The sequence below is a fragment of the Lolium perenne genome, chromosome 7, assembly GCF_019359855.2.
Source record: "Lolium perenne isolate Kyuss_39 chromosome 7, Kyuss_2.0, whole genome shotgun sequence".
NCBI lineage: Eukaryota > Viridiplantae > Streptophyta > Magnoliopsida > Poales > Poaceae > Lolium > Lolium perenne.
Genome location: NC_067250.2, coordinates 160,030,148 through 160,102,236, shown reverse-complemented (window position 1 = coordinate 160,102,236; position 72,089 = coordinate 160,030,148). Strand labels below are relative to the sequence as shown.

Genomic DNA, 72,089 nt, shown 5'->3' with positions numbered 1-72,089 from the left:
TTAGAGACAACATAACCCAGAAATATGACCTTATCTTTGCAAAATGTGCACTTCTCAAGATTACCATAGAGTTTACTATCACGCAACACTTGCAAAACATGTCGAATATGTATAATATGATCAGATTCATTGCGGCTGTAGATTAATATATCATCAAAATATACAACCACAAACTTGCCAATAAAATCACGCAAAACATGGTTCATCAGTCTCATGAAAGTACTAGGTGCATTAGTCAAACCAAAAGGCATTACTAACCACTCATATAAACCAAATTTTGTTTTAAAGTCGGTTTTCCACTCATCCCCTTCTTTCATCCTAATTTGATGATAACCACTACGCAAATCAATTTTAGTGAAAACAGCAGCACCACTCAATTCATCTAGCATATCCTCTAAACGGGGAATAGGATGACGATATCGAATAGTAATGTTGTTTATCGCTCTACAATCTACGCACATACGCCATGTACCATCTTTCTTAGGAACAAGAATAACAGGAACAGCACAAGGACTAAGGCTTATGCGGATATAACCTTTGTCGAGTAACGCTTGTACTTGCTTCTGTATCTCCTTCGTCTCTTCGGGATTCGTTCTATATGGCGCCCTATTGGGCAGCGATGCTCCGGGGATCAAGTCAATTTGATGCTCAATACCTCGCAATGGTGGAAGTCCTGCGGGTACCTCTTAGGAAACACGTCGCTGAATTCTGCAAAACATTAGAAACACCAAGAGGAAGAGGAGTCATGTCGTTAGAAACCAAAACCGTACCCTTGTACATGAGCACAATAGGCATGGCTGTAGGATCCTCACAAAATTCTCTCATGTCTTGTTTGGTGGCTAATGAGACTAAGGAATTCACTCTCTCACTTTTCGTTATATCACTCACGGCATTACAATTCTCTCGCCTATCTATGGATGCATCCTCCAAGTTTACTTCAATCTTCTGATGAGACTCATTGACAATTTGCTGTGGTGACATAGGCTGTAAGTTAATTTTCTTGCCCTTGAACTCCAAGTGATATGTATTGGCGCGGCCATTGTGTTGCCAGAACGGTCATAGAGCCATGGCCGGCCCAACAGCAGGTGACAAACCGTCATAGGAACCACATCAAATTCAATGGAATCCTTATACGGTCCAATCTCAAAATCAACTCGCACCATGTGGCTCACCTTCATCTCACCATTATTGCTCAACCACTGAATATAATATGGATGTGGGTGCGGTAGATACTTCAGTTTCAGCTTGGCACATAACTCTTTGCTTGCTAGATTGCGACAACTCCCGCCATCAACAATGACCTTACAAGCTTTATCAGGACCAACTAGTGCCTTTGTTTGGAACAAATTACAGCGCTGTGTAGATGCACTTGACTGCACATTAAGAACACGCTGCGAGACAACAATAGTTTGAGCTTCAGAAGGGAAAGCATCAAACCCATCACTGTCATAATCATCCTCATCTGGAGCATTTGGATCAACATCATCTCCAGTTTCATACTCATTGTCCTCATTAATTATCATAACTTTACGATTAGGACAATCCTTCTTGAAGTGACCCTTGCCACCACATGTATGACAAACCATATCACGGTTGCGCGCTGTAGACATACTAGAACCAGTTCCACTTGCTGCAGGGACGGGCTTCTTTGTGTTAGACACATTGGAGACCGGCTTGCTAGACGAAGAAGAAACATCCATAGAACGCGTAGATGGCGCCGTAGAAGGCGGCGGCCTAGGCGTGTAGCGCCCTGCGCCTGTAGCACGGCCCCTCTGTTGCGCTTCTTCAGCCAACTGTGACTCAGCTTCTCTTGCATGATGTAGTAGCTCATTCATAGTAGCGTAGCTGTGATGACGCACAATTCCCTTGATATTAAACCGCAGACCATTCGGAAAACGCTGTAGTGTCATCTCAAGAGACTCACGGACACGGGCACGCTGCATAAGCATCTCCATCTCCATGTAGTAAGCATCAACCGTCAACACACCTTGCTTCAATTGGGTCAACTTGTCAAAGACGGAACGCAAGTAATTGGTAGGCACAAAACGAGCTCTCATTGCCGCCTTCATAGCACGCCATGTGATAATAGGCAGCTCACCATCTTCTTCTCGAGCACGAACAAGTCCATCCCACCAACGCAATGCATAGCCATCAAATTCAGAGGAAGCAAGCTTGATCTTCCTATCTTCAGTATAGTCAGGATGTAAACGCCATAATCTCTCAATCTTCAGCTCCCATGTAAGATATTCTTCAACATCAGTACCTCCTTCAAATCTGGGAATTGAGAACTTGGGCTTACCCAAACCATCGTCTTGTTGTTGAGGAACACGTTGGGCTCCGACGGGGACAAAACCACGACCACGGAACGCATCTCCAACGCCACGTCCAAGACCACGACCAACACCACGCCCTTGAGCATTAGCAGCTTCAGCATTGTCACCTTGCACACTGCCATCTTCATCAGGTGGTGGTTGTTGTTGCACCATTGTACGTATCTCACCAACGACGGTTGTCAAAGCTTGTATAGATGCTTGAAGAGTCGTCACCGATGTTTGAACGGTGTTAACCGCTGTAGTAGTCTCATCGACCTTCAAGTGAACACTCTGAATATCCTTGTCCAACACATCACTAGCAACTCGTATTTCACGTTGCATGTGATCACGAAGTGCCTCAAATTCACGCCAAGTAACTGGTGTAGCGGCGTCCTTTTTCTGCATCACATCAACATTCTCGGTAGAAGACATGATTAGTAGGTTAGTGCACTAAACAAAGGTCTTTGGTGGTACTCTCACAACTCACTCAAAACTGATAAGAAAGGTAAATCTTACCGCTCCAAAGTGAATTAGTATTGCTTACCAACTTGGATTGACGGACTAGTGCACGGATGTAGCGAAGCGAATATCAAGGGTATAAGAACAAATCACACGACAAAGCAGGATATATGTGGGGCTGTAGGTGGGCTACCTATTTGCACCAATAACAAGCTCTAGCGCTGACCGTAGACAACCAATGATACTCACACAAGGCGATATAATGGGGCAATGCAACTATATGTTGGAAAAGTTACAATGCGCAAGAAAGACGCTAGCAAAGCTCAACGAGACAGGCACAAGATTGCTCAACTACGGGTGCAGTAAAGTAAACTTAGGCCTTCACTTGATTCAACTAGCACAACACTTTTCTTTTTGGATTTTTCTTTTTGTATAACCCACGCAGCTATGTAGCTCTTTTTGCTTCTTTTCAATTTTCTCTTTTTTTTTGATTTTTTTTTTTTGACTCAACTCCTTGATAACACGGCCAACAAGATATGCAACGCACCAAAACCCTAATGAGCAGCCTGTCGAGCGGTAAAACTAGTCTCTTCTGGGGAAGTTCCTAGTCACGTATATCGATAGGCTGTGTCTATGGTTGGGAACAAGCACAACATGTCCGCTATGTCGACTCGGATTAACAAACATGACCCAATATGATAAACTAGATGATAGAGAAAACACAAACCCTAACAATTCTACTAGAGGAAAGATAAAGATACGCAAAAACAACTACGAAAAGCAACTAAAACTCGAAATTAGTGCAATCTAAGGCTATGGCAAACCCTAACCCTAACTTTTTATGGCTTTTTCTGGATAGGAAAACACTCACAACTCAACTATGGGGTGGATTGTGGATGGCTTACCGAGGAAACCTGGAAATCTGATACCAAGATGATAAGGGGTAGCCCGATCTTCTCAGTAAGCGACGGTGGTGATGAACACACAATGGTAGCAGCGGATATAATCGATGATGATGAGGAGGATAACTTGTATGACGCCGACGAAGTCTCTCGATTGATTCCTGATGCCAATGCAACAGCTCTCAACCCTGCAAGATATTCGCAACTCCACACACTTGCGCACGTAGCCGCCGACCACGAAGCGGTAAATTGCAATCTTCTAATCCCCAATGGAACAGCAGATCACACACAAACTTTCAGTAGCATAAAACTCCAGATCGATGCGAATTGGAGAGTAATATTCAATAGTTTTGCAGAGCAAACAACTAAGAACTAGGGTTTATCTTAAACGTGGTCTAAAGCAACTTTGGGGGCGTCCCAGGGACTTATATAGGCGTTCGGGACGACCTCAGGTCGAAAAAGTACGGAAATAACCGACCCAGAATAGATCTGGTCGAGACAGACTCGGACTCGGCGGTCCGGGGCCGATCGACCGAACTGGGACCGGGTGGTCCGGTCCTAGACCGGGTCTGTGACCGGGCGGAAACCGGACGAAGGGTCCGTGTTCCCTGGATGTGGCCCGGATGGCACCGGTTCAAAATCCGGTTTGTGACCGGGTGGCCCGGCGCCAGGGCCGGTCTGACCGGGCCTGGGACCGGCCTGAAGAACTCCTCCTCTCGCGCATGCCTCCCGCTCCTCCCTCGCGCGTCCATGAGATGTCTTCACGTCCAGCTCCATGTCCAGCTTCACGTCCAGCTTCTTGTCCAGCTGCTCCTCTCCTCCTCGTGCGATGCTTGGTTCCTCCTCATACCTGATCATACATAAGTAATACGACTTAGGTAATATAAAGTTCTCGTCGATCAAAGTATCGTTTAGGAACAAGTTCACCTGTTGTTTAAGTAGCTTCGCACGAGCTCGTGTCATTGGTCCAATCCTAACTTCATTGGACTTGAGCTTCACAGCTTCATCTTCATCTTGCAATGACGGAGGTAGTAGTGAGGTAGGGATGTCCTCATCACAATCCATCCAAAGGGGTACTAAGATCAAGGGTGGTGAGGAGCGAGTTCACCTCATCATGTAGAGCTTTGACTCGGGCTCGTGTCATCGGTCCACTTGGGGGACTTGTTGGTCTTGGTGTGGAGGTGACCGAAGGCCACCCCGCATCACCACCACCATGCGATTCTTGTAAGAGCAAAAGGCGAAGCGAAGACACAGGAATACAAAGTTTGTTGCCCTTGAACAAGAATCCTTGGTGCAAATAGAAATCATCGATGCCCTTCTCACTAGAACACTTTGCAAAGATTGGGCCAAAGAAAGTATCGGAAGCATATAAATCTTTGATTTCATCAAGACCCAAAACACTAATATCCAAACGAGTGAGTAAGAGGGTGAGTTTGCGGGAAAGAGCATCCGCCACAACATTGTCCTTGCCCTTCTTGTATTTGATTACATATGGAAAGGACTCAATGAACTCAACCCACTTTGCATGTCTTTTGTTCAAATTGTGTTGACTCTTCAAATATTTCAAGGACTCATGGTCGGAGTGGATAATGAACTCTTTTGGCCAAAGATAGTGTTGCCAAACTTCAAGAACACAAACCAAAGCATAAAGTTCCTTGTCATATATAGGATAGTTGAGGCGTGCGCCATCCAACTTCTCGCTATAGTATGCCACGGGTTTTCCATCTTGCACAAGCACTCCACCAATACCGAGTCCACTCGCATCACATTCAATCTCAAAAGTTTTGGAAAAGTTTGGAAGAACAAGAAGTGGTGCCCCGGTAAGTCTCTTCTTCAACTCATCAAAAGCTTTTTGTTGTGCCTTGCCCCACACAAATGGAACATTCTTTTTCGTAAGCTCATTCAAAGGGCAAGCAATGGTGCTAAAATCTTTCACAAAGCGGCGGTAGAAACCGGCAAGTCCATGAAAACTTTGAACTTGACCAACATTGGTAGGAGTGGGCCAATTGTGGATGGCCTCAACTTTGGAAGAATCAACTTCAATGCCATTGGCGGAAACCACAAAGCCAAGAAAAACCAACTTGTTTTGAGCAAAGGTGCACTTGGGAAGGTTTGCATAAAGCTTCTCATGACGTAAGATGCACAAGACTTCTCTCAGATGTTGCACATGGTCCTCAAGATTTTTACTACAAATGAGAATATCATCGAAATAGACAACCACACTCTTGCCAATGAGAGGACGCAAGATGTGATTCATGAGTCGCATGAAAGTAGATGGAGCATTTGAAAGACCAAATGGCATGACAAGCCATTCATAGAGACCAAGTTTGGTCTTGAATGCCGTCTTCCATTCATCACCTATTGCCATGCGGATTTGATGGTAGCCACTACGCAAATCAATCTTAGAGAAAATCGTGGCACCGCTCAATTCATCAAGCATGTCATCTAAATGCGGAATGGGATGGCGGTAACGAACGGTAATGGCATTGATGGGGCGACAATCCATACACATTCGTTGCGTCTCATCCGGTTTAGGAACAAGAATCACGGGAACCGCACAAGGGCTTAGGCTTTCACGAACATACCCTTTTTCGAGGAGGTCTTGTATTTGTCGTTGTATCTCCTTTGTGTCTTCGGGGTTGGTGCGGTAGTGATGTAGCCCCGCTCACCGACGTCGCTACACCAAGACCAACAAGTCCCCCAAGTGGACCAATGACGCGAGCCCGAGTTAAAGCTCTACATGATGAGGTGAATTCGCTCCTATCCACGTATGCTTTTGATACTCCTTTGGATGGCTTGCTACTTCATGCCAATACCCTATGTTCAATCAGGTACATCGACCAAGACGCAAGCCATGGAGACCAAGCCAATGGAGAGAGAGCTGGAAATGATGAAGATGGAGCTACAGCGCCCAGGCCGGAACTTCCGCCTCCCAGGACCGGAACTTCCGGCCAGATGCTCTCAAGATGCCTTCCAGCGCCCAGGAAACAGAGTCCAGCCGGAACTTCCGCCCCAGAGGACCGGAACTTCCGCCCAAGTTTCGCCCAAGTTCCGAAAGTCGGCGAAAACCATACTGGATGTTACTGCGGGACAATGGCGCAATTCCGGAACAAGGCCGGAACTTGGCCGGAACTTCCGCCCCGACCGGAACTTCCGCCCCTCCAGACCGGAACTTCCGCCCATGACCGGAACTTCCGCCCAAGTTGACCGGAACTTCCGCCCCATCGAACTTCAGTACAACAACACTTTTAGTTGTAACTTATCCCTTCGCCCCACCTACTATAAATAGCCTAGTTGGCTCAGATCTGAGATTAGACTTGATGTAAGAGAAAACTTGAGCTATGCTCCTTCCCGCGGGAAACCCTTTTAGATCTACGAATCTACGAAGGTATCTACTCTTCTAGGCGATTGATCTCTTCCATTCTAGGAATTCTAGTGTTTTGGATCTTTTGCTTTTGCAATTCTATCTATTTGCACTCTTTTCCTCTTTGGAACTCTATCGATTGCTATTGCCAACCTTTTGTGAGGGATTCTACTCCTTGTGGGTCTTTTTCTTGCAATTCCGTTGGGTTGGTGTATCGGGCCAACGAAGAACAACCGGTTGTGTGTGTGTGTTGCGTTTGTATCTTCGATCCACCCCGCCATCCACCCACGTTCTTCGTGTTCATCCACCTCCCCCACGAATCCATCCAAATCCGTGAAGATCGGGCACATCCAAGGACTTAGTCCTCATCATATGGTATTAGCAGCTCTTTGGTTGCCACGGATTTGACCCCCACATCCCCCAATTCCACCAATTTCGCCCAAAAAAAAAATTTCCAAAATTTTTTCCCAAAAAATAGCCCCAAATTTGCCGTGGATCGATCTCTCGATTTGTTGAGTTATTTGTGGTTTTGCTCCAATAGAAACTTGTCTTTGGTGTTGATCTGCAATTCCCCCACCTTCCCACAGCTTCTAGTGCCAAATTTTCCTCGAATTCGAAGGATTTCGGCCCGGATTTCCGCCCAAATCGACGAACAGCCCGCAGATCTGATTGCGACCGGAAGTTCCGCCCGGGGACCGGAAGTTCCGCCCCTCAGGACCGAAAGTTCTGCCTGGCAGAAATTTTGATAGCAACCTTCGTTTTTCGTTTTGGTACTAACCCCCTTGTGTTTGGACTTCGGTTTGAGTGCCATTTCAGCTACCACAAAGCTTCCGCAACATCGACAACGACGACGGCACCCCGAGGATCCAAGCGGTTCTTTTGACACCTCCACCATAGCAAGTTCAAGATCGTCGGCCACCATCATCAAGTGGTATAACTTGCTCCTAACTTGTAGCCCTAGCCTCTTTTGCGTACCTTTCCTATCGAGAGTGGCTTTCTAGTGTTGCGAAGCATTGCGCAAGCGTCCCGACCGTGAGGGTGTGCGTGTGTTGAGCAAAGCTTCGAAGCAAGCTCGTGTGAAAAGATAAGCAAAAGAAGTGTGACATACTTACATAGATAGTAGTATCCTTACATAGTGAGAAAAAGAAAGAAAAAAATACAAAAAGAAAAAGAAAAAGTGTGTGAGTGACACCTATACACAAAAGAGTCCAAAGCTTTTAAGCAAAAGAGAGAAAAGAGAAGAGAGGCGTCTTGCGCAAATCTTGTTGCTTCTCAATTTTGCAACCAAGCCACGGTCTCTCTTGCGTTAGCGTGACACCGAGCTAGTAGTCTTCGTTAGGACCATTTTGTTCTTGCTCATTTTCCAAGTCGCGCTAACCCCATTTTGTCCCACGCGTGTGTTCCTCATTGTGTATGCCTTTTGTGATCACCGCCTTTGACTTGTGACTTTTGGATCTTACCCACTTTTGACAATAGACTTTTCGTTTGGTTCTTCCATTTGGCTTTCCACATCCGTACCTAACACCATATAGAGTTTTGTTTTTGTGTGTGTAACCGGTTGTTCCTCACCTTGATACACCTTTCCAATTTTGTTGTGAGTCTTTGACTTACTTATGAGCTTTCCTCTAACCCCACAACATAGTTCTTGTTTTAGTTTTAACCATGTCTAGTGGAGAGGGGAACCAACTACCGATGACACGGCACCAACATTGGATCGCTACTCAAGCCGTCAACAAGAGTATCCATGACCTCACGGCAAGGATCGATGAGACCGTTGCACGCTATGAAGAACGAGCTCAAGTGCAAAGACGGGACCTCAATGTCCAAGTGCAAGACATCCATGACAAGCTTGATGCTCAAGCCCATGATATGAGGGCCACACTTGCTACTCAAGGTCAACAAAACATGGCGAGCATGAGAAGGCAAGAAGAAAGGATGGCACGCCTTGAGCAAGCTATTGCCAACATCGCCAACAACCGAAGCCAACACTCAAGGTCTTCGCGCTCTCATAGTTCAAGGTCAAGAGCTCCTACACCGTCTCGCCATGATTCTAATGAAGACCCACGCCACCATAATGTGGATGTTCAAGTGCTTCAACAACAAGCTCGAGATGTGGAGCAAGCACATGCTCAACTTGAACAAGAGAGACTACAACAAGCTCACCGCCAAGCTCAATTCGAAGAGGAACAACAACGTCTTCGTCATGATCAAGATCTCCTTCATGCACGTGAGCAAGAACGTCTTCGCCATGAGCAAGAGGCACGTCAACAACAAGGGCAACCGCGCCCATCTCAAGTGGCCAATGCTCAAAGGAACCCACCTCATGACGTCGACCACGAAGTGAACCAAGAACGCCAAATCATCAATATTGATGCTCCGCAAGATGATGGCGCAAGAAGGAACAATAGGGACAATAGAAGACACAACCCTCTCAATTATCGAGCTCATCAAGCACTTCATGCTCACCAAGGTGAAGCAAGGAACCAAAATGAAGAAGACGCCTCAAGTGAAGCTAGTGTCATGCCACACCCCCGGCAACCTCATGGAAGGCGTCCTCCTCTTCCAAACCGCCGCCATGGAAATGAGGATCCACCTCAACAACCTCAACAACCTCGCAACCATAATGAGGATGAAGATGAAGAAAGACCACCTCCTAGACGCAATGACCGCAATGAAGAGGAAATCTTTGGGAAGCTCAAATTCACCATGCCCAAATTCCACGGAGAAGAAGACCCCGATGCATACCTCTCTTGGGTTCTCAAGGTTGACAAGATTTTCCACATCCACAACTTCTCCGAAGCAAAGAAAGTGGCCATGGCATCACTTGAGTTTGAAGGATATGCAAATGTTTGGTGGGAAGAAGTGAACAAGAAGCGTGACAAGGACGATCTAGAGCCCATTGACACATGGGAAGAGATGCAAGAAGTCATGCACAAGCGCTTTGTGCCCAACCACCATAAACGCGACCTCTTCAACAAGCTTACTCAACTCAAGCAAAGCTTCAAGTCCGTTGAGGAATACTACAAGGAGATGCACATGACCATGATGAGTGCCAATGTGGATGAGCGAGAAGAGCAAACAATGGCAAGATTCTTGAATGGATTGAACATTCCCGTCAAGAGGATAGTGGAGTTCTTGCCTTACACCAACATGGTTGAATTGCTTCATCAAGCAACAAGAGCCGAGCGCCAAGTGCGAGAAGACTTAGCAAGTGCAAAGACAAAGTCCTTCTTCGCCGCAAGAAATGCAACAACCACCTCCTCAAGCATCAAGAACACAAGTGCTATTGCTCCAAAGGATCCTCCTAAGCAAATGAAGAGTGCCTTCAAGACAACAAGCTTCAAGCCGGATCCATCAACTATGTCCTCCAAAGTTTCCACGGGATCTAGTAACATCACTTGCTTCAAGTGTGGAGCTCAAGGACATAAATCCTTTGAATGCAAGAACACAAGAGTTATGATAACTCGAGATGATGGAGATGTGGAGTACTTGAGTGAAGGAGAATATGAAGCCTTGGTACAAGCCGCAACCAATCATGAAGATGATGACTTGGAAGACCAAGAGCAAGTCCTATGTGTGCATGATGCAAGCCCGTCCCTTGTGGTGACCAAAGTGTTGACAACCCATGCACTTCCTGATGAGGTCTAAGACCCCGGGAGTGGCCCGATCTCGCAGCTTGACCCCGAAATCCAAGGGAAGAGGTGGGAGAGTGCGAAGAACACGAAGAACACGACGAACACGAGGAACTCCGAGACTCACACACGCACACCAACCCGATACACCCGATGCTTACCTCCGTGGCTCGATGGACCACGTGATACGGGGTGGCCTTCGGACACCACCGCCTCAAGACCGACAAGCCCTCCTCGTGGTCCAATGACACGAGCTCGAGCTCAAGCCCTACACCAAGAGGTGAATTCGCTCCTCTCCACGTTTGCCTTTGACACCCCTTTGGATGGATTGCTACTTCATGCCAATACCCTATGTTCAATCAGGTACATCGACCAAGAAGCGAGCCATGGAGACCAAGCCAATGAAGAGAGAGCTGGAAATGATGAAGATGGAACTACAGCTTCCAGGCCGGAACTTCCGCCCCCCAGGACCAGACCTTCCGGCCAGATGCCCTCCAGATGCCTCCCAGCGCCCAGCGAAATGGATCAGGCCGGAACTTCCGCCCCGAGGGACCGGAACTTCCGCCCACCGGAACTTCCGCCCAAGTTCCGAAAGTTGGAGAAAACGCCCCTGGATGTTACTGCGGGACAATGGCGCAATTCCGGAATAAGGCCGGAACTTGGCCGGAACTTCCGCCCCTCCAGACCGGAACTTCCGCCCCTGACCGGAACTTCCGCCCAAGTTGACCGGAACTTCCGCCCCATCGAACTTCAGCACAACAGCACTTTTAGTTGTAACTTACCCCTTCGCCCCACCTACTATAAATAGCCTTGTTGGCTCAGATCTGAGATTAGACTTGATGTGAAATTAAACCTGAGCTTAGCTCACCCTTGTGGGAACCCTACCTAGATCTATGATCTTGTACCCACCCGGGCTCCTTATCGACTTGTCAAGATCTCTTTGGTGACTTCTACCGTTTGTTTGATCTTTTGCTTGCACTTCTACCTATTTTGGTCTTTTGCTTGCACTTCTATCAACCTTCCGGTCTTTTCACCCTTCTAGATCTTGCGAGCTTCGATTTGTCAATCTCTTTGCGGGACTTCTACCGGAAGGTCTTTTCTCGCAACCTCTATCGAGTAGGTGTATCGGCCTACGAGGGAAAACCGGTTTGTGTGCGTGTGTGTGTTGTACCCCCACGATTCCCCCTCACGTTCTTCGTGTTCATCGCGTTCATCCACCTACCCCCACGAGTTCCACCCAAATCCGTGAAGATCGGGCACATCCTTGGACTTAGTCCACATCATATGGTATCAGCAGCTCTTGGGTTGCCACGGATTTGACCCCCACATACCCCAATTCCACAAATTTCGCCCAAAAAAAATTTCCAAAAATTTTTCCCAAAAAATAGCCCCAAATTGGCCTTGGATCGATCTCTCGATTTGTTGAGTTATTTGTGGTTTTGCTCCAATAGAAACTTGTCTTTGGTGTTGATCTAAAATTCCCCCACCTTCCCACAGCTTCTAGTGCCAAATTTTCCTCGAATTCGAAGGATTTCGGCCCGGATTTCCGCCCAAATCGACGAACAGCCCGCAAATCTGATTGCGACCGGAAGTTCCGCCCGGAAGGACCGGAAGTTCCGCCCCCGGACCGGAAGTTCCGCCCCTCAGGACCGGAAGTTCCGCCTGGCCGAAATTTTGACAGCAACCTTCGTTTTTCGTTTTGGTACTAACCCCCTTGTGTTTGGACTTCGGTTTGAGTGCCATTTCAGCTACCACAAAGCTTCCGCAACATCGACAACGACGACGGTACCCCGAAGATCCAAGCGGTTCATTTGACACCTCCACCATAGCAAGTTCAAGATCGTCGGCCACCATCATCAAGTGGTATAACTTGCTCCTAACTTGTAGCCCTAGCCTCTTTTGCGTACCTTTCCTATCGAGAGTGGCTTCCTAGTGTTGCGAAGCATTGCGCAAGCGTCCCGACCGTGAGGGTGTGCGTGTGTTGAGCAAAGCTTTGAAGCAAGCTCGTGTGAAAAGATAAGCAAAAGAGTGTGACATACTTACATAGATAGTAGTATCCTTACATAGTGAGAAAAAGAAAAAGAAAAATACAAAAAGAAAAAGTGTGTGAGTGACACCTATACACAAAAGAGTCCAAAGCTTTTAAGCAAAAGAGAGAAAAGAGAAGAGAGGCGTCTTGCGCAAATCTTGTTGCTTCTCAATTTTGCAACCAAGCCATGGTCTCTCTTGTGTTGGCGTGACACCGAGCTAGTAGTCTTCGTTAGGACCATTTTGTTCTTGCTCATTTTCCAAGTCGCGCTAACCCCATTTGTCCCACGCGTGTGTTCCTCATTGTGTATGCCTTTTGTGATCACCGCCTTTGACTTGTGACTTTTGGATCTTACCCACTTTTGACAATAGACTTTTCGTTTGGTTCTTCCATTTGGCTTTCCACATCCATACCTAACACCATATAGAGTTTTGTTTTTGTGTGTGTGCATACATTTCGGTTCCCCTCCGTCTTGAAACACCTTTTCGATTTTGGTTTGCAAGTTTTGACATTCTTGGTAGTCTTTCCTAACCACCCACCACATAGTTCTTGTTTTAGTTGTAACCATGTCTAGTGGAGAAGGGAACCAACTACCGATGACGCGGCACCAACATTGGATAGCTACTCAAGCCGTCCACGCCAAGCTAAATCAATTTGAAGCCATGCTCAAGGATACCAATGTCCGCTATGAAGAAAGAGCTCAAGTGCAAAGGAATGACCTCAACAATCAAGTGCAAGACCTCAATGAGAAGATTGAAACTCAAGGCAATGAGTTGAAGGCCACACTTGCCATACAAGGTCAAGAGACAAGGGAAATGAAGACGGCGTTGGACAATATCCTCCATACACTCAACCGTCAAGAAGAGAGAAGACACCACTCAAGGTCTTCGCGCTCTCATAGCTCAAGGTCAAGAGCTCCTACACCGTCTCGCCATGATTCTAATGAAGACCCACGCCACCATAATGTGGATGTCCAAGTGCTTCACCAACAAGCTCAAGAAGCGGAGCAAGCTCGACTTCGACTTGTCCAAGAGCGTCAACGCCTTGAAGAAGAGCGCCTTCACCAAGAGAATCTCAATGCTCAATTCCAACAAGAGCAAGAACGCCTTCGCCATGATCAAGAGCTAGTTCGAGCAAGGGAACAAGAGCGCCTCCGCAATGAACAACAAGCACTTGAAGAACAAGAGCGGCAACAACAAGCACAAGAAGCTCAAGCTAGAAGACAACGCCTTCATGATGAAGAAGCAAGGCAAGCGCGCCAAGAGCGCCAAATCATCAATGTTGTTCATCCTCAACGCCCTCAAGGTCAAGATAATCGCCGCCATCATGATGATCGCCCTCATGCTAGAAGACCTCCTCCAAGGGCACGAAATGAAGAATCAAGTCATCACCAAGCATCAAGTGAAGAAAGTGTGATGCCTCGACGACGCCACAACAATGATGATCAAGATGAAGGTCATGGAAGACCACCTCCTCGTCAACAACATAGCAACAACAATAGAGATGCTCAAGGTCCACAACATCCACCTCAACAACGTCAAGATATTGGTGAAGAAAGACCACCTCCTAGGCGCAATGACCGCAATGAAGAGGAAATCTTTGGGAAGCTCAAGTTCACCATGCCCAAATTCCACGGAGAAGAAGACCCCGATGCATACCTCTCTTGGGTTCTCAAGGTTGACAAGATATTCCGCATACACAACTTCTCCGAAGCAAAGAAAGTGGCCATGGCACCACTAGAGTTTGAAGGGTATGCAAATGTTTGGTGGGAAGAAGTGAACAAGAAGCGTGACAAGGAAGATCTAGACCCCATTGCTACATGGGAAGAGATGCAAGAAGTCATGCACAAACGCTTTGTGCCCAACCATCACAAACGCGACCTCTTCAACAAGCTTACCCAACTCAAGCAAAGCTACAAGTCCGTTGAGGAGTACTACAAGGAGATGCACATGACCATGATGAGTGCAAATGTGGACGAGTGAGAAGAGCAAACAATGTGATAGGGCAAAGGTGGCCGATCTTTCGATGAGACGTGGATAGATCGATTTGTTGGTGGAGTTCGTGCTTGATGATCCGACTACACGTGCAAAGCTCGTGCGCCAATGCAATCGCTAGGACAATCTCCGGGAGTTACTGATCTTGCGGATGCACGATCAGCCTGACCAGCGAGGGTCTTAATTCCTACCTGAAATCGAGAACAAGTAAGAACTAATGATGCAATCAGAATATTGCGGATGAAAGATGAAAGCTTTATTGAATAAGGTGGTATTCCGAATAGTCGGTCTTGTTCTGGGCGTTGGCCTCAAAAGAAGTACACGAGAGTTGCAGCGATGGCTAACTTTTAATCTAATCAAAATCCGAGTCTAAACGTGACGGCTATGGGGGTATTTAAAGGAGGAAAAGGTGGGGTTTCGGCCAACCATACGTATGGTGGTCGAACCAAACCCTAGAAGGCCTTTCCCCCTTCAATACAGACTCTAAATAGTGGATGACTTAATTCCTGCGAAAATGACATGGGCCTGGCCCAAAACTAAAGGTGACGCAGCACCATAACATGCTATGGATGAAATTATGAAGTGGAAAACTCTATATTTCGTCCATGTCTTCATCTCTTCTTATGGTGGCTTCAAAGTTCTGAAATCTCCACTTGCGGCGTCATCTTCAATCCTCAAACGCTTGCTGCCATCTCCTCCATGCGTGATCATGCTCCAATGCTTGTCCTCCTCATCCATGCTTGGTCCATCATTCCTAAGAGTAACAAACATATCTGATTTAGGCAGCATCATATTCTCATGTATGTGAGGAATAGTTCCAAGAAACGAAAGTACCTGAAAGTTAAGTTGTTTGGCACGAGCTCGAGTGATTGGTCCTTGTATTTGTGTGGCTGTAGGTACAGCGGTTGTATCAAGAGTTGGGATGTCCTCATCACAATGGCAAGATTCTTGAATGGATTGAACATTCCCGTCAAGAGGATAGTGGAATTCTTGCCTTACACCAACATGGTTGAATTGCTTCATCAAGCTACAAGAGCCGAGCGCCAAGTGCGAGAAGACATAGCAAGTGCAAAAACAAAGTCCTTCTTCGCCGCAAGAAATGCAACAAATACCTCCTCAAGCATCAAGAACACAAGTGCTATCGCTCCCAAGGATCCTCCTAAGCAAATGAAGAGTGCCTTCAAGACAACAAGCTTCAAGCCGGATCAATCAACTATGTCCTCCAAAGCTTCCACGGGATCTAGTAACATCACTTGCTTCAAGTGTGGAGCTCAAGGACATAAATCCTTTGAATGCAAGAACACAAGAGTTATGATAACTCGAGATGATGGAGATGTGGAGTACTTGAGTGAAGGCGAATATGAAGCCTTGGTACAAGCCGCAACCAATCATGAAGATGATGACTTGGAAGACCAAGAGCAAGTCCTATGTGTGCATGATGCAAGCCCGTCCCTTGTGGTGACCAAAGTGTTGACAACCCATGCACTTCCCAATGAAGATCAAAGGTGCAACATCTTCCAAACAAGAGCCGGAATCAATGGCAAGTCAATAAAGGTTATCATCGATGGAGGGAGTTGCCACAATCTTGCAAGCACCGAACTATGCTCCAAGCTCAACCTCACACTCCGGAAACACCCCCATCCTTACCATGTGCAATGGCTAAGTGACAATGGAAATGTCAAGATACAACACACCGTCTCCGTATCCTTCAAGATTGGCGCCTATGAAGACACCGTTGATTGTGATGTAGTGCCCATGACGGTGTGCCACATGCTACTTGGTCGCCCTTGGCAATATGACAAAAGAGCAAGCCATGATGGCTACACAAATGCCTATAGCTTCAAGGTCGGCGACAAGACATTCATCCTACGCCCAATGACTCCTAGCCAAGTAATTGCGGACAATGCAAAGGCTTTAGCGAGGGCTAAGGAAGCTACCATCACTAGTGAGATGAGTGGTGAGAGAGTGACCCACCAAAAGGAAAGTGAGCGCCACAAGCCATATATGAGTGAGATGAAGAGTGTCCTCATAGCTACCAAGAGTGAGATGAGAGAATTGCACCACAACCCATCCACCATATTACACTACGTGCTCATTTGCAAGGGACCATCCTCGGAGACTAATAACTTAACAACACTTCCTTCGTCTTTGTTGTCTCTTTTGAAGGAGTTCCAAGATGTCTTCCCCGACGAGCTACCTCATGGACTACCACCGCTTCGAGGGATTGAGCACCGCATCGACCTCATACCCGGCGCCCCACTACCAAACCGCGCCGCCTACCGCACCAACCCCGAAGACACAAAGGAGATCCAACGACAAATACAAGACCTCCTCGAAAAAGGGTATGTTCGTGAAAGCTTAAGCCCTTGTGCGGTTCCCGTGATTCTTGTTCCTAAACCAGATGAGACGCAACGAATGTGTATGGATTGTCGCCCCATCAATGCCATTACCGTTCGATACCGCCATCCCATTCCGCGTTTAGATGACATGCTTGATGAATTGAGCGGTGCCACGATTTTCTCTAAGATTGATTTGCGTAGTGGTTACCATCAAATCCGCATGGCAATAGGTGATGAATGGAAGACGGCATTCAAGACCAAACTTGGTCTCTATTAATGGCTAGTCATGCCATTTGGCCTTTCAAATGCTCCATCTACTTTCATGCGACTCATGAATCACATCTTGCGTCCTCTCATTGGCAAGAGTGTGGTTGTCTATTTCGATGATATTCTTATTTATAGCAAAAACCTCGAGGACCATGTGCAACATGCGAGAGAGGACTTGTGCATCTTGCGTCATGAAAAGCTTTATGCTAACCTCCCCAAGTGCAACTTTGCTCAAAACAAGTTGGTTTTTCTTGGCTTTGTGGTTTCCGCTAATGGTATTGAAGTTGATTCTTCTAAGGTTGAGGCCATCCACAATTGGCCCACTCCTACCAATGTTGCTCAAGTCCGAAGTTTCCATGGACTTGCCGGTTTTTACCGCCGCTTTGTGAAAGATTTTAGCACCATTGCTTGCCCTTTGAATGAGCTTACCAAGAAGAATGTTCCGTTTGTTTGGGGCAAGGCCCAACAAAATGCTTTTGATGAGTTGAAGAAACGCCTTACAGAGGCACCACTCGTTCTTCCAAACTTTTCCAAAACTTTTGAGATTGAGTGCGATGCAAGTGGACTCGGTATTGGTGGAGTGCTTATGCAAGATGGAAAACCCGTGGCATACTATAGCGAGAAGTTAGATGGCGCACGCCTCAACTATCCTATATATGACAAGGAACTTTACGCTTTGGTTCGTGTTCTTGAAGTTTGGCAACACTATCTTTGGCCAAAAGAGTTTATTATCCACTCCGACCATGAGTCTTTGAAATATTTGAAAAGTCAACACAATTTGAACAAAAGACATGCAAAGTGGGTTGAGTTCATTGAGTCATTTCCATATGTGATCAAATACAAGAAGGGCAAGGACAATGTTGTGGCGGATGCTCTTTCCCGCAAACTCACCCTCTTACTCACTCGCTTGGATATTAGTGTTTTGGGTCTTGATGAAATCAAAGATTTATATGCTTCCGATGCTTTCTTTGGCCCAATCTTTGCAAAGTGTTCTAGTGAGAAGGGCATCGATGATTTCTATTTGCACCAAGGATTCTTGTTCAAGGGCAACAAACTTTGTATTCCTATGTCTTCGCTTCGCCTTTTGCTCTTACAAGAATCGCATGGTGGTGGTCTTATGGGACACTTTGGACGAGAGAAGACATATGCCATGCTCTCCACTCACTATTATTGGCCAAGAATGTACCGCGACGTGGAGCGCCTTTGCCGACGGTGTACAACATGCTTACAAGCTAAGTCTACCTCCAACCCTTATGGTCTTTACACTCCATTGCCTATTCCATATGCACCATGGACCGATATTAGCATGGATTTCGTTCTAGGCTTGCCTCGCACTAAGCATGGTCATGATTCTATATTTGTGGTAGTGGATAGATTCTCTAAGATGGCTCATTTTATACCTTGCCATAAGAGCGACGATGCTTCACACATTGCTTCATTGTTTTTCAGGGAAATTGTTCGCCTACATGGAGTACCGCAAATGATAGGGCAAAGGTGTCCGATCTTTCGATGAGATGGGGATAATTCGATTTGTTGGTGGAGTTCGTGCTTGACGATCCGACTACACGTGCAAAGCTCATGCGCCAATGCAATCGCTAGGACAATCTCCGGGAGTTACTGATCTTGCGGGAGCACGATCAGCCTGACCAGCAAGGGTCTTAATTCCTACCTGAAATCGAGAACAAGTAAGAACTAAAGATGCAATCAGAATATTGCGAATAGAGATGAAAGCTTGATTGATAATGGTGGGATTCCGAATAGTCGGTCTTGTTCTGGGCGTTGGCCTCAAAAGAAGAACACGTAGTTGCAGCAATTGGCTAACTTTTAGTCTAATCAAAATCCAAGTTCTAATGACGGCTACGGAGGGATATATATGGGGGAAGTCAAGGGATTTTCGTCCAACCAGCTAGGGTTGGCCAAAAACACCCCTAAATGGGCCTTCCTCCACTTATATGGCCTCTTAAAATCCCCTAAAATACCTAATCCGAAAATACATGGGCCTGGCCCATTAAATAAGGTGACGCAGCACCAATAATAACTCTTGGACGAATTTTATGATGGGGAAACTTGTAGAATTCGTCCAATCATCGTTGCTCCATTATAATGGCTTCAAAGTTCTGAAATCTCCACTTGCGGCGTCATCTTCAATCCTCAAACGCTTGCTGCCATCTCCTCCATGCGTGATCATGCTCCAATGCTTGTCCTCCTCATCCATGCTTGGTCCATCATTCCTAAGAGTAACAAACATATCTGATTTAGGCAGCATCATATTCTCATGTATGTGAGGAATAGTTCCAAGAAACGAAAGTACCTGATAGTTAAGTTGTTTGGCACGAGCTCGAGTGATTGGTCCTTGTATTTGTGTGGCTGTAGGTACAGCGGTTGTATCAAGAGATGGGATGTCCTCATCAGCAAAGCATTGTGTCGGATCGTGACGTCAAGTTCATGAGTTATCTTTGGAAGTCGCTCATGGCAAAGTTTGGAGTGAAGCTCTTATTCTCATCATCCTCGCACCCGCAAACGGACGGCCAAACGGAAGTGGTCAATCGAAGCCTATCCTCTCTTCTACGCATCCTCGTGAAGAAAAACTTGAAGTCATGGGAAGAATGCCTTCCACACGCGGAGTTCGCCTACAACCGCGCAAAGCACTCGACAACATCAAGGAGTCCCTTCATGGTCGTCTACGGATTTGAGCCGCTCACGGCACTCGACATACTACCACTTCCACTTCATGAGCAGACAAACATGGACTTCGACAAGCGCACCGCCGCCGTGAAGAAGCTACATGAAGATACAAGGGCAACAATCGAGCAACAAGTTCTTCGTCAAGCAACACGCCTCAACATGAAGAAAAAGGCACGGATCTTCAACGAAGGGGACCTAGTGTGGATACATCTTCGCAAGGACCGTTTCCCTCAAGAAAGAAACTCCAAGCTCAAGCCCCGAGGTGATGGTCCCTTCAAGGTCCTCAAGCGAATCAACGACAACGCCTACGTCATCGACATACCAACATCCAAGTACTTGGTGAGCAACACATTCAATGTGTCCGACCTCTCGCCATACCATGACGATGAAGAGACGTTAGAGTTGAGGACGACTCTTTCCCAAGGGGGGGGAGATGATACGGGGTGGCCTTCGGACACCACCGCCTCAAGACCGACAAGCCCTCCTCGTGGTCCAATGACACGAGCTCGAGCTCAAGCCCTACACCAAGAGGTGAATTCGCTCCTCTCCACGTTCGCCTTTGACACCCCTTTGGATGGATTGCTACTTCATGCCAATACCCTATGTTCAATCAGGTACATCCACCAAGAAGCGAGCCATGGAGACCAAGCCAATGAAGAGAGAGCTGGAAATGATGAAGATGGAACTACAGCTTCCAGGCCGGAACTTCCGCCCCCCCAGGACCGGAACTTCCGGCAAGATGCCCTCCAGATGCCCTCCAGATGCCTCCCAGCGCCCAGCGAAATGGATCAGGCCGGAACTTCCGCCCCGAGGGACCGGAACTTCCGCCCACCGGAACTTCCGCCCAAGTTCCGCCCAAGTTCCGAAAGTCGGCGAAAACGCCCCTGGATGTTACTGCGGGACAATGGCGCAATTCCGGAACAAGGCCGGAACTTGGCCGAACTTCGCTTCGACCGGAACTTCCGCCTCCGCACCGGAACTTCCGCCCGACCGGAACTTCCGCCCAAGTTGACCGGAACTTCCGCCCCATCGAACTTCAAAGACAACAAAGCACTTTTAGTTGTAACTTACCCCTTCGCCCCACCTACTATAAATAGCCTTGTTGGCTCAGATCTGAGATTAGACTTGATGTGAAATTAAACCCGAGCTTAGCTCACCCTTGTGGGAACCCTAACTTGATCTATGATCTTGTACCCACCCGGCTCCTTATCGACTTGTCAAGATCTCTTTGGTGACTTCTACCGTTTGTTTGATCTTTTGCTTGCACTTCTACCTATTTTGGTCTTTTGCTTGCACTTCTATCAACCTTCCGGTCTTTTCACCCTTCTAGATCTTGCGAGCTTCGATTTGTCGATCTCTTTGCGGGACTTCTACCGGAAGGTCTTTTTTCGCAACCTCTATCGAGTAGGTGTATCGGGCCTACGAGGGAAAACCGGTTTGTGTGCGTGTGTGTGTTGTACCCCCACGATTCCCCCTCGCGTTCTTCGTGTTCATCGCGTTCATCCACCTACCCCCACGAGTTCCACCCAAATCCGTGAAGATCGGGCACATCCTTGGACTTAGTCCACATCACCACGCCAATAGAATCTCCGAGGAAGAGGCACGCGGCAGAATTCCCGGAGAGAGATTGGGGTTGGAGAGGAAGAGCTTGATGAGGGAGAGAGAGTAACTTGTACTAGAATCTCACTCAACAAGATCAAAGTCAACAACCAAGGTGCCTTGATTACAGAAGGATGATACCCAAGGGAGACTAAGCTCAAAGGTAGGTTTGAGTTCAAAACAAGTCTAAAAAGGTAAAGGAGGGGTCCAGGATACTTATATAGGCACACATGGCCAGCAAGGGCGAACAGGTACGCGAATGGATAAGTTAAGGCAGTTTGGTGGGTCATTCCCGTCAGATCCGGTTTGGGTCCGGTCTGACCGGGCTCGTGGACCGGGCTGTCCGGTCCTGGGTCCGGTTGACCGGGCGCAAACTGAATCTGCGAAGTTTCGGTCCTGGTCCGGTCGTCGTCCGAGACGAGGGAGCTGCGCCGGTTTGCGCCCGGTTGACCGGGCCTATGACCGGGCGTCCGGTTGTGGGTCCAAGATCGACCGGGTCTGGACCGGCCAGCGTCCGTCTCTTCCTTGGAGCGCTTCGAGCGACGTCGGCTTCGGCTTCATGATCATCTCCATGTCCACCGCTTCTCTCCCTCCCTTGACCTTGGCGTCTCCTCCTCTCGGGTCTTGATGCACCTTGTACCTAATGACACATAGCACGTCGGCATGAGGTAGCAATCCATCCAAAGGGGTACCAAGATCAAGGGTGGTGAGGAGCGAGTTCACCTCATCATGTAGAGCCTTGACTCGGGCTCGTGTCATCGGTCCACTTGGGGGATTTGTTGGTCTTGGTGTGGAGGTGACCGAAGGCCACCCCGCATCATCTCCCCCCATTGGGAAAGAGTCGTCCTCGACTCTTGTTCCTCCTCATCTTCATGATATGGCGAGAAGTCCGCAACGTTGAATGTGTTGCTCACCAAGTACTTGGAGGTGGGGATGTCGATGACGTAAGCGTTGTTGTTGATGCGTTTGAGGACCTTGAAGGGACCATCTCCTCTTGGCTTGAGCTTCGAGTTGCGTTCATGAGGGAATCTTTCCTTCCGGAGGTGGATCCAAACGATGTCGCCTTCTTGAAATATGTGTTCCTTCTTATTGGCGTTGAGGCGGGTAGCTTGACGACGCACATGTTCTTGAATGGTAGCTCTTGTGATGCGGGGTGGCCTTCGGTCACCTCCACACCAAGACCAACAAGTCCCCCAAGTGGACCGATGACACGAGCCCGAGTCAAGGCTCTACATGATGAGGTGAACTCGCTCCTCACCACCCTTGATCTTGGTACCCCTTTGGATGGATTGCTACCTCATGCCGACGTGCTATGTGTCATTAGGTACAAGGCGCATCAAGATCCCGGAGAGGAGAACAAGCCAAGGTCAAGGGAGGGAGAGAAGCAGCTGGACATGGAGATGATCATGAAGCCGAAGCCGACGTCGCTCGAAGCGCTCCAAGGAAGAGACGGACGCTGGCCGGTCCAGGACCCGGTCAGACCGGACCCACGACCGGACGCCTTGATCCGAGCCAGTCAACCGGCGCAAGACCAGCTCCCTCGTACCGGACGACGACCGGACCCAGGACCGGACTCTTCGCAGATTTCCGGTTTGCGCCCGGTCAACCGGACCCATGACCGGATAGCCCGGTCACAAGCCCGGTCAGACCGGACCCAAACCGGATCTGGCGGGAATGACCCACCAAACTGCCTTAACTTATCCATTCGCGTACCCATTCGCCCTTGCTGGCCATGTATGCCTATATAAGTAGCCTGGACCCCTCCTTTACTCTTTAGACTTGTTTTGAACTCAAACCTACCTTTGAGCTTAGTCTCCCTTGGGTATCATCCCTCTGTAATCAAGGCACCTTGGTTGTTGACTTTGATCTTGTTGAGTGAGATTCTAGTACAAGTTACTCTCTCTCCCTCACCAAGCTCTTCCTCTCCAACCCCAATCTCTCTCCGGGAATTCTGCCACGTGCCTCTTCCTCGGAGATTCTATTGGCGTGGTCCATCGAGCCACGGAGGTAAGCATCGGGTGTATCGGGTTGGTGTGCGTGCGTGAGTCTCGGAGTTCCTCGTGTTCGTCGTGTTCTTCATGTTCCTCGCGTTCTCCCATCTCTCCCCTTGGTTTCGAAGTCAATCCGCGAGATCGGGCCACACACGGGGTCTTAGACCTCATCATATGGTATCAGCAGCTCTTGGTTACCGCGGATTTGACCCTCCACCCACCCGATTTCGTTTCTAGAAAATTTTCCAAAAAATCCCCAAAAATAGCCCCAAATTGCCTCTTGACCGATCTGTGATTTGGTTGCGTTTTGAGTGGTTTTGGTCCGTGGATCTGGTGTTGTTGTGCTTGATCTACTATTTCCCCAACTTTGAGCCTCCAATTCCATCGTTTCCCGTCGATTTGCTCTTTTGGATTTGGTTTGGGGAAGAACAGGAGAGAGAAAGCTCCAGCTCGCGAAATCCGGTTTCGACCTCTCGCCATACCATGACGATGAAGAGACGTTAGAGTTGAGGACGACTCTTTCCCAAGGGGGGGGAGATGATACGGGGTGGCCTTCGGACACCACCGCCTCAAGACCGACAAGCCCTCCTCGTGGTCCAATGACACGAGCTCGAGCTCAAGCCCTACACCAAGAGGTGAATTCGCTCCTCTCCACGTTCGCCTTTGACACCCCTTTGGATTGCTACTTCATGCCAATACCCTATGTTCAATCAGGTACATCCACCAAGAAGCGAGCCATGGAGACCAAGCCAATGAAGAGAGAGCTGGAAATGATGAAGATGGAACTACAGCTTCCAGGCCGGAACTTCCGCCCCCCCAGGACCGGAACTTCCGGCCAGATGCCCTCCAGATGCCCTCCAGATGCCTCCCAGCGCCCAGCGAAATGGATCAGGCCGGAACTTCCGCCCCGAGGGACCGGAACTTCCGCCCACCGGAACTTCCGCCCAAGTTCCGCCCAAGTTCCGAAAGTCGGCGAAAACGCCCCTGGATGTTACTGCGGGACAATGGCGCAATTCCGGAACAAGGCCGGAACTTGGCCGGAACTTTCGCCCCGACCGGAACTTCCGCCCCTCCAGACCGGAACTTCCGCCCCTGACCGGAACTTCCGCCCAAGTTGACCGGAACTTCCGCCCCATCGAACTTCAGCACAACAGCACTTTTAGTTGTAACTTACCCCTTCGCCCCACCTACTATAAATAGCCTTGTTGGCTCAGATCTGAGATTAGACTTGATGTGAAATTAAACCTGAGCTTAGCTCACCCTTGTGGGAACCCTACCTAGATCTATGATCTTGTACCCACCCGGGCTCCTTATCGACTTGTCAAGATCTCTTTGGTGACTTCTACCGTTTGTTTGATCTTTTGCTTGCACTTCTACCTATTTTGGTCTTTTGCTTGCACTTCTATCAACCTTCCGGTCTTTTCACCCTTCTAGATCTTGCGAGCTTCGATTTGTCGATCTCTTTGCGGGACTTCTACCGGAAGGTCTTTTTTCGCAACCTCTATCGAGTAGGTGTATCGGGCCTACGAGGGAAAACCGGTTTGTGTGCGTGTGTGTGTTGTACCCCCACGATTCCCCCTCGCGTTCTTCGTGTTCATCGCGTTCATCCACCTACCCCCACGAGTTCCACCCAAATCCGTGAAGATCGGGCACATCCTTGGACTTAGTCCACATCACCACGCCAATAGAATCTCCGAGGAAGAGGCACGCGGCAGAATTCCCGGAGAGAGATTGGGGTTGGAGAGGAAGAGCTTGATGAGGGAGAGAGAGTAACTTGTACTAGAATCTCACTCAACAAGATCAAAGTCAACAACCAAGGTGCCTTGATTACAGAAGGATGATACCCAAGGGAGACTAAGCTCAAAGGTAGGTTTGAGTTCAAAACAAGTCTAAAAAGGTAAAGGAGGGGTCCAGGCTACTTATATAGGCACACATGGCCAGCAAGGGCGAACAGGTACGCGAATGGATAAGTTAAGGCAGTTTGGTGGGTCATTCCCGTCAGATCCGGTTTGGGTCCGGTCTGACCGGGCCTGTGACCGGGCTGTCCGGTCCTGGGTCCGGTTGACCGGGCGCAAACCGGGAATCTGCGAAGTTTCCGGTCCTGGGTCCGGTCGTCGTCCGGTACGAGGGAGCTGCGCCGGTTTGCGCCCGGTTGACCGGGCCTATGACCGGGGCGTCCGGTTGTGGGTCCAGTCTGACCGGGTCCTGGACCGGCCAGCGTCCGTCTCTTCCTTGGAGCGCTTCGAGCGACGTCGGCTTCGGCTTCATGATCATCTCCATGTCCAGCTGCTTCTCTCCCTCCCTTGACCTTGGCGTCTCCTCCTCTCCGGGGTCTTGATGCACCTTGTACCTAATGACACATAGCACGTCGGCATGAGGTAGCAATCCATCCAAAGGGGTACCAAGATCAAGGGTGGTGAGGAGCGAGTTCACCTCATCATGTAGAGCCTTGACTCGGGCTCGTGTCATCGGTCCACTTGGGGGATTTGTTGGTCTTGGTGTGGAGGTGACCGAAGGCCACCCCGCATCATCACCCCCCATTGGGAAAGAGTCGTCCTCGACTCTTGTTCCTCCTCATCTTCATGATATGGCGAGAAGTCCGCAACGTTGAATGTGTTGCTCACCAAGTACTTGGAGGTGGGGATGTCGATGACGTAAGCGTTGTTGTTGATGCGTTTGAGGACCTTGAAGGGACCATCTCCTCTTGGCTTGAGCTTCGAGTTGCGTTCATGAGGGAATCTTTCCTTCCGGAGGTGGATCCAAACGAGGTCGCCTTCTTGAAATATGTGTTCCTTCTTATTGGCGTTGAGGCGGGTAGCTTGACGACGCACATGTTCTTGAATGGTAGCTCTTGTGATGCGGGGTGGCCTTCGGTCACCTCCACACCAAGACCAACAAGTCCCCCAAGTGGATCGATGACACGAGCCCGAGTCAAGGCTCTACATGATGAGGTGAACTCGCTCCTCACCACCCTTGATCTTGGTACCCCTTTGGATGGATTGCTACCTCATGCCGATGTGCTATGTGTCATTAGGTACAAGGCGCATCAAGATCCCGGAGAGGAGGACAAGCCAAGGTCAAGGGAGGGAGAGAAGCAGCTGGACATGGAGATGATCATGAAGCCGAAGCCGACGTCACTCGAAGCGCTCCAAGGAAGAGACGGACGTTGGCCGGTCCAGGACCCGGTCAGACCGGACCCACGACCGGACGCCCCAGTCACAGGCCCGGTCAACCGGGCGCAAACCGGGCCAGCTCCCTCGTACCGGACGACGACCGGACCCAGGACCGGACTCTTCGCAGATTTCCGGTTTGCGCCCGGTCAACCGGACCCATGACCGGACAGCCCGGTCACAAGCCCGGTCAGACCGGACCCAAACCGGATCTGGCGGGAATGACCCACCAAACTGCCTTAACTTATCCATTCGCGTACCCATTCGCCCTTGCTGGCCATGTATGCCTATATAAGTAGCCTGGACCCCTCCTTTACTCTTTAGACTTGTTTTGAACTCAAACCTACCTTTGAGCTTAGTCTCCCTTGGGTATCATCCCTCTGTAATCAAGGCACCTTGGTTGTTGACTTTGATCTTGTTGAGTGAGATTCTAGTACAAGTTACTCTCTCTCCCTCACCAAGCTCTTCCTCTCCAACCCCAATCTCTCTCCGGGAATTCTGCCACGTGCCTCTTCCTCGGAGATTCTATTGGCGTGGTCCATCGAGCCACGGAGGTAAGCATCGGGTGTATCGGGTTGGTGTGCGTGCGTGAGTCTCGGAGTTCCTCGTGTTCGTCGTGTTCTTCATGTTCCTCGCGTTCTCCCATCTCTCCCCTTGGTTTCGAAGTCAATCCGCGAGATCGGGCCACACATGGGGTCTTAGACCTCATCATATGGTATCAGCAGCTCTTGGTTACCGCGGATTTGACCCTCCACCCACCCGATTTCGTTTCTAGAAAATTTTCCAAAAAATCCCCAAAAATAGCCCCAAATTGCCTCTTGACCGATCTGTGATTTGGTTGCGTTTTGAGTGGTTTTGGTCCGTGGATCTGGTGTTGTTGTGCTTGATCTACTATTTCCCCAACTTTGAGCCTCCAATTCCATCGTTTCCCGTCGATTTGCTCTTTTGGATTTGGTTTGGGGAAGAACAGGAGAGAGAAAGCTCCAGCTCGCGAAATCCGGTTTCGAACCCGGTCAACCGGGCCCACGACCGGACGAGCCAGCCCAGAACCCGGTCGACCGGGCGGCAACCGGACACCCCGGTCATCAGTCCGGTCAAACCGGCCCCCAGACCGGGCGCATCTTCGCGCCCTGTTGTACAATGCCTCCCTTGGATCTCCTGGGGGTGGTCTAGATGCAAGGATGAAAGCTTGTGTCGCCATATACCCAGCTTCTGGTGTCTTGGGGATGATGTTCCCTCTCGTGTCTATCGACATAAAAGACATGTCGAGGTTTTGAACCAAGTGCTCTCTTTCTCCTTCAGGTACGTTTTGCAACCTTGATCTTGCTCTGTTCCGAGCTTCCCTGTGGCTATCACCCGAAGTTCTAGATTGTCGGCTCAGCTCTGCCCTTCGCCTACTTGATGCAGAGGCTGCCTCCTTTCTTCTGTTTAGCTCAGCTGTCTGTTTTTCCAATTCCCTTGCAGCTCGTGCGAGCCTATATTGATATGCTTGTAGTTCTTCTGGCGTGGCTGTGGTGGCCATTGGTTCTGAGCCATCCATAGCCCTTGCGGCTCTATCCCATGCTGTTTGTGGGAGTTGGACTCTGTCTCGCGGCTGTGGCCCGATATATTTATTGCCTAGGCCTCGTCGCAAATCAGAGGGATCGACGTATGGATTTCCCAAATCGTCGAAAGCCTCAGATGTTTCCTCCTGGTCACGACTTGGCTCTCCGATGACATAAATCTGGTGATACTTTGTATTTAGATCTATGTTGGGTTTGGTGACACCATCATGAAGATTGGCGAAGACCTTGCCCACTGTAGTAGATTTTTCGATAAGTCATAGCTGTCGACACTGCTTGAGCCATCGTTTATATAGGAGTCCGCAGATGACTCAAACGACATGTCGCTGAAGATCTTGGCAAGTTTTTCTCTTGCCCTGGTGCTGATGAAGCGTGACGACGAAGTTTCTTCGTCTCCTGATTCGGTTGATGATGTATAGCTTGAAAAATCGGAATCGACCGCCGATGATCCCGACGAAATCGGAATTTCAACACGATACGATCCCTCTTTCTCGACGCGAAAGCGAAATCTTCCGAACGTCATCTCCATAGGCTCCTCCAGATACGCATATGCATCCAAACGGGAGGGCGGGTGAGGGACAAAATCGACAAGACCAGTTGCGATCTGTTTACCTCGATCCATCGTGTTGCTTGCGGTTGATGAAGTCGACGATCTTGAACGTGCCATCGAAATCGTATCCTTGACGCCTCTAGTTCCCACAGACGGCGCCAATTGACAAGGTATTAACTTGTCAATGCCTACGGGTTGCAGACTAGGGTTTAGTTGGAAGTAGAGGGCAAGTAGATCTCGAAGGTTTCAGCCGAAAAGTACTCGACGATTATGAAAACTAGGGTTTGAGAGACAATGATTCGATGCTTTCTTTGTCCCTCGACTCCCCCTTATATAGGAGGCGGAGCCGAGGGATTCGTATTGTACAAGTTACAGAGTCCGGGAGGGTTTCTAACCCATCCCGCAAGATTACAAATAATGCTTCCTATTACAACTCTAGCTTTCCTTAATAATATCTTGGGCTTCCGAATCTTCTTATTCTTCGGGTAGTGGGCCTTCAGTAAACCCCGGGTACTATCTTCGACAGGCCCATTTGGGATGCCTATGTCACTCCCTCACCAATCTCTTCTTCTCCAACCCCAATCTCTCACCGGGAATTCTGCCGCGTGCCTCTTCCGGGTGATTCTATTGGCGTGGTCCATCGAGCCACGGGGGTAAGTATCGGGTGTATCGGGTTGGTGTGCATGCGTGAGTACCGGCGTTCCTCGTGTTCTTCGTGTTCCTCGCGTTCTCCCACCTCTTCCCTTGGTTTTCGGGGTCAAATCGCGAGATCGGGCCAATCCCTAGATCTCAAATCTCATCAAAGGATTTGTGGCCTTGGGTGCCACACTTGAAACAAGTGACATTAGAGGGTCCCGTAGAGGCCTTAGAGGAGGCGGTGGAGGACACCGTTTGCTTCATGCGACTTTGGATAGTCGGTTGCTTGGATGGTGTAGAGGACACGGCGGGCTTGACACTTGTTGTAGGAGTTGATGTAGCGAGCTTGGAGGCGAAATATGACTTGGACTTGGAGTACTTAATGTCCTCATGTACTTGGCGCTCGGCCTTGGATGCTTGGTGGACCAACTCAACCATGTTGGAGTATGGTTGGAACTCCACAATCCTCTTGATGGGGTAGTTGAGGCCATTGAAGAAACGAGCAATGGTTTGGCTCTCGGATTCTTGGATGTTGGCTCGCATCATAGTTAACTCCATCTCCTTGAAGAACTCCTCAACGTTCTTAGTGCCTTGCTTCAACTTTTGGAGCTTGTTGCAGAGGTCGGTCATGTAGTGTGTTGGGACAAAGCGAGCTTGCATCTCTTCCTTCATCTCTTCCCAAGTGTCAATTGGAGGTTCACCTTTTTCTTCCCTTAGAGTGAGAACTTGCTCCCACCAAGTGTTGGCATAATCCTCAAACTCAAGAGACGCCATAGCCACTTTCTTGGCACCGGAGTAGTTGTGGATGCGGAATATCTTGTCAACCTTGAGTGCCCATGAGAGGTAGGCTTCGGCATCCTCTTCACCCTTGAACTTTGGCATGGTGAACTTGAGCCTTCCAAACATGTTATCTTCATCCTCCAAGTTTCTTCGGCGAGGACGGATGTCTTCATCTCTTGCGGCTTGAGGTGGGATAGGAGGTCTTCCCCGGCCAACCATAGCATTGGGTTGGCATTGAAGTTGGACGCTAGCTTCACTTGGCTCACGGTGATGATGTTGTTGAAGATCTTGTCGAGGTTGTTGACGATGCTCATTGTTGGCGCTCTCATCTTGATCATGTGGTGGATCTCCTCTTCCACGTTGGTCATGGAGAGGGTGACGTCGGAGATCTCGCCGAGGTTGATCTTGAGGACCTTGGTCTTGAGGTTGGTCGTCACGCCCATGGTGGGCATGGCGATCCGCTTGGTGACGATCTTGTTGGAGGACTTGATCTTGTGGAGGACGTTCATGTGGGCAAGCATGGCGATGGAATTCTCCTCGCCTAGAATTGGAGCGAGAGTCTTCATGACGAACTTGTGGGCGATGAGGTTGAGGATGGTCTTCATGCCTTGAGGTGGAGCTTGAGGACGAATGGCCACCATGAGAGTAGTAATCTTGTGATGAGCTTGATGACGATGAAGTAGAGCGGTGTCGGCGATGATGACCCAAGTTGGTGATGGCGCGCTCGAGGCTATCCATGCGCCGCTCCATGTTCGCAGCATTGGCCACCATTTGACCATTCAAGTTGTCCGTAGCTTCACGAAGGAGAGCCAAGTCTTGGTTCCCAACGGAGAAGTTGTGTGCCACCTCGTCGTATTGCTCGTCGATGCGTGTCTCGAAGAGTGTGAGTTGCTCCTTGAACTCTTGGCGTTGCGTCCATAGGTTGTGTTGAGTAGCTAACCTCTCGGTGTTGCGGAGGACTTCTCCATCCCTTGGGTCATCTCCGTACATATCCATGATGGAAAGACAAGAACTATGTTGCGTATGTTAGTGGAAGGAGACTTGATGTAGCCCTACCCAAGGTCGATACTACATCAAGACCGACAAGCCCTCCTCGTGGCCCAATGACACGACCTCGAGCCCAAGCACTACACCAAGAGGTGAATTCGCTCCTTTCCACGTATGCATTTGATACCCCTTTGGATGGCGTGCTACTTCGTCCAAGTGCTCTATGTGTCATCAGGTACCAAGCTCACCAAGAAACTAAAGGAGAAGAAGGAACGCTGCCAACGCCCCAAGGAATTGGAGAAGAAGAAGGATTGCTGTCAAACGGAGAAGGCTGCCCAGGGCCGGTACTGCCGCCACCACCAGGCCGGCACTGCCGCCCAGAGCACCCTGGCACTGCCGGCCGAATCAGCCCGGCACTGCCGGCCAGAGCACCCCGGCACTGCCGCCCCTGGAGCAACGGCACTGCCGGCCTCCTCGACTTCAACTGCATCTGGACCGTTCGATTAAATCCTGTGGCTGAGTACTTTTCGTAAATGACTATGTTACCCCTCCCCAGATCTGGGCTCTATATATAGGGCTCCTCCAGCCATGAATTAGGGTTAGACTTGATGTAAGAGAAAACCTGAGCTTTGCTCCTTCCTGTGGGAAACCCTTCTAGATCTACCAATCTATGAAGTTATCTACTCTTCTGATCTCTTCCATTCTAGGAATTCTGGTGTTTGTGGATCTTTTGCTTTTGCAATTCTATCTATTTTCACTCTTTTCCTCTTTGGAACTCTATCAATTGCTATTGCCAATCTTTTGTGAGGGATTCTACTCCTTGTGGGTCTTTTTCTTGCAATTCCATTGGGTTGGTGTATCGGGCCAACGAAGAACAACCGGTTGTGTGTGTGTGTTGCGCTTGTATCTTCGATCCACCCCGCCATCCACCCGTGTTCTTCGTGTTCATCCACCTCCCCCACGAATCCCATCCAAATCCATGAAGATCGGGCACACCCTTGGGCTTAGCCCTTATCATATGGTATCAGCAGCTCCTTGGTTGCCACGGAATTGACCCCCACAACCCCCAATTCCATCAATTTCGCCCAAAAAAATTTCCAAAAAAATTTCCCAAAAAAATAGCCCCAAATTTGCCTTGGATCGATCTCGCGATTTGTTGAGTTATTTGTGGTTTTGTTCCAATAGAAACTTGTCTTTGGTGTTGATCTACAATTCCCCCAACCTTTCCCACCAGTTTGTGCCAATTTTCCCACGAAATCGAAGATTTTCGGGTCACTTTTTCCGCCAAATCGACGAACAGCCGCTGAGGCCGGCACTACCCCTCTAGACACAAGATCGTTGCCGAGGCCGGATCGCGCCTCTCGTACGCCGGCACTGCCGCTGGCCCCGAAATTTTTCACACTTTCTTCGTTTTCGTTTTGGCACTTCCCATTTGTGTTTGGTCTTCGGTGTTGAGTGCCATTTCAGCTACCACAAGCTTCCGCAACATCGACAACGACGACGGCACCCCGAGGATTCAAGCGGTTCTTTGACACCTTCACCACCATAGCTGATGAGGTCTAAGACCCTGTGTGTGGCCCGATCTCGCGGATTGACTTCGAAACCAAGAGGGGAGATGGGAAAACGCGAGGAACACGAAGAACACGATGAACACGAGGAACTCCGAGACTCACGCACGCACACCAACCCGATACACCCGATACTTACCCCCGTGGCTCGATGGACCACGCCAATAGAATCACCCGGAAGAGGCACGCGGCAGAATTCCCGGTGAGAGATTGGTGTTGGAGAAAAGGGGATTGGTGAGGGAGAGAGAGTAGCTTGTACTAGAATCTCACTCAACAATATCCAAATCAACAACAAGGATGGCCTTGATTACAGAGGGATGATACCCAAGGGAGACTAAGCTCAAAATTAGGTTTGAGTTCAAAACAAGTCTAAAGAGCTAATGAGGGGTTCCAGCTACTTATATAGTCATACACAGCCAACAAGGGCGAACAGGTACGCGAATGGATAAGTTAAGGCAGTCTGGGTGGGGCATTCTCGTCAGGTCCGGTTTGGGGCCGGTCGGACCGGGCCTGTGACCGGGCTGTCCGGTTTGGGGCCGGTCTGACCGGGCCTGTGACCGGGCCGTCCGGTCATGGGTCCGGTCGACCGGGCGCAAACCGGGAAACTGCGAAGTTTCCGGTCCTGGGTTCGGTCGTCGTCCGGTACGAGGGAGCTGGCCCGGTTTGCGCCCGGTCGACCGGGCCTATGACCGGGGAGTCCGGTTGTAGGTCCGGTCTGACCGGGTCCTGGACCGGCCAGCGTCCGTCTCTTCCTTGGAGCGCTTCGTGCGACGTCGGCTTCGGCTTCCTGATCATCTCCATGTCCAGTTGCTTCTCTCCTTCCCTTGACCTTGGCGTCTTCTCCTCTCCGTGGTCTTGACGCGCCTTGTACCTAATGACACATAGCACGTCGGCATGAGGTAGCAATCCATCCAAGGCCTTGTTTGGTAGTGGAGTATTAGTGGGGATTAGTGGGGATAATCCCCTAGGGGATTGGGTTAATCCCCACCTGTCACTCAATCCCCACAAATATTATCCCCTGCCAATCCCCAATCCCCTGTTTTGAAAAACACGCATTTGGTACTCAGGGTTTGTGCAATTCAGGGTTTGTGCACAAGCTCAAGCTCATAACAGCAAGACAAGAAACAATGGAGATATTTCAGCGTAAGTTACAAAAGATTCAATTTTTATGGCAACAATTTAACCCAAGTCTGTATAGTAAACATCCAACATGCATCAGGAATTAAAACACAAATTTTCAGTCACGTAATGCGCAACGGTTCGGCATAAATTAGGAGACTCTGTTCATTTTGGAAACTCTTGGAAACTCTGTTCATTTTGTTCATGTGATCTTCAAAAAACATCCATGTATCGTCAGCTGAAATAGCAAAAACAGTGAAGCGGAATTAGATCAATCCAACAGCAAGATCAAGAAGACAGCTGCTGTATAAAACTTGAAAATAGAAAAAATAATGAAACACTGGCTTCAAGTTTCACTAGCAGCAACTGGTTTTACATTGAAGTGCAGGATAAACACATGGCAAGCTCAATCATAGAAAAGAAGATGCATATGCGTTAAACAAATTGAGCAAGCTACTCTATGCGTGCTTGTTTGGACATCAAAATCACAGGTTATAGCGCCCAAAAAGATCTGCAGATTTACTACTCGGCATATCGTGCTAAGTTCTTAGCCAATGCAGTCTTATCGTGCCTCCGCAGCGAAAACTAGGCAAACAACAGACCGGTTTCTGCAGCGAAAACAATAGATGCTGAATATACCACTGCCTTGTCTACGTGCCATCAGAGTTACTGAATATACCACTGCCTTGTCTACGCAATGTTGGACAGAAGACACACATGCACTTACTATAAACCATTGGCACTTTCAGGTCTTTCTATGAAACAAAATTTCATGGATGCAGTCTCCACTGATTTTGCACACAATTTTCATCATAAAACTATTTTAGGAACGGTAAATACTCCAGGAAAGTGAGCTACATACTCCAGGAATAAAAGGACCATGTATTGTGATTAAAATGACCATGTACTGTGACTTCCCATCATTCTAAGCATCCAGTATGGTTATAGTACAACAGCAAAGCATGCATTTTTCTGGTACCATGAAGTAGCAATGTTAGTTGTTGACTAGCAGGAGAAATTAAAAACAACATACTAGGGCGACATATATATACACACTGGTTCCAACATGTATACTCAAAAGTCTCAAGATGCCTAGCAATGAAATGAGAATAAAGCTATTGAATTGTTAAGTGCCTTCAGATAATAATGGTTTGACATCAGGGAGTAATTAAATAAATCACAAGGGTGTAATAAAGGGAGAGAGACAATGAGGCTATTACCTCATGGTAACATGGCCATCTCACCATTAAGCCAAGCTAGTGCACTGCCAATAATAAGGAGGTGATTAATCTATTGCGGTTAAGCATTGCTCATGTAAATGAGAAATGCAGCTAACTAGTTGCAGTTTAGCATATTAGATTAGCAAAGCTAGTACGGATAATATTTAGGGGCATATAGTACCTGTTAGTCAAGTTCATTTTCTTGACATACTGTAGCTAGATTTAGTAACTGAGGTAACTATCATGTTAATTTCTATGTACAGAACTGCAACTAACTTGCAACTAACTAGTCAGAAAACTGGAAAATGTTACTGCTACATATTTGGAGTAGCTACATACAGTCAACATTGAATCACATATCTGGAGCAGCTACATACAGTCAACATTAATACTGCAATGATAAATACATACTAATTAATTCAGTGCTCATGACTTCCAATCTTACAACACCGTGATGATGATAATTAGTTGCCTCGCTGTAACAAGCGAGAAAATAACAGCATGGAGGTAGAGAAGACCTGTCTCGAACCAGGTGCGTGCTCCCGTCGCCCAGCTCAAGCCCAACCCTTGCTCGAGACGGTGGCGCCGACTCCAAACCCAAGCTTGCTGACCTGCTCCCTGCACATCACCACCAGATCAACAAAGCATCACAACAAAGTGACTAATTTTACTACATGAAGATGAAAATGTCTTATAATTAATATCAAGACTGACAAAGGGTGTTTTGTGTATTTGAAATACATGAAGTAGGAATAATGACAAATATAACAGTTACAATAACCAGTATTTTAGAATAAATTGAGTGCAAAAGCACAAGGATTATAAAGTAGTGTAGACAGTGAAAAGCCATTGAAGCACCTAGAAGCTAAAGTTCACAGTTATACTGAGTTGCTATGAAGCAATGATACATCTTCAAACAAATATAATTCCGGGAGTTCGATTAAGTAAGCTGGTACGGCAGGTTCAGTATGGAATGTGGCACTAATCGTTACAGAAATTCAGTTGTTTGGTGCTTATTATTGGGGAAAGAATTGCGTGTCGATTCCTGTGAGACGTCTCAGTTTTACAGTTCAGAATGGTTGAGACTCATCAGCTTTGGTGCAGCTCCAAGCGAAGTACTGCAGCAAGAGCATCTGGTCTAATCTTGGCATGGAGGTTTTGAAAAGATTATCAAAGTGTTCGTAAAATGGTGCATTATACTCCGTATATGACATAGAAACCTGCAAAATTTCTTTAAAAAATACTATCAGTTTGCCTGTGCATTTTCTTCAGTCAGTTTCGACTCTGAACTCCCGCGTGCTGTGCTACAGCCTACAGCGTCAGGTCAGGAAATATGGCTCACGACGAGGCGGAAGGAGCGAACGGCTACAGACACTCAGATCGGGAGCCGGCCTGGCTGTGCCGCGCGTAGACCACGCCATAACGCACACCAGGCCTCTACAATGGCGAACGGCTACAGGCACTCAGATCGGGAGCCATGGAAGAAAAAAGAGCGAGAGAGAAGGGGGCTTACCGGAGATCGAAACAGCAGTAGTGGCGGCGCCGGTCAGACTGCAAGAACGGCGGCGACCTGATGTGGGAGCGGCTAGGCGGGATCCATCCTCTCCCGCCGCTAAGATGCTCCGCCCCTCTCGCCGGCAAGATGCTCCGCCTCTCCCGCAGCGGCTCCGCTCGCCTCCGGTCGCTCGCCGCCGGTCGCTTGCCTCCGGTCGCTCGCCGCCGGTCGTTCGATAGGGTTTGGAGACGAAGACTTGGAGTCGGGGACGGGGATAATACGCGAGGTCCAGGTCCGGGATTCGGCCCAAGGCAAAAAATAGTTCGGGGACGGGGTTAATCGGGGATAGGCGGGGATTTTTTGGCCCAAAACTCCTCTACCAAATGGGCTTTCGGGGATTAGCGGGGTTTGGGAAATGGGCCAGGATAATACTCTCCCATCCCTGCAAATACCCTGGTACCAAACAAGGCCCAAAGGGGTACCAAGATCAAGGGTGGTGAGGAGCGAGTTCACCTCATCATGAAGAGCTTTGACTCGGGCTCGTGTCATCGGTCCACTAGGGGGACTTGTTGGTCTTGGTGTAGCGACGTCGGTGACCGGGGCTACATCATCTCCCCCCCCTTGGGAAAGAGTCGTCCTCGACTCTTGCACCTCCTCATCTCCATGATAGGGTGACAAGTCCGAGACGTTGAACGTGTTGCTCACCAAGTACTTGGATGTTGGTATGTCGATGACGTAAGCGTTGTCATTGATGCGCTTGAGGACCTTGAAGGGGCCATCTCCTCTTGGCTTGAGCTTGGAGTTGCGCTCATGGGGAAACCGGTCCTTCCGGAGGTGGATCCAAACGAGGTCTCCTTCTTCGAATATCCTTGCCTTCTTCTTGGCGTTGATGTGGTTGGCTTGACGAAGAACATGTGCTTGTATGGTTGCCCTTGTCTCTTCATGTAGTTTCTTGACGGCGGCGGCGCGCTTGTCGAAGTCCATGTTGATGCGCTCGTGGAGGGGAAGCGGAAGTATGTCGAGTGCCGTGTAAGGTTCGAAGCCGTAGACGACCATGAAGGGGCTCCTTGATGTAGTCTTGTGCTTGGCGCGGTTGTAGGCGAACTCGGCGTGAGGAAGGCACTCCTCCCATGACCTCAAGTTTTTCTTCACGAGGACCCGTAGGAGGGTGGAGAGGCTTCGATTGACCACTTCCGTTTGGCCGTCCGTTTGCGGGTGCGATGATGATGAGAACAAGAGCTTGACTCCAAACTTCGCCATGATCGACTTCCAAAGATAGCTCATGAACTTGACGTCTCGATCCGACACAATGCTTTGCGGTACTCCATGTAGGCGAACGATTTCCCTGAAAAACAATGAAGCAATGTGTGAAGCATCGTCGCTCTTATGGCAAGGTATGAAATGAGCCATCTTAGAGAATCTATCCACTACAACAAATATGGAATCATGACCATGCTTAGTGCGAGGCAAGCCTAGAACGAAATCCATGCTAATATCTGTCCATGGTGCAAAAGGAATAGGCAATGGCATGTAGAGACCATAAGGGTTGGAGGTAGACTTAGCTTGTAAGCATGTTGTGCACTGACGGCAAAGGCGCTCCACATCTCGCTTCATCTTTGGCCAATAGTAGTGGGTTGAGAGCATGGCATATGTCTTGTCACGGCCAAAGTGGCCCATAAGACCTCCTCCATGAGACTCTTGCAAAAGCAATTTTCGAAGCGAAGACGCGGGAATGCAAATCTTGTTGGCTTTGAACAAATAGCCATCATGCAAATAGAAATCATCCACTCCTCGCTCAACGGAGCACTTCTCAAAAATGGGAGCAAAGAAAGAATCGGAAGGATAGAGTTCTTTGATCTCTTCAAGTCCCAAAACATGAAAATCCAAACGAGTTAGCAAAAGGGTGTTTTTGCGGGAAAGAGCATCCGCCACAACATTGTCCTTGCCCTTCTTGTATTTTATCACATATGGGAAGGACTCAATGAACTCGACCCATTTTGCATGTCGTTTGTTCAAGTTGTGTTGGCTTTTCAAATACTTCAAGGACTCATGATCGGAATGAATGATAAACTCTTTTGGCCAAAGATAGTGTTGCCAAACTTCAAGAACACGAACCAAAGCGTAGAGCTCCTTGTCATATATAGGATAGTTGAGGCGTGCGCCATCTAACTTCTCACTATAGTATGCCACGGGTTTGCCCTCTTGCATAAGAACACCGCCAATACCAAGCCCACTTGCATCACACTCAATCTCAAAAGTTTTGGCAAAATTTGGAAGAACAAGAAGTGGAGCTTCGGTAAGACGTTTCTTCAACTCATCAAAAGCATTTTGTTGGGCCTTGCCCCAAACAAACGGAACATTCTTCTTGGTAAGCTCATTCAAAGGGCAAGCGATGGTGCTAAAGTCTTTCACAAAGCGGCGATAAAACCCGGCAAGTCCATGGAAGCTTCGGACTTGGCCAACATTTGTAGGGGTAGGCCAATTATGGATGGCCTCCACCTTGGAAGAATCAACTTCAATCCCATTAGCGGAAACCACAAAACCAAGAAAAACCAATTTGTTTTGAGCAAATGTGCATTTGGGGAGGTTAGCATAAAGCTTTTCATGGCGCAAGATGCACAAGACTTCTCTCACATGTTGCACATGGTCCTCGAGGTTTTTGCTATAAATAAGAATATCATCGAAGTAGACAACCACGCTCTTGCCAATGAGAGGACGCAAGATGTGATTCATGAGGCGCATGAAAGTAGATGGTGCATTGGAAAGACCGAAAGGCATAACGAGCCATTCATAGAGACCGAGTTTGGTCTTGAATGCCGTTTTCCATTCGTCACCAATAGCCATGCGGATTTGATGGTAACCACTACGCAAATCGACTTTAGAGAAAATCGTGGCACCACTAAGTTCATCAAGCATGTCATCTAAATGCGGAATGGGATGGCGGTAACGGACGGTGATGGCATTGATGGGGCGACAATCCATACACATCCGTTGCGTCTCATCCGGTTTAGGCACAAGGATCACGGGAACCGCACAAGGGCTAAGGCTTTCACGGACATACCCTTTGGCGAGGAGATCTTGAATTTGACGGTTGATCTCCTTGGTCTCTTCGGGGTTGGTGCGGTAGGCGGCACGGTTTGGGAGCGGAGCGCCGGGTATGAGGTCGATGCGGTGTTCTATGCCGCGGAGTGGTGGTAGTCCATGAGGGAGCTCGTCGGGGAAGACGTCTCGAAATTCCTGCAAAAGAGACAACAAAGACGGAGGAATGTTGGTTAAGTCGTTAGTCTCCGACGCGGGTCCCTTGCATATGAGCACATAGTGCAATATGGTGGATGGGTTCTCTTGGAGCTCTCTCCACTCACTCTTGGTGGCTAGAAGGACACTCTTGGGCTCACTCATGTATGGCTTGTGGCGCTCACTCTCTTTGTGGTGGGTCGCTCCCTCTCCTCTCATCTCACTATGGGTGCGGAGTTGTGCCCTCGCTAAAGCCTTCGCATTATCGGCGATGATTTGGCTAGGAGTCATCGGGCGCAACTCGAACTTCTTGTCATTGACCTTGAAGGTGTATGTGTTGGAGAGTCCATCATGTATAGCCTTCTTGTCATATTGCCAAGGGCGGCCAAGCAACATGTGGCACACTGTCATGGGTACCACGTCACACTCGATAGTGTCCTCATAAGGGCCGATCTTGAAGTTGACGGTGACGGTATGTTGTATCTTGACGTTGCCCTTGTCACTCAACCATTGGATATGGTAAGGGTGAGGATGCTTGCGGAGAGTGAGGTGGAGCTTCTCACACAACTCGGTGCTCGCAAGGTTGTGGCAACTTCCACCATCGATGATGACCTTGATAGACTTGCCACCAATTCCGGCACGGGTTTGGAAGATGTTGCACCGTTGTTCTTCCATATCATGAGGTTGTGTGGTTAGCACCCTTGTGACCACAAGTGAGGGACTTGGGTCATGCTCACATAAGAGAGGATCTTCTCCACTTTCTTGCTCATAAGCTTCTTCACTTTCCACGGCGGCTTGCACAAGGGCTTCATATTCATCCTCATCAAGAGTCTCGATGTCACCATTCTCCATAGTGATCATGACCTTGGTGTTCTTGCACTCAAACGACTTGTGACCTTGGGTGCCACACTTGAAGCAAGTGACACTAGAGGGTCCCGTGGATGCCTTAGAGGAGGCGGTGGAGGAGACCGTTTGCTTCATTCGACTTTGGATAGTCGTCTTCTTGGAAGGTGTAGAGGATGCGTCGGCCTTGGCACTTGTAGCATAAGGAGTTGATGTAGTAGGAGGAGTCGATGTAGCGAGCTTGGAGGAGAAATAGGACTTGGCCTTGGAGTACTTGATGTCCTCAATCACTTGGCGCTCGGCCTTCGATGCTTGGTGGACTAACTCAACCATGTTGGAGTAGGGTTGGAACTCGACAATCCTCTTGATAGGATAAGTAAGACCATTGAAGAAACGAGCAATTGTTTGTTCCTCGGACTCTTGGATGTTGGCTCGCATCATAGTGAGCTCCATCTCCTTGTAGAACTCCTCAACGGTTTTGGTGCCTTGCTTCAACTTTTGGAGCTTGTTGAAGAGGTCTTTCATGTAGTGCTTTGGGACAAAGCGAGCATGCATCTCCTTTTTCATATCTTCCCAAGTGTCAATAGGAGGTTCACCCTTTTCTTCGCGAAGAGTGAGGACTTGCTCCCACCAAGTGTTGGCGTAGTCTTCAAACTCGAGTGATGCCATAGCCACTTTCTTGGCACCGGAGTAGTTGTGGATGCGGAAGATCTTGTCCACCTTGAGTGCCCATGAGAGGTATGCTTCAAGGTCGTCTTCACCTTTGAACTTGGGCATGTTGAACTTGAGCTTGCCATACATGTTCTCTTCATCCTCCAAGTTTCTTCTACGAGGAGGGGCGCCGTCAACTCTTGCGGCTAGAGGTGGAATAGGAGGTCTTCTGTGGCCAACCATAGCATTGGGTTGGTGGTGGAGTTGAACACTTGCTTCACTTGGTTCACGGTGAGGATGTGGTTGAAGATCTTGTCGCGGTTGAGGACGATGCTCAATGTTGGGTCTCTCATCTTGATCATGGTGAGGCTCTCCTCGTCCACGTTGGTCATGGCGAGGGTGGCGACGAAGATCTCGCCGAGGTGGATCTTGAGGATCTTGGTCTTGGGGATGGCCATCACGCCCATGGTGAGCATGGCGATCCACTTGGTGACGATCTTGTTGAAGGTCTTGAGCTAGTGGAGGACGCTCATGTGGACGAGCATGGCGATGTATTTCTCCACGCCTAGAGTTGGAGCGGGAGTCTTCATGACGAGCATGTGAGCGATGAGGTCGATGATGGTCTTCACGCCTTGAAGAAGAGCTTGGGGACGAAAGGCCACCATGAGAGTAATGGTCTTCATGCCGTGAGGAAGAGCTTGATGAAGAGGAAGTAGACCGGTGTCGACGATGGCGACCCAAGTTGGTGATGGCGCGCTCGAGGCTATCCATGCGCCGCTCCATGTTGGCATCATTGGCCGCCATTTGGCCATTCAAGTTGTCCGTAGCTTCACGAAGAAGGGCCAAGTCGTGGTTCACGGTGGAGAAGTTGTGAGCCACTTCATCGTATTGCTCATCGATGCGCGTCTCGAAGAGGGAGAGTTGCTCCTTGAACTCTTGTCGTTGCGTCCATAGGTTGTGTTGAGTAGCCAACCTCTCGGTGTTGCGAAGGATCTCTTCATCCCTATTGGTATCTCCGTTCCTATCCATGATGGAAAGACAAGAACTATGTTGTGTATGTTAGTGGAAGGAGACTACCTCGCACTCTTACCAAGGTAAGATAGTGTTGAGGCAATCCACCAAACCGAAAGCAAGATCAAGTGTATCGGGGACACACGCAAAACCACACGCAAAAGCTAGCAAATATGGTGTTAGGCGAGTGTTGTGGAAAGCCAAAAGACAAATCCAAGATCGAGTATGTTGTTAAAAGTGGGTAAAGTCCAAAAATCCAAATGTCAATGTGAAGATCACTATAAACACGGAAAAAGTTGTGGAACACACACACGAGATAAGCGGGGTTAGTGCAACCAAAAGTGAGCGGAAAAGTGTATGTATAAGTGCTCGGTGTCACACTAACACAAGGAGAGCCAAAGCTTTGGTTGCAAAGGAAGAGACAACAAGATTCACACGCGGCCTCTCTTCTCCTATCTCTCTTTGCTTAAAAGCTTTTTCTCTTTTGTATATGGCGGCACTTGCACTCGTTTGTATCTTTGGTGGCACGTGGACACTTTGTATGTATGGGCGTATGGATGTATGGATGTATGGTGCTACTCGCACTCTTTTTGTGTTTTTGGGGCTTTTTAACGCACTATGTTAGCGTTAGCCTCGCTTTTGCTATCTTGTCACACGAGTGTTTGCTTGGGTGCCTTACTCAACGCGACACACACACCTCACAATGCGGGGCCACGTGCAATGTCTCGCAACACTAAACAAGCAATGCTCGATGGGATAGATCGCAAAAGGAAGAGGGGTTACAAGGTGACCTGCAAGTTATACCTGCGATGATGGTGGTGGTGGTGGTGGTGGTGGTGGAGATCGCCGGAAGTCGAGGTCGAAGGAGGGCGCGAAGATGCGCCCGGTCTGGGGTCCGGTTGGACCGGCTCTGGACCGCCTGTCCGGTTGCCGCCCGGTCGACCGGGTTCTGTGCTGGCTCGTCCGGTCTGTGGCCCGGTTGACCGGGGCCGAAACCGGGTTTCGCGGGATGAAGCTTTCTCTCTCCTGTTCTTCACGAAAACCAAGCCAAATCGACCAAATCGAAGGGAAACGATGGAATTGGAGGCTAAAAGTTGGGGAAAATAGTAGATCAAGCACAACAACACCAGATCCACGGACCAAAACCACTCAAAACGCAACCAAATCACAGATCGGTCAAGAGGCAATATAGGGCTATTTTTTGGAAAATTTTCTAGGAACGAAATCGGGTGGGTGGGGGGTCAAATCCGCGGTAACCAAGAGCTGCTGATACCATATGATGAGGTCTAAGACCCTGTGTGTGGCCCGATCTCGCGGATTGACTTCGAAACCAAGAGGGGAGATGGGAAAACGCGAGGAACACGAAGAACACGATGAACACGAGGAACTCCGAGACTCACGCACGCACACCAACCCGATACAGCCGATACTTACCCCCGTGGCTCGATGGACCACGCCAATAGAATCACCCGGAAGAGGCACGCGGCAGAATTCCCGGTGAGAGATTGGTGTTGGAGAAAAGGGGATTGGTGAGGGAGAGAGAGTAGCTTGTACTAGAATCTCACTCAACAATATCCAAATCAACAACAAGGATGGCCTTGATTACAGAGGGATGATACCCAAGGGAGACTAAGCTCAAAATTAGGTTTGAGTTCAAAACAAGTCTAAAGAGCTAATGAGGGGTTCCAGCTACTTATATAGTCATACACAGCCAACAAGGGCGAACAGGTACGCGAATGGATAAGTTAAGGCAGTCTGGGTGGGGCATTCTCGTCAGGTCCGGTTTGGGGCCGGTCGGACCGGGCCTGTGACCGGGCTGTCCGGTTTGGGGCCGGTCTGACCGGGCCTGTGACCGGGCCGTCCGGTCATGGGTCCGGTCGACCGGGCGCAAACCGGGAAACTGCGAAGTTTCCGGTCCTGGGTTCGGTCGTCGTCCGGTACGAGGGAGCTGGCCCGGTTTGCGCCCGGTCGACCGGGCCTATGACCGGGGAGTCCGGTTGTAGGTCCGGTCTGACCGGGTCCTGGACCGGCCAGCGTCCGTCTCTTCCTTGGAGCGCTTCGTGCGACGTCGGCTTCGGCTTCCTGATCATCTCCATGTCCAGTTGCTTCTCTCCTTCCCTTGACCTTGGCGTCTTCTCCTCTCCGTGGTCTTGACGCGCCTTGTACCTAATGACACATAGCACGTCGGCATGAGGTAGCAATCCATCCAAAGGGGTACCAAGATCAAGGGTGGTGAGGAGCGAGTTCACCTCATCATGAAGAGCTTTGACTCGGGCTCGTGTCATCGGTCCACTAGGGGGACTTGTTGGTCTTGGTGTAGCGACGTCGGTGACCGGGGCTACATCAATAGCAAGTTCAAGATCGTCGGCCACCATCATCAAGTGGTATAACTTGTTCCTAACTTGTAGCCCTAGCCTCTTTTGCGTACCTTTCCTATCGAGAGTGGCTTTCTAGTGTTGCGAAGCATTGCGCAAGCGTCCCGACCGTGAGGGTGTGCGTGTGTTGAGCAAAGCTACGAAGCAAGCTCGTGTGAAAAGATAAGCAAAAGAAGTGTGACATACTTACATAGATAGTAGTATCCTTGCATAGTGAGAAAAAAAAAGAAAAATACAAAAAGAAAAAGAAAAAAAAGTGTGTGAGTGACACCGAGCTAGTAGTCTTCGTTAGGACCATTTTGTTCTTGCTCATTTTCCAAGTCGCGTTAACCCCATTTTGTCCCACGCGTGTGTTCCCCCTTGTGTATGCCTTTTGTGATCACCGCCTTTGACTTGTGACTTTTGGATCTTACCCACTTTGATGCGGGCTAAGCCCGTGTGGGTTGCCCGATCTCACGAATTGACCCGGGTGAGTGTGGTTGCGGAGGGGGATTCGCGGGGAAGTGGATGAACGCGCGAGCTAGTAGTCTTCATTAGGACCATTTTGTTCTTGCTCATTTTCCAAGTCGCGCTAACCCCATTTTGTCCCACGCGTGTGTTCCCCCTTGTGTATGCCTTTTGTGATCACCACCTTTGACTTGTGACTTTTGGATCTTACCCACTTTGATGCGGGCTAAGCCCGTGTGGGTTGCCCGATCTCACGAATTGACCCGGGTGAGTGTGGTTGCGGAGGGGCATTCGCGGGGAAGTGGATGAACGCGAAGAACTCGATACAAACACACGCACACAACACAATCGGTTTGTTCTCGTTGGCCCGAACCACCAACTCGATAGAAGTTGCAAGGAAAAGACCTTTCGGTAGAAGTCCCGCAAAAAGATCGACGAATCGAAGATCCTATGAATCTAGAAGGGTGAAAAGACCAAAATCGATAGAAGCGCAAGCAAAAGACCAAATAGGTAGAAGTGCAAGCAAAAGATCAAGATTGGTAGAAGTCACCAAAGAGATACAATAGGATTCGATAAGGAGCCCGGGTGGTACAATAGAAATTAATCTAAGGTGGGGGTTTCCCAAATCCACAAAGGGATAATAGAGGCATAAGCCAATTCATCTAAACATCATCTCTCCCCATGAAGGTGGGGGTGGAGGTCTATTTATAGGGAACCACTAAGGAGGGGTAGTTTGGGGAAACAAAGATACAAGCACAACCATACATGTGGCATCTTAGGGTTCAGATTGTGAGTGGTCACGACATCGGCGGCAGTGCCGGCGTGGGGAGGGCGGCAGTGCCGGCCTGTGTAGGGCGGCAGTGCCGGCCCTGGAGCTTCCAGCTCCTCTTCCTCCTCTTCCAAGCTTCCGTGACATCGGCCTTGCGTCCTCGGGTCTCCGTGGCGTCCTCTCTTCCCTCCGTACTTGTCGTTGAGTTCCTATCATCAAGATGTGACAGAGTATGAAGTAGTATGTCGTCCCAAATAGGCGATTTGAGGTACGCGTAAAGGAGAAGATTCACCTTAGCGTGCCGTCTTGGCGATGAAGCACATGATGCGGTGAAGACCGAAGGTCGCCCCGTATCACACTTTTGACAATAGACTTTTCATTTGGTTCTTCCATTTGGCTTTCCACACCCATACCTAACACCATATAGAGTTTTGTTTTTGTGTGTGTAACCGGTTGTTCCTCACCTTGATACATCTTTCCAATTTTGTTGTGAGTCTTTGACTTACTTGTGAGCTTTCCTCTAACCCCACAACATAGTTCTTGTTTTAGTTGTAACCATGTCTAGTGGAGAAGGGAACCAATTACCGATGACACGGCACCAACATTGGATAGCTACTCAAGCCGTCAACAAGAGTATCCATGACCTCACGGCACAGATCAATGAGACCGTTGCACGCTATGAAGAACGAGCTCAAGTGCAAAGAAGGGACCTCAATGTCCAAGTACAAGACATCCATGACAAGCTTGATGCTCAAGGACATGATATGAGGGCCACACTTGCTACTCAAGGTCAACAAAACATGGCGAGCATGAGAAGGCAAGAAGAAAGGTTGGCACGCCTTGAACTAGCTATTGCCAACATCGCCAACAACCGAAGCCAACACTCAAGATCTTCGCGCTCTCATAGTTCAAGACACCGAGCTTCATCCCCGTCTTACCATGCTTCTAACGAAGACCCAGACCACCATAATATGGATGATGTAGCCCCGCTCACCGACGTCGCTACACCAAGACCAACAAGTCCCCCAAGTGGACCGATGACACGAGCCCGAGTGAAAGCTCTACATGATGAGGTGAACTCGCTCCTCACCACCCTTGATCTTGGTACCCATTTGGATGGAATGCTACCTCATGCCGATGTGCTATGTGTCATTAGGTACAAGGCGCATCAAGACCACAGAGAGGAGGACAAGCCAAGGTCAAGGGAAGGAGAAGAGCAACTGCACATGGAGATGATCATGAAGCCGAAGCCGACGCCGCTCGAAGCGCTCCAAGGAAGAGACGGACGCTGGCCGGTCCAGGACCCGGTCAGACCGGACCCACAACCGGACGCCCCGGTCACAGGCCCGGTCAACCGGGCGCCAACCGGCGCAGCTCCCTCGTACCGGACGAAGACCGGAAACTTCGCAGATTTCCGGTTTGCGCCCGGTCGACCGGACCCAGGACCGGACAGCCCGGTCACCGGCCCGGTCAGACCGGATCCAAACCGGATCTGACGGGAATGACCCACCAAACTGCCTTAACTTATCCATTCGCGTACCTGTTTGCCCTTGCTGGCTGTGTATGCCTATATAAGTAGCCTGGACCCCTCCTTTACCCCTTAGACTTGTTTTGAACTCAAACCTACCTTTGAGCTTAGTCTCCCTAGGGTTATCATCCCTCTGTAATCAAGACACCTTGGTTGTTGATTTGGATCTTGTTGAGTGAGATTCTAGTACAAGCTACTCTCTCTCCCTCATCAAGCTCTTCTTCTCCAACCCCAATCTCTCTCCGGGAATTCTGCCGCGTGCCTCTTCCTCGGAGATTCTATTGGCGTGGTCCATCGAGCCACGGAGGTAAGCATCGGGTGTATCGGGTTGGTGTGCGTGCGTGAGTCTCGGCGTTCTTCGTGTTCTTCGTGTTCCTCGCGTTCTCCCACCTCTTCCCTTGGTATTCGGGGTCAAACCGCGAGATCGGGCCACACACGGGGTCTTAGACCTCATCATATGGTATCAGCAGCTCTTGGCTACCGCGGATTTGACCCTCCACCCACCCGATTTCGTTTCTAGAAAATTTTCCAAAAAATCCCCAAAAATAGCCCCAAATTGCCTCTTGACCGATCTGGGATTTGATTGCGTTTTGAGTGGTTTTGGTCCGTGGATCTGGTGTTGTTGAGCTTGATCTACTATTTCCCCATCTTTGAGCCTCCAATTCCATCGTTTTCCCGTCGATTTGCTCTTTGGATTTGGTTTGGGGAAGAACAGGAGAGAGAAATCTCGAAATCGTGAAACCCGGTTGAGAACCCGGTCAACCGGACCCCAGACCGGACGAGCCAGCCCAGAACCCGGTCGACCGGGCGGCAACCGGATCAGCCGGTCCTCGGTCCGGTCCAACCGGCCCCCAGACCGGGCGCAGCTCCGCGCCCTCCTTCGAGCTCGATTTACGGTGACCTCCACCACCACCACCACCACCACCACCATCATCGCAGGTATAACTTGCAGCTGTCCCCTTGTAACCCCTCTTCCTTTTGCGATCTATCCCATCGAGCATTGCTTGTTTAGTGTTGCGAGACATTGCACGTGGCCCCGCATTGTGAGGTGTGTGTGTCGTGTTGAGTAAAACATCCAAGCAAACACTCGTGTGGCAAGATAGCAAAAGCGAGGCTAACGCTAACATAGTGCGTCAAAAAGCCCCAAAAACACAAAAAGAGTGCGAGTAGCACCATACATCCATACATCCATACATCCATATATACCCATACATACAAAAGTGTGGAAGTGCCACCAAAGATACAAACGAGTGCAAGTGCCACCATATACAAAAGAGAAAAAGCTTTTAAGCAAAGAGAGATAAGAGAAGAGAGGCCGCGTGTGAATCTTGTTGTCTCTTCCTTTGCAACCGAAGCTTTGGCTCTCCTTGTGTTAGTGTGACACCGAGCACTTATACATACACTTTTCCGCTCACTTTTGGTTGCACTAACCCCGCTTATCTCGTGTGTGTGTTCCACAACTTTTCCGTGTTTATAGTGATCTTCACATTGACATTTGGATTTTTGGACCTTACCCACTTTTGACAACATACTCGATCTTGGATTTGTCATTTGGCTTTCCACAATACTCGCCTAACACCATATTTGCTAGCTTTTGCGTGTGGTTTTGCGTGTGTCCCGATACACTTGATCTTGCTTTCGGCTTGGTGGATTGCCTCAATACTATCTTACCTTGGTAAGAGTGCGAGGTAGTCTCCTTCCACTAACATACACAACATAGTTCTTGTCTTTCCATCATGGATAGGAACGGAGATACCCCAAGGGATGACGAAGTCCTCCGCAACACCGAGAGGTTGGTGACTCAACACAACCTATGGACGCATCGACAAGAGTTCAAGGAGCAACTAGCCCTCTTCGAGACGCGTATCGATGAGCAATATGATGAGGTGGCTCACAACTTCTCCGCCGTGAACCAAGACTTGGCTCTCCTTCGTGTAGCTACGGACAACTTGAATGGCCAAATGGCGGCTAATGATGCAAACATGGAGCGGCGCATGGATAGCCTCGAGCGCGCCATCACCAACTTGGGTCGCCATCGCCAACACCGCTCTACTTCCTCTTCATCAAGCTCGCCGCAAGATTACTACTCTCATGGTGGCCTTTCTTCCTCAAGCTCTTCCTCAAGGCATGAAGACCATCATCGACCTCATCGCCCACATGCTCGTCATGAAGACTCTCGCTCCAACTCTAGGCGTGGAGAAATACATTGCCATGCTCGTCCACATGAGCGACCTCCACAAGACCAAGTCCTACAACAAGATCGTCACCAAGCGGATCGCCATGCCCACCATGGGCGTGACGACCAATCCCAAGACCAAGGTCCTCAAGATCAACCTCGGCGAGATCTCCGCCGCCACCCTCGCCATGACCAACGTGGACGAGGAGAGCCACACCATGATCAAGATGAGAGACCCAACATTGAGCATCATCAACAACCACGACAAGATCTTCAACCACATCCTCACCGTGAACCAAGTGAAGCAAGTGTGCACCTCCAACGCCAACCCAATGCTATGGTTGGCCGTAGAAGACCTCCTATTCCTCCTCAAGCCGCAAGAGATGAAGGCGCCCCTCCTCGTAGAAGAAACTTGGAGGATGAAGAAAACATGTTTGGAAGGCTCAAATTCACCATGCCAAAGTTCAAGGGTGAAGAAGATGCCGAGGCCTACCTCTCATGGGCTCTCAAGGTTGATAAGATATTCCGCATCCACAACTACTCCGGTGCCAAGAAAGTGGCTATGGCATCGCTTGAGTTTGAGGATTACGCCAACACTTGGTGGGAGCAAGTCCTCACTCTTAGGGAAGAAAAGGGTGAACCTCCAATCGACACTTGGGAAGAAATGAAGAAAGAGATGCATGCTCGCTTTGTCCCAACGCACTACATGACCGACCTCTTCAACGAGCTCCAAAAGTTGAAGCAAGGCACCAAGACCGTTGAGGAGTTCTACAAGGAGATGGAGCTCACTATGATGCGAGCCAACATCCAAGAGTCCGAGGACCAAACCATTGCTCGTTTCTTCAATGGCCTCAATTACCCCATCAAGAGGATTGTTGAGTTCCAACCATACTCAAACATGGTTGAGTTGGTCCACCAAGCATCGAAGGCCGAGCGCCAAGTGATTGAGGACATCAAGTACTCCAAGGCCAAGACCTACTTCTCCTCCAAGCTCGCTACATCAACTCCTCCTACTACATCAACTCCTCATACTACAAGTGCCAAGGCCGACGCATCCTTTACACCATCCAAGAAACCGACTATCCAAAGTCGTATGAAGCAAACGGTCTCCTCCACCGCCTCCTCTAAGGCATCCACGGGACCCTCTAGTGTCACTTGCTTCAAGTGTGGCACCCAAGGTCACAAATCGTTTGAGTGCAAGAACACCAAGGTTATTGATGTAGCCCCGCTCACCGACGTCGCTACACCAAGACCAACAAGTCCCCCAAGTGGACCGATGACACGAGCCCGAGTCAAAGCTCTACATGATGAGGTGAACTCGCTCCTCACCACCCTTGATCTTGGTACCCCTTTGGATGGATTGCTACCTCATGCCGACGTGCTATGTGTCATTAGGTACAAGGAGCATCAAGACCACGGAGAGAAGGACAAGCTAAGGTCAAGGGAAGGAGAGAAGCAGCTGGACATGGAGATGATCATGAAGCCGAAGCCGACGTCGCTCGAAGCGCTCCAAGGAAGAGACGGACGCTGGCCGGTCCAGGACCCGGTCAGACCGGACCCACAACCGGACGCCCGGTCACGAGCCCGGTCAACCGGGCGCAAACCGGCGCGATTCCCTCGTACGGACGACGACCGGACCCGGGACCGGAAACCGCGAGATTCCGGTTTGCTCCCGGTCAACCGGACCCAGGACCGGACAGCCCGGTCACAGGCCCGGTCAGACCGGACCCAAACCGGATCTGACGGGAATGACCCACCAAACTGCCTTAACTTATCCATTCGCGTACCCATTCGCCCTTGCTGGCCATGTATGCCTATATAAGTAGCCTGGACCCCTCCTTTACTCTTTAGACTTGTTTTGAACTCAAACCTACCTTTGAGCTTAGTCTCCCTTGGGTATCATCCCTCTGTAATCAAGGCACCTTGGTTGTTAACTTTGATCTTGTTGAGTGAGATTCTAGTACAAGTTACTCTCTCTCCCTCACCAAGCTCTTCCTCTCCAACCCCAATCTCTCTCCGGGAATTCTGCCACGTGCCTCTTCCTCGGAGATTCTATTGGCGTGGTCCATCGAGCCACGGAGGTAAGCATCGGGTGTATCGGGTTGGCGTGCGTGCGTGAGTCTCGGAGTTCCTCGTGTTCGTCGTGTTCTTCGTGTTCCTCGCGTTCTCCCATCTCTCCCCTTGGTTTCGAAGTCAATCCGCGAGATCGGGCCACACACGGGGTCTTAGACCTCATCATATGGTATCAGCAGCTCTTGTGATGTGGACTAAGTCCAAGGATGTGCCCGATCTTCACGGATTTGGGTGGAACTCGTGGGGGTAGGTGGATGAACGCGATGAACACGAAGAACGCGAGGGGGAATCGTGGGGATACAACACACACACGCACACAAACCGGTTTTCCCTCATAGGCCCGATACACCTACTCGATAGAGGTTGCGAGAAAAGACCTTCCGGTAGAAGTCCCGCAAAGAGATCGACAAATCGAAGCTCGCAAGATCTAGAAGGGTGAAAAGACCGGAAGGTTGATAGAAGTGCAAGCAAAAGACCAAATAGGTAGAAGTGCAAGCAAAAGATCAAACAAACGGTAGAACTCACCAAAGAGATCTTGACAAGTCGATAAGGAGCCCGGGTGGGTACAAGATCTAAGATCTAGGTAGGGTTCCCACAAGGGTGAGCTAAGCTCAGGTTTAATTTCACATCAAGTCTAATCTCAGATCTGAGCCAACAAGGCTATTTATAGGTGGGGGCGAAGGGTTAAGTTACACGCTAAAAAGTGCTGTTGTGCTGAAGTTCGATGGGGCGGAAGTTCCGGTCAACTTGGGCGGAAGTTTCGGTCAGGGGCGGAAGTTCCGGTCTGGAGGGGCGGAAATTCCGGTCGGGGCGGAAGTTCCGGCCAAGTTCCGGCCTTGTTCCGGAATTGCGCCATTGTCCCGCAGTAACATCCAGTATGGTTTTCGCCGACTTTCGGAACTTGGGCGGAACTTGGGCGGAAGTTCCGGTGGGCGGAAGTTCCGGTCCCTCGGGGCGGAAATTCCGGCCTGATCCATTTCGCTTGGCGCTGGAAGGCATCTGGAGGGCATCTAGGCGGAAGTTCCGGTCCTGGGGGGCGGAAGTTCCGGCCTGGAAGCTGTAGCTCCATCTTCATCATTTCCAGCTCTCTCTCCATTGGCTTGGTCTCCATGGCTTGCGTCTTGGTCGATGTACCTGATTGAACATAGGGTAGTGGCATGAAGTAGCAAGCCATCCAAAGGGGTGTCAAAAGCATACGTGGAGAGGAGCGAATTCACCTCTTGGTGTAGGGCTTGGGCTCGAGCTCGTGTCATTGGACCACGAGGAGGGCTTGTCGGTCTTGATGTAGTATCGACCTTGGGTAGGGCTACATCATCTCCCCCCCTTGGGAAAGAGTCGTCCTCGACTCTAACGTCTCTTCATCTTCATGGTATGGCGAGAGGTCGGACACATTGAATGTGTTGCTCACCAAGTACTTGGATGTTGGTATGTCGATGACGTAGGCGTTGTCGTTGATTCGCTTGAGGACCTTGAAGGGACCATCGCCTCGGGGCTTGAGCTTGGAGTTTCTTTCTTGAGGGAAACGGTCCTTGCGAAGATGTATCCACACTAGGTCCCCTTCATTGAAGATCCGTGCCTTTTTCTTCATGTTAAGGCGTGTTGCTTGACGAAGAACTTGTTGCTCGATTGTTGCCCTTGTATCTTCATGTAGCTTCTTCATGTATTGTGCTCTCTTGTCGATGTCCATGTTTACTTGCTCATGTAGCGGTAGAAGAAGGAGGTCAATCGCCGTAGGAGGCTCAAAGCCATAGACAACCATGAACGGGCTTCTCCTTGTCGTAGTGTGCTTGGCGCGGTTGTAGGCAAACTCCGCATGCGGGATGCAATCCTCCCATGACTTCAAATTCTTCTTCACGAGGATGCGTAGGAGAGAGGAGAGGCTTCGATTGACCACTTCTGTTTGGCCGTCCGTTTGCGGATGCGAGGATGATGAGAATAAGAGCTTCACTCCAAACTTTGCCATGAGCGACTTCCAAAGATAACTCATGAACTTGACATCTCGATCCGACACAATGCTTCTTGGTACACCGTGGAGTCTCACAATTTCCCTAAAAAACAAGGAAGCAATGTGTGAAGCATCATCCGTTCGGGAGCATGGTATGAAATGTGCCATTTTAGAGAATCGATCAACCACTACGAAAATGGAATCATGACCATATTTGGTTCTAGGCAATCCTAACACAAAATCCATACTAATGTCGGACCAAGGAGCATGAGGAATAGGCAATGGTGTATAAAGACCATAGGGGTTGGAAGTTGACTTAGCTTGTAAGCATGTTGTACACCGTCGGCAAAGGCGCTCCACATCGCGCTTCATTCTTGGCCAATAATAGTGAGTGGAGAGCATGGCATATGTCTTGTCTCTTCCAAAGTGTCCCATAAGACCACCACCATGCGATTCTTGTAAGAGCAAAAGGCGAAGCGAAGACATGGGAATACAAAGTTTGTTGCCCTTGAACAAGAATCCTTGGTGCAAATAGAAATCATCGATGCCCTTATCACTAGAACACTTTGCAAAGATTGGGCCAAAGAAAGTATCGGAAGCATATAAATCTTTGATTTCATCAAGACCCAAAACACTAATATCCAAACGAGTGAGTAAGAGGGTGAGTTTGCGGGAAAGAGCATCCGCCACAACATTGTCCTTGCCCTTCTTGTATTTGATTACATATGGAAAGGACTCAATGAACTCAACCCACTTTGCATGTCTTTTGTTCAAATTGTGTTGACTTTTCAAATATTTCAAGGACTCATGGTCGGAGTGGATAATAAACTCTTTTGGCCAAAGATAGTGTTGCCAAACTTCAAGAACACGAACCAAAGCATAAAGTTCCTTGTCATATATAGGATAGTTGAGGCGTGCGCCATCCAACTTCTCGCTATAGTATGCCACAGGTTTTCCATCTTGCATAAGCACTCCACCAATACCGAGTCCACTCGCATCACATTCAATCTCAAAAGTTTTGGAAAAGTTTGGAAGAACAAGAAGTGGTGCCTCGGTAAGTCTCTTCTTCAACTCATCAAAAGCTTTTTGTTGTGCCTTGCCCCACACAAATGGAACATTCTTTTTGGTAAGCTCATTCAAAGGGCAAGCAATGGTGCTAAAATCTTTCACAAAGCGGCGGTAGAAACCGGCAAGTCCATGAAAACTTCGAACTTGACCAACATTGGTAGGAGTGGGCCAATTGTGGATGGCCTCAACTTTGGAAGAATCAACTTCAATGCCATTGGCGGCAACCACAAAGCCAAGAAAAACCAACTTGTTTTGAGCAAAGGTGCACTTGGGGAGGTTAGCATAAAGCTTTTCATGACGCAAGATGCACAAGACCTCTCTCACATGTTGCACATGGTCCTCGAGGTTTTTGCTATAAATGAGAAAATCATCGAAATAGACAACCACACTCTTGCCAATGAGAGGATGCAAGATGTGATTCATGAGTCGCGTGAAAGTAGATGGAGCATTTGAAAGGCCAAATGGCATGACAAGCCATTCATAGAGACCAAGTTTGGTCTTGAATGCCGTCTTCCATTCATCACCTATTGCCATGCGGATTTGATGGTAGCCACTACGCAAATCAATCTTAGAGAAAATCGTGGCACCGCTCAATTCATCAAGCATGTCATCTAAACGCGGAATGGGATGGCGGTATCGAACGGTAATGGCATTGATGGGGCGACAATCCATACACATTCGTTGCGTCTCATCCGGTTTAGGAACAAGAATCACGGGAACCGCACAAGGGCTTAAGCTTTCACGAACATACCCTTTTTCGAGGAGGTCTTGTATTTGTCGTTGGATCTCCTTTGTGTCTTCGGGGTTGGTGCGGTAGGCGACGCGGTTTGGTAGAGGAGCGCCGGGTATGAGGTCGATGCGGTGCTCAATCCCTCGAAGCGGTGGTAGTCCATGAGGTAGCTCATCGGGGAAGACATCTTGGAACTCCTTCAAAAGAGACAACAAAGACGAAGGAAGTGTTGTTAAGTTGTTAGTCTCCGAGGATGGCCCCTTGCAAATGAGCACGTAGTGCAATATGGTGGATGGGTTGTGGTGCAATTCTCTCATCTCACTCTTGGCAGCTATGAGGACACTCTTCATCTCACTCATATATGGCTTGTGGCGCTCACTTTCCTTTTGGTGGGTCACTCTCTCACCACTCATCTCACTAGTGATGGTAGCTTCCTTAGCCCTCACTAGAGCCTTTGCATTGTCCGCAATTACTTGGCTAGGAGTCATGGGGCGTAGGATGAATGTCTTGTCGCCGACCTTGAAGCTATAGGCATTTGTGTAGCCATCATGGCTTGCTCTTTTGTCATATTTCCAAGGGCGACCAAGTAGCATGTGGCACACCGTCATGGGCACTACATCACAATCAACGGTGTCTTCATAGGCGCCAATCTTGAAGGATACGGAGACGGTGTGTTGTATCTTGACATTTCCATTGTCACTTAGCCATTGCACATGGTAAGGATGGGGGTGTTTCCGGAGTGTGAGGTTGAGCTTGGAGCATAGTTCGGTGCTTGCAAGATTGTGGCAACTCCCTCCATCGATGATAACCTTTATTGACTTGCCATTGATTCCGGCTCTTGTTTGGAAGATGTTGCACCTTTGATCTTCATTGGGAAGTGCATGGGTTGTCAACACTTTGGTCACCACAAGGGACGGGCTTGCATCATGCACACATAGGACTTGCTCTTGGTCTTCCAAGTCATCATCTTCATGATTGGTTGCGGCTTGTACCAAGGCTTCATATTCTCCTTCACTCAAGTACTCCACATCTCCATCATCTCGAGTTATCATAACTCTTGTGTTCTTGCATTCAAAGGATTTATGTCCTTGAGCTCCACACTTGAAGCATGTGATGTTACTAGATCCCGTTGAAGCTTTGGAGGACATAGTTGATTGATCCGGCTTGAAGCTTGTTGTCTTGAAGGCACTCTTCATTTGCTTAGGAGGATCCTTGGGAGCAATAGCACTTGTGTTCTTGATGCTTGAGGAGGTGTTTGTTGCATTGCGCGCGGCGAAGAAGGACTTTGTTTTTGCACTTGCTATGTCTTCTCGCACTTGGCGCTCGGCTCTTGTAGCTTGATGAAGCAATTCAACCATGTTGGTGTAAGGCAAGAATTCCACTATCCTCTTGACAGGAATGTTCAATCCATTCAAGAATCTTGCCATTGTTTGCTCTTCTCGCTCGTCCACATTGGCACTCATCATGGTCATGTGCATCTCCTTGTAGTACTCCTCAACAGACTTGTAGCTTTGCTTGAGTTGAGTAAGTTTGTTGAAGAGGTCGGGTTTGTGGTGGTTTGGCACAAAGCGTTTGTGCATGACTTCTTGCATCTCTTCCCATGTAGCAATGGGGTCTAGATCTTCCTTGTCACGCTTCTTGTTCACTTCTTCCCACCAAACATTTGCATATCCTTCAAACTCTAGTGATGCCATGGCCACTTTCTTTGCTTCGGAGAAGTTGTGTATGCGGAAAATCTTGTCAACCTTGAGAACCCAAGATAGGTATGCATCGGGGTCTTCTTCTCCGTGGAATTTGGGCATGGTGAACTTGAGCTTCCCAAAGATTTCCTCTTCATTGCGGTCATTGCGCCTAGGAGGTGGTCTTTCGTCACCAAGGTCTTGACGTTGTTGAGGTGGATGTTGTGGACCTTGAGCATCTCTATTGTTGTTGCTATGTTGTTGACGAGGAGGTGGTCTTCCATGACCTTCATCTTGATCATCATTGTTGTGGCGTCGTCGAGGCATCACACTTTCTTCACTTGATGCTTAGTCATGACTTGATTCTTCATTTCTTGTCCTTGGAGGAGGTCTTCTAGCATGAGGGCGATCATCATGATGACGGCGATTATCTTGACCTTGAGGGCGTTGGGGATGAACAACATTGATGATTTGGCGCTCTTGGTGCGCTTGCCTTTGTTCCTCTTCATGAAGGCGTTGTCTTCTAGCTTGAGCTTCTTGTGCTTGTCGTTGCCGCTCTTGTTCTTCAAGTGCTTGTTGTTCATTGCGGAGACGCTCTTGTTCCCTTGCTCGAACTAGCTCTTGATCATGTCGAAGGCGTTCTTGCTCTTGTTGGAATTGAGCATTGAGGTTCTCTTGGTGAAGGCGCTCTTCTTCAAGGCGTTGACGTTCTTGGACAAGTCGAAGTCGAGCTTGCTCCGCTTCTTGAGCTTGTTGGTGAAGCACTTGGACATCCACATTATGGTGGCGTGGGTCTTCATTAGAATCATGGCGAGATGGTGTAGGAGCTCTTGACCTTGAGCTATGAGAGCGCGAAGACCTTGAGTGGTGTCTTCTCTCTTCTTGACGGTTGAGTGTGTGGAGGATATTGTCCAACGCCGTCTTCATTTCCCTTGTCTCTTGACCTTGTATGGCAAGTGTTGCCTTCAACTCATTGCCATGAGTTTCAATCTTCTCATTGAGGTCTTGCACTTGATTGTTGAGGTCATTCCTTTGCACTTGAGCTCTTTCTTCATAGCGGACATTGGTATCCTTGAGCATGGCTTCAAATTGATTTAGCTTGGCGTGGACGGCTTGAGTAGCTATCCAATGTTGGTGCCGCGTCATAGGTAGTTGGTTACCTTCTCCACTAGACATGGTTACAACTAAAACAAGAACTATGTGGTGGGTGGTTAGGAAAGACTACCAAGAATGTCAAAACTTGCAAACCAAAATCGAAAAGGTGTTTCAAGGCGGAGGGCAACCGATATGTATGCACACACATAAAACAAAAACTCTATATGGTGTTAGGTATGGATGTGGAAAGCCAAATGGAAGAACCAAACGAAAAGTCTATTATCAAAAGTGGGTAAGATCCAAAAGTCACAAGTCAAAGGCGGTGATCACAAAAGGCATACACAAGGAGGAACACACACGTGGGACAAAATGGGGTTAGCGCGACTTGGAAAATGAGCAAGAACAAAATGGTCCTAACGAAGACTACTAGCTCGGTGTCACGCCAACACAAGAGAGACCGTGGCTTGGTTGCAAAATTGAGAAGCAACAAGATTTGCGCAAGACGCCTCTCTTTTCTTTTCTCTCTTTTTCTTAAAAGCTTTGGACTTTTTTGTGTATAGGTGTCACTCACACACTTTTTCTTTTTCTCTTTTTGTATGGATACTACTATCTATGTAAGTATGTCATACTTCTTTTGCTTATCTTTTCACACGAGCTTGCTTCGAAGCTTTGCTCAACACACGCACACCCTCACGGTCGGGACGCTTGCGCAATGCTTCGCAACACTAGAAAGCCACTCTCGATAGGAAAGATACGCAAAAGAGGCTAGGGCTACAAGTTAGGAGCAAGTTATACCACTTGATGATGGTGGCCGACGATCTTGAACTTGCTATGGTGGAGGTGTCAAGTGAACCGCTTGGATCCTCGGGGTGCCGTCATCATTGTCGATGTTGCGGAAGCTTTGTGGTAGCTGAAATGGCACTCAAACCGAAGTCCAAACACAAGGGGGTTAGTACCAAAACGAAAAAACGAAGGTTGCTGTCAAAATTTCGGCCAGGCGGAACTTCCGGTCCTGAGGGGCGGAACTTCCGGTCCGGGGGCGGAACTTCCGGTCCTTCCGGGCGGAACTTCCGGTCGCAATCAGATCTGCGGGCTGTTCGTCGACTTGGGCGGAAATCCGGGCCAAAATCCTTCGAATTCGAGGAAAATTTGGCACTAGAAGCTGTGGGAAGGTGGGGGAATTGCATATCAACACCAAAGGCAAGTTTCTATTGGAGCAAAACCACAAATAACTCAACAAATCGAGAGATCGATCCAAGGCCAATTTGGGGCTATTTTTTGGGAAAAAATTTTGGAAATTTTTTTGGGCGAAATTGGTGGAATTGGGGGATGTGGGGGTCAAATCCGTGGCAACCAAAGAGCTGCTGATACCATATGATGTGGACTAAGTCCAAGGATGTGCCCGATCTTCACGGATTTGGGTGGAACTCGTGGGGGTAGGTGGATGAACGCGATGAACACGAAGAACGCGAGGGGGAATCGTGGGGATACAACACACACACGCACACAAACCGGTTTTCCCTCGTAGGCCCGATACACCTACTCGATAGAGGTTGCGAGAAAAGACCTTCCGGTAGAAGTCCCGCAAGGAGATCGACAAATCGAAGCTCGCAAGATCTAGAAGGGTGAAAAGACCGGAAGGTTGATAGAAGTGCAAGCAAAAGACCAAATAGGTAGAAGTGCAAGCAAAAGATCAAACAAACGGTAGAAGTCACCAAAGAGATCTTGACAAGTCGATAAGGAGCCCGGGTGGGTACAAGATCTAAGATCTAGGTAGGGTTCCCACAAGGGTGAGCTAAGCTCAGGTTTAATTTCACATCAAGTCTAATCTCAGATCTGAGCCAACAAGGCTATTTATAGGTGGGGGCGAAGGGTTAAGTTACACGCTGAAAAGTGCTGTTGTGCTGAAGTTCGATGGGGCGGAAGTTCCGGTCAACTTGGGCGGAAGTTCCGGTCAGGGGCGGAAGTTCCGGTCTGGAGGGGCGGAAGTTCCGGTCGGGGCGGAAGTTCCGGCCAAGTTCTGGCCTTGTTCCGGAATTGCGCCATTGTCCCGCAGTAACATCCAGTATGGTTTTCGCCGACTTTCGGAACTTGGGCGGAACTTGGGCGGAAGTTCTGGTGGCCGGAAGTTCCGGTCCCTCGGGGCGGAAATTCCGGCCTGATCCATTTCGCTGGGCGCTGGAAGGCATCTGGAGGGCATCTAGGCGGAAGTTCCGGTCCTGGGGGGCGGAAGTTCCGGCCTGGAAGCTGTAGCTCCATCTTCATCATTTCCAGCTCTCTCTCCATTGGCTTGGTCTCCATGGCTTGCGTCTTGGTCGATGTACCTGATTGAACATAGGGTAGTGGCATGAAGTAGCAAGCCATCCAAAGGGGTGTCAAAAGCATACGTGGAGAGGAGCGAATTCACCTCTTGGTGTCGGGCTTGGGCTCGAGCTCGTGTCATTGGACCACGAGGAGGGCTTGTCGGTCTTGATGTAGTATCGACCTTGGGTAGGGCTACATCATCTTGGTTACCGCGGATTTGACCCTACACCCACCCGATTTCGTTCCTAGAAAATTTTCCAAAAAATCCCCAAAAATAGCCCCAAATTGCCTCTTGACCGATCTGTGATTTGGTTGCGTTTTGAGTGGTTTTGGTCCGTGGATCTGGTGTTGTTGTGCTTGATCTACTATTTCCCCAACTTTGAGCCTCCAATTCCATCGTTTCCCGTCGATTTGCTCTTTTGGTTTTGGTTGGGGAAGAACAGGAGAGAGAAAGCTCCAAATCGCGAAACCCGGTTTCGAACCCGGTCAACCGAACCCCAGACCGGACGAGCCAGCCCAGAACCCGGTCGACCGGGCGGCAACCGGACTAGCCGGTCCTCAGTCCGGTCCAACCGGACCCCAGACCGGGCGCATCTTCACGCCCTCCTTCGAGCTCGTTTTTCGGCGATCACCACCACCACCACCACCACCACCATCATCGCAGGTATAACTTGCAACTTTTCCCTTGTAACCCCTCTTCCTTTTGCGATCTATCCCATCGAGCATTGCTTGTTTAGTGTTGCGAGACATTGCACGTGGCCCCGCATTGTGAGGTGTGTGTGTCGTGTTGAGTAAAGCATCCAAGCAAACACACGTGTGGCAAGATAGCAAAAGCGAGGCTAACGCTAACATAGTGCGTCAAAAAGCCCCAAAAATACAAAAAGAGTGCGAGTAGCACCATACATCCATACATCCATACATACAAAAGTGTCCAAGTGCCACCAAAGATACAAACGAGTGCAAGTGCCACCATATACAAAAGAGAAAAAGCTTTTAAGCAAAGAGAGATAAGAGAAGAGAGGCCGCGTGTGAATCTTGTTGTCTCTTCCTTTGCAACCGAAGCTTTGGCTCTCCTTGTGTTAGTGTGACACCAAGCACTTATACATACACTTTTCCGCTCACTTTTGGTTGCACTAACCCCGCTTATCTCGTGTGTGTGTTCCACAACTTTTCCGTGTTTATAGTGATCTTCACATTGACATTTTGATTTTTGGACCTTACCCACTTTTAACAACATACTCGATCTTGGATTTGTCTTTTGGCTTTCCACAACACTCGCCTAACACCATATTTGCTAGCTTTTGCGTGTGGTTTTGCATGTGTCCCGATACACTTGATCTTGCTTTCGGCTTGGTGGATTGCCTCAATACTATCTTACCTTGGTAAGAGTGCGAGGTAGTCTCCTTCCACTAACATACACAACATAGTTCTTGTCTTTCCATCATGGATAGGAACGGAGATACCCCAAGGGATGACGAAGTCCTCTGCAACACCGAGAGGTTGGTGACTCAACACAACCTATGGACGCATCGACAAGAGTTCAAGGAGCAACTAGCTCTCTTCGACACGCGCATCGATGAGCAATACGATGAGGTGGCTCACAACTTCTCCGCCGTGAACCAAGACTTGGCTCTTCTTCGTGAAGCTACGGACAACTTGAATGGCCAAATGGCGGCTAATGATGCAAACATGGAGCGGCGCATGGATAGTGATACGGGGCGACCTTCGGTCTTCACCGCATCATGTGCTTCATCGCCAAGATGGCACGCTAAGGTGAATCTTCTCCTTTACGCGTGCCTCGAATCGCCTATTTGGGACGATATACTACTTCATACCCCATCATATCTTGATGATAGGAACTCGACGACAAGTACGGGGAGAAGAGAGGATGCCATGGAGACCCGAGGATGCAAGGCCGATGTCACGGAAGCATGGAAGAGAAGGAGAAAGAGGAGCTGGATGCTCCAGGCCGGAACTTCCGCCCACCACCGCCGGAACTTCCGCCCAGATTCCATCCAAGACTGAAGATGCTCGCACTGAAGAACTGCGACCGGAACTTCCGCCCCTCATGGCCGGAACTTCCGCCCCCGACCGGAACTTCCGCCCTCAGGGACCGGAACTTCCGCCCTCAGGGACCGGAACTTCCGCCCTATCGAGCCTCAGCCAGATCTCAGCCCCTTTTGGCTTGTAACTTACCCCTTCATCCCCTTTTGGCTTGTAACTTACCCCTTCATCCCCTTGCCTATAAATAGACACCTACCCCCACCTTCATGAGGGAGAGATGATGTTTAGATGAATTGGCTTATGCCTCTATTATCCCTTTGTGGATTTGGGAAACCCCCACCTTAGGTGTGATCATCTATTGTACCCCTCCTAATCCGGATCTTTTCCATTCTAGTAATTCTATCAATTGAGAATCTCTTGCTTTGCAACTCTATTCTTAGTTGGTCTTTTACTCTTTGGACTTCTATTTGGATTTGTCGATCTTTTGCAAAAGATTCTACCTTTGGTCTTTCTCTCGCAATTCTATCGGTTGGTGGTTCGGGCCAACGAGGATAACCGATTTGTGTGTGTGCGTGTGTGTTTGTATCGTGTTCTTCGCGTTCATCCACTTTCCCCGCGAATCCCCCTCCGCAATCACACTCACCCGGGTCAAACCGTGAAGATTGGGCACACCCTCGGGCTTAGCCCGCATCATATGGTATCAGCAGCTCTTTGGTTGCCACGGATTTGACCCCCACATCCCCCAATTCCACCAATTTCGCCCAAAAATTTCCCCAAAAAATTTTCCCCAAAAAATAGCTCGAATTTGGATCTCTGAATTTGTTGCGTTGTTTGTGGTTTTGGTCCACGGATCTGTTGTCTTTGGTGTTGATCTATCATCCCTCCAATTTTCATCGGCCAATTCCACCTATTCCTCTCGAAATCCGACAATTTTCGCCCCATTTTCCGCCCCAAGTTCGTGCTGTTCTAGACGCAGATCTCAGATCTAAAAATTCTGGTATTTCCGGTACTTCCGGTTGGCGTGGCCGGAACTTCCGCTGGGTCGTTTTCCCCAGTCAACTCCTCCATCCGCGTCGTCTCCGGCCGCATCGCCCCAAGCCACCGCACGCCACCAGCTTCCGCGCGCTGCTCGATCGCCAGGCCTCCCTCCACGCTCGCCCTGCCTGGCCCACCCCACGCTGCACCACCACGCCACCAACCTCCGCCGGGCCGCGCCCAAGCCCACCACCACCACACGCCGCGCCCGCCACCAGCTTCCCTGGCCGCTACCGCTTGGCCGCCCCCAATCGCCAGGCCACGACTGCCACGATCCGCTCGCCCTAGCTCCCACGCACGCCTTGCCCCAGCTTCCAAACACGCCTGGCCGCACGCGCTGCTCCAAGCTGCTGCCCACGCCTCCACTTGCCACGCTCGCGCGCGCACGCACACAGCACGATCGAGCCGCAGCACTCGCTGGCCCACACGCGCCTCCACTTGATTCCTCAAATCGCACATAACCATCTCCTTTTCTCCAGCTATTTCCGCATTGTCTCTGCCCACGCACATCAGCTCCAAAACAGCCACGATTTCTGTTCAGATTCCGCGCAGAAATTCCTCGAATCAGCACAAAAGTTGTCTGACCGGAACTTCCGGCAATTGTGAGCGGAACATCCGGCCGAGCGGAAGTTCCGCCCAACTTCCGCCCAACTTCCGAAAATCGCAGTTTCCTATGCAGTAAGCCCCTGGTTTCAAATCAGCTATTTCCGGAACTTGACCGGAACAGGGCCGGAAGTTCCGCCCCGGCGCGCAGTTTTGACCCAAAAATCGTCCAGTTTTGACCCCTCTTTTTGCCCCAAATTTTGACAACTTTCCGTCGCCCGTTTGACTCCAAAATTTAACAACATCACCCAACTACTCCACATAGTCTACGTCTAATTTTTGACGATTTTTGGGGCCCAACTTTTGACCGCTCGTTTTGACCCAACTTTTCGGGCATTGACTTAATTTGCTCGGTTTCCGATTTGGAGTGCATTGGTTGTCTAATCCGCTTCCGCGCCTACGCCAACACCGCGACGACACCTTTGGCACCCCGGATTCCGGCGCAACTTCGACACCATCATCGACACCACCTCGATCATCGCAAGTTCGTGTGCTTGACACCGCCTAACATCAATAGGTATAACTTGCCCCACCCCTTGTAGCCCCGTTTCTTTCTTTGTGTACCTATCCCATTGAGAGTGGCTTTCCGAGTGTTGCGAAGCATTGCACAAGTGTCACGACCGTGAGAGGGTGTGTGTGTGTGCGTTGTGTTGAGCAAAGCTCCGAAGCAAGCTCGGTGAGAAAGATACACAAAAGAAGAAAAAGTGTGACATATACATAGAAAAAAAAACTTCTAAGCATAGAAAAAAAAAAGTGAAAAAAAAGAGAAAAAAGGAAAAGGAAATACAAAAAGAGTGTGTGTCCACCGATACAAAAGAGTGCAAAGCTTGTAAGCACTAAGAGAGAAAAGAGAAGAGTGGCATTTGTGCAAATCTAGTTGCTTCTCTCATATGCAACCAAGCTACGGTCTCTCTTGTGTTGGCGCGACACCGAGCTTATAGTCTTCGTTAGGACCATCCTTGTTACTTGCTCACTTCCTTGGTCGCGCTAACCCCATTGTTCTTCCTTGTGTGTGTTTCCGTGTTCTTGACATAGATCACCGCCTTTGACATTTGACTTTGGATCTTACCCACATTTGACAATAGACATTTTCTTTGGTTCTTTTCGTTTGCTATCCACTTCCTCACCTACCACCATATAGAGTTCTTAGCCTTTTGCGTGTGCTTTGAGTGTGTGTGTGAGTACATATCGGTTATTCTCTAACTTGAACCATTTTCTCGATTTTTGTTTGCGAGTTTTGACCTTTTGGTAGTTCTCCTTCCACCATATATACACCAATCCTAGAGACTAACATGGATAGTGAGGATGAGCGTACGGAGGACGACATGGAGTACTATGAGGGTGATAGCTCCGCAAGCACCGAAGATATGGAGGACCATGTGGAGCTCGGCACCGACAATGGCTCCGCATGCATTGGCGACATGACCGACATCGAGCATCTCTACACCGACCATGACTCGCCAAGCATGGACAACATGATGGAGCACCACTCCGAGCTCGACCACAACATCTACAACATGATGGAGCACCACTCCGAGCTCGACCACAACATCGACGACATGGTGGAGCACCACCTCGACCACGACTACGACTACGACGACATGGTGGAGCACTACCTCGACTACGACTACGACACCATGATGGAGCATCGCACCGAGCACTACCTCGAGCACGACATCGACACCATGGTGGAGCCTAGCTTCGACCCCACCTTGAACAAGACCGGTGCCTACAAGTTCCCCACCTTGGCCAATGGAACTACATATGAAGATAGAGGACCTCCAAGACGGTGCAACCACGAGAGTGCTTATGCATATGATCATCTACGTCGAGCTCATCCTATGAAACACCAAGAGCGCCCCCATCATGATCGCCATCGACACTCTCCTCCAAGCTCAAGAAGGCGCCACAAGCAAAGTGCCAAGCCACATGAACCATCATCTAGGCATGCCGAGGATCGTCATCAACACATGTCGCCTCATGATCGTCGTCGACCATCACCACCTCATGACCACCATCGACATGCATCACCACATGACCGTCGCCGATACAAGTCACCTCATGTTCGCCATCGACCAACACCTCCCAAGGATCTTCGCCGACACAAGTCACCTCATGTTCGCCATCGACCAACACCTCCCAAGGATCTTCGACGACACCCCCCAAGACATGGTGATGATGCAAGAAGACGAGAGCCTCGACATGAAGCGGCCAAGGCTACAAAGAACAACAACACCAACCATATGGTGTCCACAAAGCCCAACGCCACCAACAAAATGGCATCCCCAAGACCGCCTACACATGAGAAGATCTCCAATGGTGCAAGACATGGCGCTACACCAACAAGCAAGATGGTGCCAAATACAAAGAAAGAGGAACCACATATCATGGTGCTTCCCCCTCCTACCGCCACCACCATAATGGCGCCTACAAGAAGCTCAAGCCCCAAGATGAAGACCGTGGAGTCTACACTTCAAGATGAAGGACGATCTACCCATCTTTATGCCAACATGACAATGCGTTATCCAACAAGATCAAGTAGCTCCCAATGCTTTCGTTGCAAACAAGACGGTCATCTTTGGGAATGCCCCAATCTCCATTGTGATGTGTGCACATCCAACGAGCACATGACGTGGGAATGCAACACACCACAAGCCCACAAGCTCTACTTCGCCCAATTGGATGCCGAAATCGCCAACAAGACACTTCAAGATACCATTGTCTTCAAAGAATGGTGCAAGGAAATGGACAAGATGACGACTATGAAGACCACACTTCAAGATGGAGCACGAGAAGGCCAAGCCAAGAGTGACGTTGATTCGAGCCTAGCTCTCAACAACACCATAGCGTCATCAAATGGTGTCAACATGGGAGGCGATGGAGTTGAGAAGGTTGAGCATGGGATTTTCCCTTCAACCAAGGAGGCGAATGGAGTTGAGAATGGTGAGCATGGGATGATCCCTTCACCAATGGAGGCGCATGGAGATGAGAAAATCGAGCCTACTCCTATATGCTTGAATGATGATATAGTACCAATCCCATGTGAGCATGAGAGCCACTTAGCCCACTTGAGTGAGAGTGATAGTGAGTTGAGTGACTTCCACCCCATATGTGAGTTTGAGTGCTTCCATTTGGAGGACATGAGTGATACACCGAGTGAGTTAAGAGAGGTAGTTGATAGGTCCATGGAGGCCATTTCACATTCTAACAACTTAACCTCTACCTCTAGTGTGTTTTTCTCATGTTGCAATAGGTTCCATGGAGGACGAGTTCCCGATCATGGAGAAGATGTACATGGTGCATGAAGATGATGATATCACACCATGCTTGATTGAAAATGAACATGGAGGCCACATGGAGCCTACCTCTTCCACAACACCCACTTCAAATGAGTCGGACTACAAAGGTACCTATATGGGTGTTGATGATGCCATGATCCCACTAGTGGACATGATGATTTGTGAATGCATGCATGAGTTGGATGATCCTATTGCCATGTCATATGCTTCTTTCACTTTCCCTTGTGATACTTGTGATACCACCATTGTTGATCATGTGGAAGTAGTTGCTTATGATAATATGTCCATGCCATGCTATGAGAGTTTCGATTTCTCTCCTATTGCTTGCAATATGTCGAACAATTACTCTTTCCCATGTATTGCTTGCAATGAAAATGATGATGCTAATGCTTGTGTTGTGACAACCTTGATGAACAATTGCTCTTTCCCTAGGTTTGTCGACAACAATGATAAAATGTTGAACATGTTTTGTGCTAGATGCTTGCAATACTCTCCCATTAATGCAACCAAAATTTTGAACAATTGTTCTTTCCAATGCTTGGTTTGCCATAATGTTAATATGCTTGTAAATGAGATTGCCCCCATAGCTCTCTCAAATTTTGGAGACTTTGCATATATCCATGTTGAGCATGTTCCCATGTTTACCCCGCATATTCACCATATCTATTATGATGCTTTGCTTAACGCTAATGGTGATGTGCAAAAGAAATGGACCATCATGATGGATGATGTGTTCATATACCATGCACACACGTTCTTTGCTTTGCCTATTGTGTGTGTAGGTACAAGAATGCCAATGTCAACCTCGATTGAGCACGAGTTGACAAAGAGAGCTCTAGAGAGCATAATACAAGTGAGTTCAAGATCGAACCCGGCTCTAATACCTTTCCCATGCTTTGCATTGAACATGACGAACAATTTCTCTTTCTCTTGGTTCTTTTGCAAGCATGATGATGTGATTCTTACCGTTGGTGTTGCCTCAAACAAGTTGACCAATTGCTCTTTCTTTTGGTTTGTTGGCACGCACGGTTGTGTAATTGTTGTTTTGGTGAACGTTTTGGAAGATATGTTGTGTGTTGCACCAAATATGAGGACCAATTTCTCTTTCCAATGGTTTGTGTGCACACATGTTGATGATATTTTGGACACTCTTCCGTATGTGTTTTTGCCAAATTCTCCACTTGTTGCTTCAAGGATGTTGCACAATTTCTCTTTCCGATGCCTTGAGAGAAACAATGAAAATGAGTTTCTACATGAGATGGACACCACGGTCGTCTCACAATTGGGAGTTTTTGTGTTTCCACATTTGGAAGTTGTTCATATGGAGTTCTTACACATTAACCTTGCACATGCATTATTCTTGATCAATTTGTGTTGTGCTAACGGTGTTGTGAACATGAATGGACATGTCGTCGATGATATGCCCCTCTATCACACACACATATACTTTGCTTGGTCTTTGTTGTGTGAAGGTAAACGTGACTTGAGAATGAGCGTCAACGAATGGGTTCAACCCCATACATCTACTACCCAAGATCTCTCAATGAGAGCACACCGACATTATGCTAAGGTGACCTCCTTCTACTTGCGCTCTCTTGCTAAACACGTGGAACATTGGCTATGCTTTGAGTGTTGCTTGGTTTTTCTTGTACTATTGATAGGGCTCTTGACAAGTGAAGTGACATTCAAGCGTTGGTGTCATCTACCTCCTCTACACATTCATGAAGATTTATCGTCGAGGACGACTCTTTTTCAAGTGGGGGGAGATGATACGGGGCGACCTTCGGTCTTCACCGCATCATGTGCTTCATCGCCAAGATGGCACGCTAAGGTGAATCTTCTCCTTTACGCGTGCCTCGAATCGCCTATTTGGGACGATATACTACTTCATACCCCATCATATCTTGATGATAGGAACTCGACGACAAGTACGGGGAGAAGAGAGGATGCCATGGAGACCCGAGGACGCAAGGCCGATGTCACGGAAGCATGGAAGAGAAGGAGAAAGAGGAGCTGGATGCTCCAGGCCGGAACTTCCGCCCACCACCGCCGGAACTTCCGCCCAGATTCCATCCAAGACTGAAGATGCTCGCACTGAAGAACTGCGACCGGAACTTCCGCCCCTCATGGCCGGAACTTCCGCCCCCGACCGGAACTTCCGCCCTCAGGGACCGGAACTTCCGCCCTATCGAGCCTCAGCCAGATCTCAGCCCCTTTTGGCTTGTAACTTACCCCTTCATCCCCTTGCCTATAAATAGACACCTACCCCCACCTTCATGAGGGAGAGATGATGTTTAGATGAATTGGCTTATGCCTCTATTATCCCTTTGTGGATTTGGGAAACCCCCACCTTAGGTGTGATCATCTATTGTACCCCTCCTAATCCGGATCTTTTCCATTCTAGTAATTCTATCAATTGAGAATCTCTTGCTTTGCAACTCTATTCTTAGTTGGTCTTTTACTTTTTGGACTTCTATTTGGATTTGTCGATCTTTTGCAAGAGATTCTACCTTTGGTCTTTCTCTCGCAATTCTATCGGTTGGTGGTTCGGGCCAACGAGGATAACCGATTTGTGTGTGTGCGTGTGTTTGTATCGTGTTCTTCGCGTTCATCCACTTTCCCCGCGAATCCCCCTCCGCAATCACACTCACCCGGGTCAAACCGTGAAGATTGGGCACACCCTCGGGCTTAGCCCGCATCATATAGCCTCGAGCGCGCCATCACCAACTTGGGTCGCCATCGCCGACATCGCTCTACTTCATCGTCATCAAGCTCGCCACAAGATTACTACTCTCATGGTGGCCTTTCGTCCTCAAGCTCTTCCTCAAGGCATGAAGACCATCATCGACCTCATCGCCCACAAGCTCGTCATGAAGACTCTCGCTCCAACTCTAGGCGTGGAGAAATACTTCGCCATGCCCGTCCACATGAGCGACCTCCACAAGACCAAGTCGTACAACAAGATCGTCACCAAGCGGATCGCCATGCCCACCATGGGCGTGACGACCAACCCCAAGACCAAGGTCCTCAAGATCAACTTCGGCGAGATCTCCGCCGCCACCCTCGCCATGACCAACGTGGACGAGGAGAGCCACACCATGATCAAGATGAGAGACCCAACATTGAGCATCGTCCACAACCGCGACAAGATCTTCAACCACATCCTCACCGTGAACCAAGTGAAGCAAGCGTTCATCTTCAACGCCAACCCAATGCTATGGTTGGCCGTAGAAGACCTCCTATTCCTCCTCTAGCCGCAAGAGATGAAGGCGCCCCTCCTCGTAGAAGAAACTTGGAGGATGAAGAAAACATGTTTGGAAGGCTCAAATTCACCATGCCAAAGTTCAAGGGTGAAGAAGATGCCGAGGCCTACCTCTCATGGGCACTCAAGGTTGACAAGATATTCCGCATCCACAACTACTCCGGTGCCAAGAAAGTGGCTATGGCATCGCTTGAGTTTGAGGATTACGCCAACACTTGGTGGGAGAAAGTCCTCACTCTTAGGGAAGAAAAGGGTGACCCTCCTATTGACACTTGGGAAGAGATGAAGAAAGAGATGCATGCTCGCTTTGTCCCAAATCACTACATGACCGACCTCTTCAACAAGCTCCAAAAGTTGAAGCAAGGCACCAAGACCGTTGAGGAGTTCTACAAGGAGATGGAGCTCACTATGATGCGAGCCAACATCCAAGAGTCCGAGGAACAAACCATTGCTCGTTTCTTCAATGGCCTCACGTACCCTATCAAGCGAATTGTGGAATTCCAACCATACTCCAACATGGTTGAGTTGGTCCACCAAGCATTGAAGGCCGAGCGCCAAGTGATTGAGGACATCAAGTACTCCAAGGCCAAGACCTACTTCTCCTCCAAGCTCGCTACATCGACTCCTCCTACTACATCAACTCCTCATACTACAAGTGCCAAGGCCGACGCATCCTCTACACCATCCAAGAAACCGACTATCCAAAGTCGTATGAAGCAAACGGTCTCCTCCACCACCTCCTCTAAGGCATCCACGGGACCCTCTAGTGTCACTTGCTTCAAGTGTGGCACCCAAGGTCACAAATCGTTTGAGTGCAAGAACACCAAGGTTATGATCACTATGGAGAATGGTGACATCGAGACACTAGATGAAGATGAATACGAAGCCCTTGTGCAAGCCGCCGTGGAAAGTGAAGAAGCTTATGAGCAAGAAAGTGGAGAAGATCCTCTCTTATGTGAACATGACCCAAGTCCCTCACTTGTGGTCACAAGGGTGCTAACAACACAACCTCATGCTATGGAAGAACAACGGTGCAACATCTTCCAAACCCGTGCCGGAATTGGTGGCAAATCGATCAAGGTCATCATCGATGGTGGAAGTTGCCATAACCTTGCAAGCACCGAGTTGTGTGAGAAGCTCAACCTCACTCTCCGCAAGCATCCTCACCCTTACCATATCCAATGGTTGAGTGACAAGGGCAACGTCAAGATACAACATACCGTCACCGTCACTTTCAAGATTGGACCTTATGAGGACACTATCAAGTGTGACGTGGTACCCATGACGGTGTGCCACAT

At 49.1% G+C, this 72,089-nt stretch overlaps 1 long non-coding RNA gene across 1 annotated transcript; it reads right to left on the bottom strand.

Moving 5' to 3' along the window:
• Positions 1-33,946: 33,946 nt before the first annotated feature.
• On the bottom strand, positions 33,947-37,115 carry LOC127300962 (uncharacterized). Its single transcript, XR_007851713.2, has 4 exons — positions 36,679-37,115; positions 35,684-35,783; positions 35,166-35,209; positions 33,947-34,183 (listed from the first exon to the last, which is right to left on the bottom strand). It is a non-coding gene; the product is annotated as an uncharacterized lncRNA (long non-coding RNA).
• Between the last annotated feature and the right edge of the window lie 34,974 nt (positions 37,116-72,089).